The sequence below is a fragment of the Pelodiscus sinensis genome, chromosome 6 (assembly GCF_052426305.1).
Source record: "Pelodiscus sinensis isolate ZL-2025 chromosome 6, ASM5242630v1, whole genome shotgun sequence".
NCBI classification, from domain to species: domain Eukaryota; kingdom Metazoa; phylum Chordata; order Testudines; family Trionychidae; genus Pelodiscus; species Pelodiscus sinensis.
Genome location: NC_143057.1, coordinates 102,046,215 through 102,118,303, shown reverse-complemented (window position 1 = coordinate 102,118,303; position 72,089 = coordinate 102,046,215). Strand labels below are relative to the sequence as shown.

Genomic DNA, 72,089 nt, shown 5'->3' with positions numbered 1-72,089 from the left:
TAATGTTGCTACAGCAGGATATTACTTTTCTTCAGACAAAATGTAAATGTTCTGTTGAAAAGGAGTAAAAACATGCTATGTGGTTATATGTTAAACAATTTTTGCATACTTCCAAGCTCTATGAGTTAATCTTATCTTAGCAAACCTGTGTCCCTACTAGGTTATGGAGCAGGATGTGAAATGTTTATACAAGCCCCAGTTAAAAGAATTTCTAGGCTCAGTTCAAGAGTTTATACTTTCAGAGTTATTCCACTGATGCATTCATCATGACCCATACAATTGCTTTGTTTGAGTCCTTTAATTTATTCATCCTTTTGAATCTATGCACTTAAATGTATCAAAGTTCCTAAAAAGACTGAGTCAACTAGGTGTGGTAATTACGTCTCTTCACTTCGAAAGAAATCTGTAATCAGTAGGGCTCTCTGTCTAAAAGTCTATAAACTATGGAGTCATCTGAGTATTGATGGGAAGAGTCCTATCAAAGCTTTCTGTGATGTCTAGTCTCAAGCAAATAAACTCAGTCACCATAAAAACATTTCAGACCAAATACAACAACAAAGATAACACCTTCGTAGAAATGACTTTCTAAACTTACTTACTAAGGGTATGTCTATACTGCCACCCTAGTTCAAACTAGGGTGGCTAATGTAGGCATTTGAACTTGCAAATGAAGCCCAGTATTTAAATATCCTGGGCTTTATTTGCATGTTCCCGGGCGCCGCCATTGTAAAATGCCCCAATATTTGAACTACCTGCCCACAGCTACATGTGGCACGGACTAGGTAGTTCGAATTAAAACTCCTAATTTGAACTACCGTTATTCCTCCTGCAAGGAGGAATTAGGAGCTTTAATTCGAATTACCTAGTCCGTGCCACATATAGCCGTGGGCAGGTAGTTCGAACTATGGGGCATTTAAAAATGGCGGCGACCGGGAACATGCAGATGAAGCCCGGGATATTTAAATCCCAGGCTTCATTTGCAAGTTTGAATGCCTACATTAGCCACCCTAGTTTGAACTAGGGTGGCAGTATAGACATACCCTAACAGACTGTTCCCTCAACATCAACTCTGAATATCAGTATTTTAAATTATTAAACATAGATGAGTTTTGCAGTAAACTTGGTACATATTGCTTTGTTTATCAAATATAATTAACACTACCTTTAAAATTCCCATCATGTTTTTGGAAGAGTTATTTGGATATGATCAGTAATGCTTTCTCCATCACAAATTATTCACCTTGTTTTGTGTTGTCAAAAATCACTGAAGATTGAAGATTGAGGATTTGAGGCCAATTGAGAACTGAAACTTGTCAGTATCCACCTAAAAAAGTTCTTTGATGTGGCCTTAATCCAATGGATCCAAACAGGCTAGTAAAGAGTTAAGGTAGAGAGTATGTATTTTAAAAGTACTTGGTAGTAATGAATTATTGCAAGATCTGATAGCCAAGTCTATAGAACCCTTATTGATTTTCTTAACTCACTTGTACTAATCAAAGTAAATTCAAGCACTAAAAAATTGCTAGATTGAAACTAATACTGAATAAGGTGTGATATACTGTAATGTATTCCCAGAGAGATACACTTTGTTTTGATGTTCCATTCAAATGCATAAATGTCTCATTAGCCTCCCATGCATATTCTAGCATCATTTTTTTAATATTGCACCAACTTTCTAAATCTGGTTCTCACGAGTAGGCTGTTATGCCTTTTAAAAATGAATTAAAGGAACTTAAAGACAAACAACTAAATTCTGTACCCTATTATACTGATGATGTGAATCCAAAGTAATTCTGACTTCATATATAAATTCCTACACATTAAAGCCTTTCTCTGTGGCAGGGTTAATTAACATAGTTTGATCTTCTAACTGAGGGTATGTCTACACTACCCCGCTAGTTCGAACTAGCGGGGGTAATGTAGTCATCCGCAGTTGCAAATGAAGCCCGGGATTTGAATTTCCCGGGCTTCATTTGCATGAAGCCGGCCGGCGCCATTTTTAAATGCCGGCTAGTTCGAACCCCGTGCCGCGCGGCTACACGCGGCACGGTGTAGCTAGTTCGGATTAGGCTTCTAATCCGAACTAGCTGTACTCATGGAACGAGGAGTACAGCTAGTTTGGATTAGGAAGCCTAATCCGAACGAGCTACCTACACGCGGCACGGGGTTCGAACTAGCCGGCATTTAAAAATGGCGCCGGCCGGCTTCATGCAAATGAAGCCCGGGAAATTCAAATCCCGGGCTTCATTTGCAACTGCGGATGACTACATTACCCCCGCTAGTTCGAACTAGCGGGGTAGTGTAGACATACCCTGAGCGATTCTGGTTCCTCAATAGTCATTTCCCTAATGAAGGGCCAACTGCAGGTCCCTACAAGTTAACAAGTAGAACTGCTTTGGCCATGAGAAGAGATGGAAAACTGTGTCAGCATAAAAGTAGTCACAGTATCTCTGGCGAGCACCCCTGGGTTATCCATCATTACTCCTTTACCCGGGACTCCCTAGTTTGGCAACATCCGGGGTCTGGCATGGACCACAAATGTTCCTGCACCACAGAGATCAGGAAAAGGGAGGTCTGGTGATGGGTCAGGAGTGTTAGGGGGCACCAACAACCCAGTGTGTGTGTGTCGGGATGAGGGATGGGCTCCACAGCGGGGAGTTCTGGCCCCAGCAGCAGCTGTGGAGCTCCAGCCTCAGCAGTGGCCATGGAGCTCCGGCCCCAGCCCTTTGCCCTGGCTAAGCAGCTCAAGCCCCAGTTGCAAAGCCAGATGGCGGCTGAGCCCTGCTCCAGGTTGTGCAGCTCCAGCCCTGGTTGTAAAGCCAGATGGCTGCTGAGCTCTGCTCCAGGCTGTGCAGTTCTGGCCCTGGCTGCAGAGCTCTGGCTATGGCACTCTGCCCCAGCAGCAGCAGAGATGGTAGCATCTAGAGAGCCCTGAGGGGCTGGAGCAGCAGTAGGACAGGCACCCTCAGGACCTTCCCAGGTCTGGCAAATCCCCTCATTTTGGACCAGTCAGGTCCCAAGGGTGCCAGACTAGCACGGACCAACCTGTACAATTTAGCAGAGATTTTCAGGTATAGCCTGTACCACAATGAAAAAGGTGTGCTCATCATGGCCCTACCTCACCTACACTGAGCCCATGTGGCCTGTTCAGCAGAAATGCCAGTGGTTGGAGTCAGGATTCTGCCTGCATGGAGACACTGGGATGGATGGATGCCCCTCTCCCTACACCATGACAATTTAAAATGGAGTAGCCATAATTTATTCTAACAAATATAATCCAAGGGCCACAGAAAATGGATGACAGTGAAAAGATCAGAACCGATAGAATGGTAAATGGCTTTAATTTTGCAAAATGTACATGTTTGATTGTTCCTTTTTTTTTAATCTCACTGTTGGAAGAGATTGCTTCTGAGATTACCTCTGGCATTTGAGTAATATAGACTAGCATGCAGTTTTTGAATGTTTTGTGTAAAGTAATAAATCCTGTTTGCATTGCATTATTTCCAGTAACAGGAGATTTCCTCTACAGAATTTGATAAGCTAACGAGATAAAATTCCTAAAATACATCAAGCCACCTTAAATTAAAGCAAAACAGCATCTGTTGAAATCAGAGTCTTCCTGTTTCAGCTATAATGATCATGAATGCAATAACTTTCAGTGATCAATGCAGTATAACAGCTGGGGACTCAAACTGGGGTCTGGTGCTCTGTGGAGTTTCAGGGGGTCTGACTAACATGGCTGCTGTTAGATTGGCTACATCCCAGGGCAGAAAGCCAAAGCCCACAATGCAGAACTGCAGACTGTGATCGTGGGTCCACCACCTAGGGCAAAAGCAAAGCTTGAGAAATTTAGCTTTGCAGGGCCCCTTGTGGCATGGGACCCTGGGCAATTGCTCTGCTTGCTACCCTTTAATCCCAGCCCTGGCTTTTATTCACTAACAGTTGTTGTGGCATAGCTGGGCTGTGGAGATTTTATAGCATGTTGAATGGTCCTCAGGAAGAAGAAGGTTGAGAATCCCCGTAGTATAAGATTTCAGGGAGCAAAAGGTCATTAGAGCCCAATCATGAGAAGCGCTGCCCAATTGTATCACTTAAAGTAACATTTTCAAAGGCTGTTCCCCACTCTGGCACTTGGAGTGCAAAGGTGGAAGCCCACAACTTTGAAATACTTTTCCACTAAAGGGCTGCATTAAAAGTCCCCAAGGTAACTGATTCCCTGGCCATGGATTGGTATCATTGTCAGCCCCCCCACCTCTCCCCAAATGCACCCAAATGCAATAACCCCTTTGAGAACCTGGGAAGGCACACTTGGGAACTGAATTCTTTCCCACACCTCTTTTAACCCTCCCTCTGGAGAAAGCTTGAAAACCCAACTGCAACTCATTGGCTCTCCTGGCCTGCTGCCACCTCACTTGCTGCAGCTCTAAGATACCTGGGGAGTTTCTATGACACATGGTCTATGATTTGTAACCTTTACAGGCAGGGCAATTAGGGTTAACTCTTCAGACCTAACAACTACTGAGAAAAGACTTTAGCTAACTCAGTGGTTGGAGCATCCACAAATGGTGTTACTCTCGTCCCCACGTGTGCTTATTTAGCTAGGAGCCTAAGTGACTTGAAGATTTAGGTTCAGATTTTAAAATGCATTTAGGCACCTAAAGATACAATTATGCACTTGGTAGAATTCACAAAAGCCCATATACAAACTAGATATCTAACTCTCATTGAAAAAAACCTGGGTAGATTGCCTCATCAGCCTAGACACTTTTGGAAATTCTGCTAGGTTTCTACCTGTATCTTTAGGTGCCTAAATACATTCACAAATTTGATCATTTGCCTCCCAAATCCCATGGACTGTACATGGAATTTAGGCTCCTAAATCAGTTAGGTATTGCAACACTGAATATCTTTAAAAATCTGGGTCTAAATCTCTTATGTACTTTCGAAATGTTAACCTTTCGCTTTTAACTGTTTGCTTGGGTTCTTCAACTCACCTTTGTGATCATTTTCCCTCACTAATAAGCACTTCCGGAGGAGATGGAAGCCCTGAGGACAAGGGAAATAGGAAAAAATAATGAAAAGGAAGGATTAAAAAAGTGGCAAGACCAATGACATCAATAGGGCTCTTCAGAGGCACAAGGGTCCACTTGCATGGAGCTAACTGTTGGACTAGAACCTAAGTGCTAGAAATGTTGCCCTTTATTTTGAGTTTTAGACAGAAAATGACACTCAGGAAATCAGAGACCAGGTTTAAAGATTCTAATTAAAACTAGATTTTAAAGATGAACTGAAAAGTTTTTTAATCTGTTGTGACAGTGTATACTATACTTCTAGGGCCAGCCAAAAATTGCATTCAGAGCCACCTGCTTATAACCAGGGAGGTCATAACTGTTCCAACTGGAGGACTAACATTTAAAACAAGAAGAGAAAGCTGAGGGCGGGTGTGCAGGCTGGAGATTGCATAAGTGGCAAGGGAGGGTGGCCAAACTTCCTGAAGAGTGCTTTGACCAGCCCCAAGATTTTTGCAAGTTTTGAGTAGTCTGGATCTTTGTACTGTTGTTCAAATGCTCCTGTATGAGACATAAAGGGGAAACTTACTTATGTTAATTGAGGTGTTTGGTTTCTCATTGTCCTGATCAAAGCAAACATGCTTGTTTATAGCTAGCTGGGCAGGGCCACACCTGGCTATGAGAGGGTGCAGAAAGGTAGCCTATCCTTTTATACCTGCCAAAGCTTGTGCTGTAAGTCTATGTACCCCTCCTGCAAAAGGGGATATTTCTCTTGACAGAAGAGGATATTGCACATGCTGGTGTGATTTTATTCAACTAGTTGACGAATACATGCTTCATTCCAAAACATAGCATAGTCAGTCAAGTGAAGAAATGTTTTATTTATATTTTTAATGTATTTGACTTTTGAAATTATTTCTTATAATATGGGGTCTTAAAACACCTACGGTGTTTTTTATGCATTCTCATTTTCACATCTCCTGACTTGCATAATTAAGGATTTTAAAAAAGGATCCGGGATAGAAGTGAGGTCTAAACTGTTTAGGAACTTTTGAAAATCCTATTGTGTGGGGGGAAATCTCTGTGCCTCGTAATGGGTGGGGCCTCAGGCAGAAGGGGTGGTGCCAGGGGCAGCTGGCCCTGAGTGCCATCTTCCCACAGAGCCATACGGCTCACTGGCGGTGATGTAAAGGGCATGGAGCTCTGACTGTTGCCACTGCCTTTGAATCAGCAGGCTCCAGGGCAATTGCCCTGCTTCTCCCCCACATTGGCAAGCTTGGTCTCATCCTGTGGACCTGATTGTTATTGACACAAAGGCCCTTTTAGATTGTTCTTATGTCTATTTAAAGACCCCTTTACCCTGATAAATCCAGGTAAAGATGCTTTACCTAACTGAGAATCTGGTTCAATGTGTGTTCTAAATTATACATAGATGGAAACACTTTTAATGAACTGTTCCCTTTGTGATAAGGTAAAAAAATCCCTTTAATACTAACTAAAACCTCATTTGCTTTATCTTTTCTTGATAGACATATGTTCAAAATATTACTAATAAATGTCAAACTTTTTTTCCTCTACATAAAAACATTTGCATCTAAGAAACAGTCCTAGCAAACTTTCTACATTTTCTGCGGCGTTGAGAATCTTGTAACATTGGCAGGCACTATAAATGACAACAACCAAGAATAAGGTTTGGAAAATACAAAGTTCTTAGTTACCATTACTTTCTAAATGTTTCTAATGGAGACTTTAATTAATGGTCCAAGATGTTATGAATTAAACTATACTTACCATCATTATATGGAAATCAATTATTTGAGGTACCCTCCTGGGTACTATATAACTAATGGAAACAATTCCCAATACAATCTCCGTTTAATAAGACTACTCGTGTAGATCAAGACAGGGACAATCTTTAAGGATGGTGGTTGTTAGTTATTTCAATGTCTTCAAATTAAAGGACTAAATTTGGATCTCACACTCACTGAGTTTGCAGGGATATAACTGAAAGCACGATCCATAGGCATGGGAGGTTGGGATGCGGGGGTGCCGCAGCACCTGCGGTCGCTGCTGCTGCCCTTCATGCTGGGCCTTGGCTGCTGCCCTGCATCCTGGGTCTCGGGAGGTATCCCGAAATAGCTTCCCTGCATCTTAACAAGCACGCTATTTCGGCAGCCCTCTGGTTAAGGGATGTCTAATAATAGTACCGTATATACTCGAGTATAAGCCGAGGCACCTAATTTTACCACAAAGAACTGGGAAAAAATATTGACTCGAGTATAAGCCCAGGGTAGGAAATGAGGCAGCTACTGGTAAATGTAAAAAATGAAGATAGATACCAATAAAATTACATGAATATTTATTTCAAAGAAAAACAATAACCTAGCTCTGTAAGTGGAAAAGGGGGTCAACAAAAACAATATGGTATCAAAAATACCGTAACTCCCGCTCAAAGTCCTCCCGCCAATCCAATGAGCCCCTGAAGGGCCGCCTGCAAGAAAGCACCCAGCGCCAGCACCAGTCACACACGGGAACAGACGCTCGGACACTCGGCCCAACCAGCTCAGCCCCCGCCGCCCCCGCCCGGACCTTTCCCAGGCCAGAGCCCCTCTCGGCTGTTCCCCGAGCCTCCCTGCCGGCGGCCCCAGGGTGAGGCCGCTGGCTCCGAGCAGCACCTGCGGGCGCACCCGCAACCCAAGCGGCCGGCAGAGGCTCCGAGTGCCCCGCGCAGCGACGGCCCCCGACACACGGAGCCCAGCCCACTCCCGGCAGCGCCCCCTGCCCCGAGCGCCTCGGTTACCGGGGCCGGAGCTCCGGGCTCACGCGGCTAGACCCGGCCAGCGGCAGAGACGTGCTGAGCCCGCCCGCGAGCAGGAGGCTGACTCGAGTATAAGCCGAGGGGGGCATTTTTCAGCACAAAAAATGTGCTGAAAAACTCGGCTTATACTTGAGTATATACGGTATGTTATTTTGAAATTTGGCTTTGAGTAGACATGCCACATTTCAAAATAAGCTGCTTTGAAATAGAATCGAAATAAGATATGCAATTTACGCTATGTAAATTGTGTATCTTATTTCGAGTTTAGGGTGCTGTGTAGGTGCACCGTCACATAGGGTGATTTCTCAGGCACAAATAGAAGTTGGGCACCTAACTCCTCTTGGTGCTTATGAAAATCCCCACCACCAAAACTTAGCTGTAAGAAAAGAATTGAAATTAAAATCTGCCAATCAGTATAGTTGTCTTTTATAACTTTCCATGTATTCTAACTAAACATAATGGTTTTTTCTTGTGCAAAAAAGCTCAGGGAAAAAAAGTAATTAAACATTTGAAGTATTCCTAAAAATTGAGCCTTACTGTGTCTTTCTTCATAAATTTTCCCTGTTCCTTTCCTGAGGAGATATAAGACCCTAAATATGCTTCAGGTATTACTCTTGCTTGTTAAGGATAGTTATTCAATCAGTGACCTTAAATCATATCATGTGATTTTTTTTAAGGTGACCAGTCATTCAGGCTGAACATCAACTATTCAAATTAGCATTTATTACAAAGAGTTAGTAAAATCCCACACTTTTAAATATGTTCATAAAAACTAAGGGTGTGTCTAGACTACATCCCTTTTCTCGAAAAAGGGATGTAAATTAGACACTTCGAAATTGCAAATGAAGCTGGGATTTAAATTTCCTGTTCTTCATTTGCATAATGGTGGCAGCAGTTTTTTCGACATGGGGCTTTTCGATAGAAAAACGGCAGTTTAGATGGGGATCTTTTGAAAATAAAACCCTTTTTCGAAAGATCCTGTACGCCTCAAAAATGAGGTTTATAGAATCTTTTGAAAAAGGGTTTATTTTCGAAAGATTACTGTCTAAACTGCCATTTTTCTATCAAAAAGCCCTGTGTTGAAAAACCCGCGGCCGCCATTATGCAAATGAAGCACATGACATTTAAATCCCAGCTTCATTTGCAATTTCAAAGTGTCTAATTTACATCCCTTTTTTGAGAAAAGGGATGTAATCTAGACACAGTTGAAAAATTGCAAACAAAAAAATAAAGATCAGTGTGATCTCTAAATTTGTTCCTAATGAATCATTTGACTAGCTCTGCTTGCAATAATGTAAATAAATGAACTGCAGAGTTAGTAGTCACAGATTATTCAGCAATTTAAAATAACAAATGAATTTGAGAATGACAATAGTCAGACAATTCACAAAGAGAATAGAACATTCACTGAATAAATTATTCTTTACAAATTATTCACACAGCTCGAGCAAACAACAAGAGATTCTTCTTTATTTGGTGCTACTGTAACACTATCAACACCATTTTCAAATTAGATTTATTCATGAAGAGGTGCAGATGTCAAACAGATGCCAGCACTTAGCTTAAATGCCAAATCAGCACTTTTGCATCCCCCTAATGAGGATGTTGAAAAGTTTCAGAAGGGTAACCAAATTGGCTATCATATTCCAGTTGCTGGATGTTATGTATCTTTATTGCAAACTCCTGGCCCCTCTAAGGCTGAATAATTATACACAGGTTTCTGTTGTTCACTAAATTATTTGAGTATATAATGAGTTTTAAGAAACTTGGACTGATGGTGAGCTATAATCTATTGCAGCCACTTCCTTGTGGCAGTTCAAATAGAACTCTTTCAGAGTTGACAATGGTTAAAAGGGAAAAGTTTGGGGCAAAATTCATCCCTGGTTTAACTCCACTGAGGTCAATGCAAATCTTTAAGACTTTTAGCCTCAGGGTTGTTTTCTGTTCTGGTTCTCAATCTTATAGAAGGCAAAAAGCCAAAACTTCATGTTTTCCCATCTATCCGTCTCACTTGTAAAATGCACTTCCAGAAAATGCAACTTACATCTTAAAAGCCTCATTTGAGATTATACAATTTTAAAAATTAAAAATTATACTATTATTCATTAACTGTTGTAGACCGTTATAGGGGTGATGCTTAAATCATTTTAGTCAGAACAGCCACACTGAAGTGAGTTGACATATAGAGAGGTATGAGGGCCCAGTGGTTGGAGCACATGCCAGGGTCCTGGGAGGCTAGGGCTCATTACCCTGTTCAGCTACAGACTTGTGACCTTAACCAACTCACTTAACTTCTCTGTGCTTTAGTTCCACCTCTTCTCCCCCTCCTCCCAACACATATACACCTCTCTGGGGTCAGTGTTCCTGGAGAGAAGACAAGCACCACCAGGATAATACCACACATTGAAAAGTCATATGATGTCCCTAAAACTGAGTTGGTCATAGGAAGTGTAGACACAGATTTGAGATGTCTATTTGTAAGGACCTCAATGCATTGCCTTTGTGTTACTCGACCTGGCTGAAAGTTTTCAAATTTTAAAACTTTTGACAAAACTTTCCATTTTTCCACCTTATTGAGAAAATATGCACTATATAATTTAAGTGTATCCAAACCAAATTAAAAAGCTTGTGAGAGCTGTATAACTACAGTGTACTGCTCCAAATGATGCTAGATATATTTTTGGGGAACTTTAATCTCTAGCAATTCCTTGGCTGAGCTAAAGCCACTTGAGGTCTGAACTTCATTCACAGTATGGCTATGTCTAGACTGCAAGCTTCTTTGGGTATGTCTACACTAGAAAGTTAGTTCGAACTAACGGACGTTAGTTCGAACTAACTTTCCTATGCGCTACACTAGCGCTCCGTTAGTTCGAACTTAATTCGAACTAACGGAGCGCTTAGTTCGAACTAGGTAAACCTCATTTTACGAGGACTAACGCCTAGTTCGAACTAGCTAGTTCGAACTAAGGGCTGTGTAGCCCTTTAGTTCGAACTAGTGGGAGGCTAAGGCTTCCCAGGTTTCCCTGGTGGCCACTCTGGCCAACACCAGGGAAACTCTATTGCCCCCCTCCCGGCCCCGGAGCCCTTAAAGGGCCACGGGCTGGCTACTCACTTTGTGCCAGTTGCAAGGCTGCAAGCACCCGTGCCTGCACAGCCTGCACCTGCCACAGGATGAGCCAGCCATCCGAGGGTTCCCAGCCCTCCACTGCTCCCCACGACCAGCCTGGCGGCTCCCGGGAGCCTGCCCGGGGGCGCAAAAGGCGGGCGCCCGCCTGGTCAAGTGCGGAGATCGTGGACCTCATCGAGGTTTGGGGGGAAGCCTCAAATGTCCACGATCTCCGCACTAGCCACCGGAACGCGGCCGTCTATGGACGCATGGCTGCCAGCCTGGCCGCCAGGGGCCACCAGCGCAGCCGGGAGCAGGTGCGCTGCAAGATTAAAGACTTGCGGCAGTCCTACTCCCGGGCCTGCCTGCCAGAGGCTGACCCGGAGGCCTGCCCCCACTTCCATGCCCTGGACCGCATCCTGGGGCCTCATGCCGTCCCTGCCCCCCGGGACGTGATTGACCCCGGGGCAGAGGGACCGCTCCTGGACACCGAGGAGGAGGAAGAGGGCTCTGAGAGCCAGGAGCCTGCCGCCAGCCTGCCCAGGACCCGGGACCCCCGAGGCACCCCACAGAGCCGCTCGCCTGCATCATCAGAGGCCGGGGAGGCGTCCACCTGTGAGTACCCTCGTGTTCCCCTTATGTGTACGGGGGGCTGGGGCGAGAGGGAGCCCCGGGACCGTGCGCCTGGGCCTTGCCCACTACGGAGCAGCAGCTGGGGATCCTGCAGGGGCCCTGGCCTTGCAGAGGGGAGCTGGGTTTCACACACCTGGGCCCCTGGGGTAATTGACCGCTGGTCTTCTTGCACCACAGCTGCAGCACCGGGGACTGCAGGGCGCACCACACCGCCTGCAGCAGCCGCCCGCGCCCGGGCAAGCAGGACAGCCAGGAACCAGGAGGACTACCAGAGGCGGCATCTCCGGTTCCTGGACCGACAGCTCCGTCTCCAGGACCACTGGGTCCAGGAGGACCTCAGGCTGCGCCAGAGGAGTCTGGAGGCCCTGGAGGAGCAGGGCCGTGCCCTGCGAGGCCACCTCCAGAGCCTGCTAGACCGCTTTCCATTTCCTCCTCCCCCTGCTCCCCCTCTTGCTCCCCCTCTTGCTCCCCCTGCTCCCCCTCTTGCTCCCCCTCTTGCTCCCCCTGCTCCCCCTGCTCCTCCTGTTCCTCCTGCTTCCGCTCCTGCTTCCGCTCCTGCTTCATCCACACCCCCTGTCCTCTCTGCCCCCCCCTCCACAACCATTCCCCACCGACGCCCCCGGACCCGCAGTGTGGCGAGACGGGAGAGGCACCCAGACTCCCACCCCTGAGCTTTCCTTTCCCTTCCTCCCTTCCCTCCCCTCCCCTTCCAGCTCCCTCGTCCCAGGTTTCCCCCTCCCTTCTCCCACCTTCATTCCTCCCTCCCCCACCCCAGTTCTCTGAAATAAACAGACGTTTTTGTTTGAAAAACAGGTGTCTTTATTGTACAGTAGATAGGGAGGGGAAAGGGGAAGGGGGGGGTAGGGTGGAAGAAGGCCCCGGTGGGGCATGCAGGGAGAGGTCAGTCCTCCTCCTCCTCCACCTGGAAGCTCTCCCGCAGGGCTTCCCGGATCCGGATGGCCCCCCGCTGGGCTTCCCGGACGGCGGCGGTGCGGGGCTGACCGTAGTGTCCAGCCATGCGGTCAGCCTCAGCCATCCAGGCTGGCAAGAAAGCCTCCCCCTTCCGCTCACACAAATTGTGGAGCACACAACATGCCGCCACCACGGGAGGGATGTTGTGCTCGGCCAGGTCCAGACGGGTGAGGAGGCATCGAAAGCGGGCTTTCAGTCGCCCGAAGGCCCCCTCCACCACGATGCGGGCCCTGCTCAGCCTGTTATTGAAGGCCTGGCGGGAGGGATTGAGGTGCCCCGTGTAGGGCTTCATGAGCCAGGGCTGCAGTGGGTAGGCGGCATCCCCCACCAGGCAGACGGGCATGTCCACGTCCCCGACCCTGATGTGGCGGTCAGGGAAGAAAGTCCCGTCCTGCAGCCGCTGGCACACGGAGGAGTTCCGGTACACCCGGGCGTCGTGTGCTTTGCCGGACCAGCCCACATTTATGTCCGTGAACTGTCCCCGGTGGTCACACACGGCCTGCAGGATGACGGAGAAGTACCCCTTGCGGTTCACGTACCGGGACGCCTGGTGTTCCGGGGCACGGATGGGGATGTGCGTCCCGTCGATGGCCCCCCCGCAGTTGGGGAAGCCGAGGGCGCCGAATCCCCGGATGACGGCATCCGGGTCGGCGAGGCGGACCACCCTGCGGAGCAGCACCCGGTTGATGGCCTTGACCACCTGCGGAGAGAGACACAGCAAAGCGTCAATCAGTGGGGCGCCCGGGTGGCTGGGAGCATTCATGCCCTGGCAGTGCCCCGCGCCCCACTCCCGGAAGCAACCCCCCTGGCGGCGTGTAGTACGGCCGGGACAGCCCGACCCCTCCGGTGCGGGGCGCCTTCGCCTCCTCCCGCCCCCCCCTTTGTCCCTGGGGCGGCCCATCCCCTCCTCGCAGCCCCCCTCCCTCCCGGCTCGGTGGCCGATGAGTGCCGTACCTGCATGAGCACTGCTCCGACAGTGGATCTCCCCACGCCGAACTGGTTCCCGACGGATCGGTAGCTGTCCGGCGTGGAGAGCTTCCAGAGGGCGATGGCCACCCGCTTCTGGAGGGGGATGGCGGGCCTCATGCGAGTGTCCCTTCTTTGCAGGGCAGGGGCGAGCCACTCGCAGAGCTCCAGGAAGGTGTCCCTCCTCATCCTGAAGTTCTGGGTCCACTGTCGGTCGTCCCAGCGCTCCAGGACGATGCGGTCCCACCAGTCGCTGCTGGTGTCCAGACGCCAGATGCGGCGGGGCACGCCGGTGCCGGGGCGCCGCCGCGGCTCCTCCACGGCCCCCAGGGCGGCCAGGCGGAGAGGCAGGGGGCTGACGTTCCCCAGGTGGTGCCAGGCAGCCTCGAGCCATTGCTGGCAGGCTTGCAGCAGCAAGTCCAGAACGTGCACCAGAAGGTGCAGGGCGAGCCGTGGCTCCATGTTGCCACCTGCGGCGGTCCCCCCCGAAGGGAAGCACCGACACAGACGGGCACAGAGACCGACGCTTTGCTGTCCCTCGGCGAGGTTGGCAAGCAAGCAGGAAAAGCTGAGAACCGGCTGTCCAGGGGGGGTCCCTTTAAGCACGAGCCTCAGATAGCCTCAGACAGCAGCCACACAAAGCAACTGCTGACCTGATGCCCTGCCAGAACCGGTTTCAGCTGCCCTTAAATGCCCCCCTGCGTCCAATCAGTGTGGACGCGCTAGTTCGAACTAGCAAAACGCTAGTTCGAACTAGTTTTTAGTTCTAGATGCGCTAGTTCGAACTAGCTTAGTTCGAATTAACTAATTCGAACTAAGTTAGTTCGAACTAGCGCTGTAGTGTAGACGTACCCTTTCAGAATAAGCTTTTCCAGACGAGATCTTCCAGAAAAGCTTATTTTGAAAGACACACAGCAACAGCACAATGAAAAAGCGATGTGCTATTTTGAAAGATAGCGTCCACACTGATTGGACCCTATCTTGCATTTGAAGCCACCTGGAACCAGTTCAGGCAGGGCATTAGGTCAGCAGTTGGTTCCTGATGCTGTTGCCTATGGCTAGCTGAGACGCATGCTTAAAGGGACCCTGGGGGACAGCCGTTTCTCTGCTTCTGCTGCTTGCTTGCCTAGCTCTTGGAGGGACAGCAAAGCTTTTGCAGTGCATGCTCTGGTTGCCCAGCTTTTGGATGCCACAGCATTTTTCTTTTTGTCATGGAGCCGGAGCAGCCTCTGGGCATGCGATGGCCCCACGCTGCCATGCTGCGGTTTCTGCAGCAGTTTCGTGGCCTTGCACAAACTGGACACCAACCTCATCATGGAGACCCTCTCCCTGTGTGCGGGAGCAAAGCACTTTCAACTGCACCCCACAGTGTAGAGATGGTTTTGGAGGCTGGACACCAGTTCTGACTGGTGGGACCGACTGGTCATGGAGCAGCGGGACAACCAGCAGTGGCTCCATAACTTCTGAATGCGGAAGGCCATCTTTATGGAGCTATGTGCCTGTCTCGCCCCTGCCCTCCAAGGATGGGACACCCAGATGCAACCTTCTATCCCTCTGGAGACGTGGGTTGCCACTGCCGTCTGGAAGCTTACCACCCCAGATATCTACCATTACTGTGGGCAACCAGTTCAGCATGGGAAAGTCCATCGTCGGGGCCCTCCTCATGGAGGTAAGGTACTCTCGGGCTGCAGTCCTGGTTGGGGGAAGTACTGGAAAAGGGGACCCTAGGGAAAGGAGAGTGTGGGTGTGAGGGTTGGCCTGAGGGTGGGGTGGAAAGCCCCATCCCTGGAGGGTTGTGCCGTCCCATCCTCACACAGCCCTGTGGGGGAGGATTGTCCCCCACCTCATAGGGGGTCACTCCTGCAATGTTTGAGGGGGGGAGAGTGGGAGGGACTCAGGGACCTCCCAAGGGCTCAGGCATCCCCTCTCATTCTCTGTTTTGTGTGTTTCTTTGTTTCCTTCTGCGGGTGGTGAGGGCCACCAACTCTGTCCTGCTGAACAGGGTCATCCACCTGGGAGACCTGGACCCCAGGTCGGATTTGCTGCCCTGGCCTTCCCCAACTGTGGAGGGGCCATCGATGGAACCCATATTCCCATCCGCGCACTACAACATTGAGCCACCCAATACATAAACCACAAGGGCTATTTCTCCATTGTGCTGCAGGCCCTGGTCGACCACCATGGACAGTTCACGGAGAGGCATGGCTGGAGGTGGGAAGGAGGGAGGCAAGAACAGGGGGAGCAGGAGCAGGGGGGGCAGGAGCAGGGACAGGAGCTAGGTGTGCCATCATTTCGAGGTTGATGTTGTGACATAGTGGGGGTGCTGTCTGCTCTGTAACCCGGGGTTCCCCTACGCTGTGATGTTTGATTCACGTGTGTATTGGCCTAGACACCTAGTCCCAGCCTGAGCAGATAACACTGCTCTTCCCAGGGGAAGAGACAAAGGAAGGGAGGCGGAGACGGCCACTTGGCTGGGGGGTAGGGTCTGGGAGCGAGACAGTTTTTGCAGGAAAAACATGAAGAGAGGAGACTAAGCTGAGTACTGGAGGTTGAGGGGGGTGAAGGACCCCTACCTCTAATCCAAGGGGTCTGAGGCATCCTGGCCCTGACTCCTGTAACCACATCTCATCTATGTTGTGCTGTATCCTGGAGAAGCAATAAACCCTCTCTATGCTACTGGCTGTCAGAGTCTCATTTTGCTGCTACAGGGGTGCAGGATCAGGGGGTTCCCCAACGCACTGCCACAGATGGCACACATGTTTTGGCCCTGCTGTACAAGCTGAGCCCACATTTGGTTCCGCTACTGGGAATCCTTCCCAACCTTCTGGGACCCGGTCTGTTGCATGTCCCAGAGCACAGCCACATGCTCCCTCATAAAGTCCTCCTAGACCCACAGGTATTTGCGGCTTCCCTGGGGTTTGGCAGCTGCCTCAGCTGGTGGTGATTGCCCCTCAGAGTCAGCTGGTCTGTTTGTGGAGAATAAAGAGGGAGAGGCTGTCAGTCATCCATGCAGATACTGTCCCTGAGGTCATGCCCGCCTCTGTGAGCTGCGAGCAACAGTCCTTTGGCCAGAGGATGGTGATGACCCAGGACCAAGGCCATGTGTGGCCTGCATAGCAGGCCCTACCTCACAGAGATCCCGAGGCGCCCAGAGAACCATGCTTCCCACTTCCTCCACCCCCATCCCATGGACAAGCAGGCAAGGGAAGTGTCCGTCCACACTGGGATCCCATGGACAGGAGAGGGGCCTGGAGCAGTCTGGCCTTCCATGGGGGATCCCCCCACACACACCTGCACAGGGCACACAGGAGCAGTGTGCGGCACTCCTTGGTCTGTGTGCAGTCATGAGTGTGCCCTTCTTCCAGCCTGCTTCCAGCAGTGGCTAGTGGTGGGAGGGCATCCTCCCCAGGGGTCAGACGTGTGTGGCCTCCCCAGAGCCTGTGAACAGGAGCCCAGGGGTGCTCCAGGGCTGCCTCTTGAGGCAACATGGCAGACTGGTGCTGCATGTGCTTCCACATGCATGGAGTGCAGCACGATGCCCAGGCCAAGAAGGCCAAGCGATGATTGCACCTTACCCCCTCTGCACTGGCCTCCCCTGCTCTCTGAGTGTGAAAACTGAAGCACTCATCCGACGATCCCCCCCACCCTCAGAGGATGCCTGGGAGATATCCAGGCCCTAGGGTACCGGTGCTCCAGACTGATGATGAATATGCTGGCCATCTCCTCTTCCTCCTGCAGCTCATCCTCCTCCTCCTCCTACTACTTGCCAGGGAGCCCTGGGCAGGTGATGATAGGCATCTCTAGCTCTGAGTCCACCAGTGGTGGAGCATGTTGTAATGCGGGCAGGAATGGGGTCCTGCCTCAGAGGGAGAGCTGCGCTCCCTGTCCCTGGTGTAGCCCTGCTGTAGCTCCTTCACTTTGCTCCTAACCTGCTCAAAGCTCATGGCCAGGGCCTTGGCCATCCAGCCATAGATGTCTGTGTTCCTTCTTCTGGAGCAGATATCCTGCAGGGTCTCTTCCTCACCACAAACATCTAGGAGGGCCAGGATCTCCCCCCCAGACCACAATGGGGCATGCCTTTTGGTGCCCCTGGCAGGCTCCTGGCAGGCTCCTCATATGCTCCCTATGAGGGCCAGTAGGTTCTTGGGTGGGAGCGGGGGTTGAGGCTGGGTGCAGCAGTGTGGCAGTCAGAGCTCCGTAGCGAGTGTAGCTCCCAGGCCCGGCTTCCTGACCCAAGGCTTGTCCCGGGTGCCTGCAGCTTTAAGAGCTGGCAGGCGACAGGAACAATAGAGTTCTAATTAGTTTGGATGGAGTGGCCACCAGAGCACCTGTTATTTCTTGGAGGTCTCTTTTCTTCAAAAGAACTCTCTCTCCCATGTCCACACATGCCTTTTTTTGAAAAAGCTTTTTTGGAAAAGGCGTTCTTCCTTGTAGAAGGAGGTTTACTGCGGTCAGAAAAACCCCTCCGTTCTTTTGACATTTTCTTGAAAGAACACAATAGCAGTGTGGACTCAAGTATTGTTTTTCTGTAATAACAGACGTTATTCTGGAAAAACGTTGCAGTGTAGACATACCCTATTTCTTTTCATACTTGAGGGTTGGAGGATGTGTGACTGATTGCTAACTCGCTTTAGTAAGTGGTCTAGACAGCAGTGGGGAACAAATCAAAGGAAGCAGAGTCTTGAAAGTGATGTCAATGGGCAGGGTGGCTAAATGGCTGGATGAAGTGTGTTTCAAGTTGAAATATTTGAAGTAGTAAGTGAATTCTAGTGTGGAAAAATATAGTGTAGGGGAGTGGAGACTTCTGTGTTGGAGATTTAATTTACAGTGGCATGTACTAAAAGAAAAAATATTTGAAATGTTCAGAGACTGTTTGGTATTAAGCACCTAAAAGTTCACGCACTTCAAGAGTGATGCCATTGAATGTAGTAGTGTTATATCCCTGTGTGAGAGCATATAGAAATTTATTCTAGTGTCCTGAGCTGTTCCATAGCCCATCTCATCCCTCCCTCCCATCCAGTAATACCAATTATTGAAGACCATATGAAAAACCAACATGCGACTTAAGCCTCAAGCAGATATATAAACTGCTTCCATATGAATCTGACCTGCATGCATGAACTGATAGTAGTTCACTCAAATTGTTAATGTCTAAACATTAATGGTGGAGTGGAATGTGGCATTTTTGCTCTAACTGAAAAAACACAAACATTTTGAAGCTCTTGTTCACTGTTACACTTTGATATTTATCCATATTCAGCAAGAAAAGAGATTTGTGTGGCTGATCCCACTCCACGGGATCACTACAGTTCAAGACATTTGCACTCAGTTTCCCAGAGAAAGAGCTCTAATTGATGACATACCATGCATAAGAGTATCAGTAATTGGAGTGGGAGTAGGGAAAAGAGGAGTTTTAGGGGAGAGATCTTGTTTCTAGTTCTGCCTTCTGTAAAATGCCATAACAGTCTTGCTTTAAATGAAGAGATGTGGGTTTTTGTATATTTGAGGTTCCTTCTCTTAACTGGACTCAATCTCTGGGGCTGGGAATCAGCCCCCTCCTCCATCTTTACAGCCTCATCCCCTTGCTATGCTCTGGATTGGACAGAGAATACTCACATTCCTGTATTCATTAATTTCTGCCCATTTCCCAAATTTGAGCAAGAATGGAGCCTATGTGCTTTAGTGTTCAATAATCCTATATATTGAAGCCTGTGTAAAACAAGTGTCAAGTCCAAACAACTGTTCTTTAATCATGTCAAGCACAAAAATATTACTACCTCTAGTCAACAGTATTATATGAGAGATCATGTTATATATTAGTCAGTTCAGTAATCCTGGACTTTGGCATTCAGTATTACATTTATGAAAGAGGAGACCAGATGTTGGTTTACCTGACACTAAGGTGTATATAAATACAATAAACTCTCTGTGTTAACATAGAGGGTAATGCTTTGCTCTCAAAGGAATTAGGAATAAAATTCCACATTTTCAAGAGCTGAGATGAACTGGAGAATGGTGGATAAAAAGACTAAAATATCTTTATTTCCACACTGATAAACTGTTGTGCCTCATATACCTTATTCCATTGTCATCCAGTTGAGACACTTGTTAAATACCGGCAATAAACAAATTCACCTTGACACATGATTTGTCATGGGAGATAAAAATTGTACTTTGTGTTTGGATCAGTTTTAAGAACTCTGCTAGAGAGGATTTCTGTCATCTTTTTGTTTTGATCCTTTCTTTGCTTACAGAAGTGTACTGCACAAGAGCCCTTTGAATAATGATGATGGCACATGAAAGGGATCTCTAACAAACCTGATTAGCCCATATTCCAACAAGGAATTTCTTTGATGCTGCATCAGGTTGTGGGATGCTGGCAAAGGTTAGAAATGTAAAATGCTTAAGATAATCATTGACAATGTGGCCTTACACCTAGCGAGTGGAAAATTGCATATTCTAAGATTACTAGAAAAATCAATGAGCAAAAAATTTTATACAACTAATGTTCTTTATTAATTATGCTGTTGAACTTGTTATTTTTGTACTTTAATAAATGTTGAAAAATATTAAATCCTAAGTATACTTGTAAAACTCCACTTTTAACAACATTAGGTCAAATTTGTTTAGATACCTTTTCAAATAACACTGAATCTTCTTTTTAAATACTTTAAAATAATGTCATGTTTCAAGCTCTCTTTTTCATTAAAGTCTCATAAATGAATTCACCTTTGGACACCCATTGCTCCAAAGCAGTTTTGCAGACCCTAATGGAGTCACTTCAGATTTAAAGTTCTATTATGAGAAGTGCGGACAACCTTCAGAACCTGCTGGGAACCTGCATGGAAAATAAGACCCTGAATCCAGTGCATCAGAACTGGATACTAAATAAGTAGATCAGAACATGTGGCTATCATGGAGAAATAAAATTAAATGTTGTACAGATGAAAGGATTAGTACTAGCACAGATATAAATTAGGGCATATAGAACAACAAGAGAAAGTGTGTTTGTGCGCATGCACATGTGTGTGTGTGTGTGTGTGTGCGCGCGCGCGCGCGCATGTGCACGCACACCAATCAAAGAATGTTTGGTGTCAGGATCCAGAATTATGGGGAAAAAGAGCCTCTAAAAGGCAGGAATACTGAGCCTAGAAATGAAGGACATTAAGATATTTCATTGCTTGAACTTTGAAAACTGGTAAACCAGAAGTATCTACAGGGACTTTTCCAGAAGAATGAGATTATGTTCCTTCTGCTTACTCAAGATAAATGGCTGTAATATTTTGTCCTAATTACAATTAGAGCCAGGCAAAATTTCTTCAGCACAGAGTAAATTTTGTTGACAAACACATCCTGGAGCAGAGGAGACACAAACTATTTGTGAATATAGATGGATTTTGGTAAATAGTCTTTGCTCCTTTCCTCTCAAAAATATTATTTTGACATTTTTTAAACAAATTGTTCTGACCTTTCCTTTCAAAATACTTTCAAAATGAAGCACTGATTTGTCTTTCAGGACAAGTTAATTGTCATTTTTTTCACCTCGGTGAGGAAAACCTGAAAAAAATCCAGTTTTTTGTTTCAAAATACAAGAGATGAGAAGTAAACTCAGTGTACACTGAGGCTTCATGTTTTCTTATAGAAATTAAGGAAATTTACCAACAAAATGAACTCTCTCTCTCTATATATATATATAGCTATAGATAGGGCTCAACAAATCACTGAATCTACTCGTCCATGGCGAATAGATTTTAGCTGGTCGCCCCATTCACCAGCAGCGCGCACATGTGCAATGCAGGGCTGGCATTAGGTTTTGCTACCATTTGTCAAGCCGTGGCTATAGATATAGATTTGGGTAATTGGAATGGTGGATGGAGAAAAGTGATTTTGGAGTACACAAGGATAACAAGAGCCAATATTGTGGTAGTAGTCTGTTCATGACTAAGAAGAGACCTGTGGAAAGATGAGGTGAGTTTGACTCTGAACCTCTCTCTCTCTCTCTCTCTCTCTCTCTCTCAACATTACAGAAATAAAAGATCCGATGTTGCAATGTAAAGAAATTAATAACCTACGATTCCAACACTGACCTTATCTCTGCTCTTCTATCTCATCCAAGCTTGAACTTTTAGAAATCTTTGTATGTCCATTCATCCTGCTTGATAAAACTTCCCATATAGGCCACCAATTCTCATGACTCACCCTTGCCTACCACATAGACCCCCCAGGGTGTGTCTACACAGCAGTGTGACCGTTATTCCAAAATAACAATGCGAGCATCTACACAGCAATTTTGTTATTTTGAAATAAATTTAAAATAACAGAATAGGAATAATGTCTCTTCCAAAATTGCTATTTTGGACACTCCACTGCTATTTTGGACACTCCACTGCTGCTATTTTGAAATAGCTCCTCCCCTGGGCCATTCAAAGTAATTACTTCCTACTGCTTCCTGGGGCTCTTATTGAGGTAGCACATCCACATCAGGGGAGCCTGCCTTGGACTAATTTCAAGGCTTCCCTGTAATGTAGATGTCCTATTTGGAAATAAGCTATTTCAGAGTATTTCTTCCAGAATAGCTTATTCCGAAATAAGTATGCATTGTAGATGTACCCACATAGACCCACATATGCATTAATAAACTGTTCTCTAGTTCATCTACCCCTTATCTAAGAAATACCAACACTTTCCTTTTTGCAGTTCACGTGCAGAACAGAGTCAAACCCACCTCGCTGGATCAACTTGATTGTCATGCAAACCTACTCCTGGGTTCACATGTGGCCTTTGGTGGCCAGGCTGGCAGCTATCCTGCCATAGACAGCCACGTTCCTCCATCTAGTGCGGAGATCATGGATGTTGGGGGGCATCCCCCCAAAACCTGAATATGGTCCATGATCTTCACCCTGGACCAGGAAGGTGCCCGCTTTCTCTGGGCCCTGGCAGGCTCCTGGGAGCTGGCAGACTGGGGAGTGGTGGCGGGCTGGCTGCCAGTGGCTTGCTGGCTCATGCTTTGTGGTCACTGGGTATGGGGCAGTGACTGCTGGCTCTGGGCTGGCAGGCTTGGAGTTGGCACAGGCACAGTGGCCAGAGTCTACCCCTTTAAGGGCTCTGGGGAGGGTGGGAGGGAGAAAAGTGTTCTTGGTTGAGGTTGGAGTGGCCACCAGGGCACCCTGGGAAGGCTGGAGGCCCCCTATTTCAAAATAAGTGTCTACACAGCATTTATTTCGAAATAGCTATTTCGAATTTGGTGTTATTCCTCATAGAATGAGGTTTACCAAATTCGAAATAAGTGCTCCGTTATTTCAAATTTATTTCAAAATAACGGTTTGGCTGTGTAGATGCTAGGAAAGTTATTTTGAAATAAGGTCTGTTATTTTGAAATAACTCTTCTGTGTAGACATACCCTGAGAAAGCTGCTACGGGCCTGCTCCAGTTTATTTACTTACCAGCTCTACAGTTAAGGAGTCTCGTGGCTCCCATTGGCTGCAAATGGTGAACCTGTAAGAGCCGGTAAGTAAACAAACTGGAGTAGCCCAGTAGTAGCTTTCTCAGAGTGGGACTGCAGACCACTCTGAGAAACACTGCTCTATATAGACTAAAAATCCCACTAGAGTAAATCTGGAGTAATTCCACTGGTTGACGTGAACATAGTGTAATAGAGAAGAAGCAGGCCGCACAGCCATAACTATCCTTTTCACTCTATACAGATCTCTGAATGCCTCATTTTCCTTAGCCACTGTCAGGTGTTACTTATTTGACATACAGGAGAAAAGGGAGTTGCCAAATCTGAGTCTCATTATTCATTGTGTTATTACAGTTTTATGCTAGTGTAACTGATGAGTTAGACTGGTCTAAAACTGAAGTAACACAGTGGTGAATCATACCCAATGAGTCAAACATTTCTCAGGATATAATAATAATGATAATGTTTTCGCTCATTGGGGAAGGGATATGCAACTGAATGAAAGCCAATTGTTAAGGTTAGCTATAATTTGCTTCACTTTGAATGTTTTAGATACCATTATTCATTAATGTTTGTTTCAGTATATGTCTATTTACAACCTTACTTTTCACAAACTAGATTTATTAATACAAAAAAAATGCGGTACTCAAAAATCAATCACTTTACTGACAGACTAGACCATCTGTTACAACTATTAAATATTTCAATACAACATTTAAAAATGGCTCTAGGGCTCAGTTTACTTGTTTAGAGAGAGGGATTGAAGAAACAAAGTCTGATTTCTCTGGGAACCGAGAGCTGACTTTATTGAAGAATGCAAAATTTTGAAGGAAATAAGAACAGATGCTAAATAATTTTTGAGTTTGTGCCAAACACAAGAACTCAGGAGCATGATTTAAAGTTAAGGTGGATCAGGTCTGCAAGGAAGTTGCTGGAATTTTTTTGGAGGATACAGAAAATATATAGAGCAGAATTTCAAAGTCAGCCACAGAAGCAATTATGGGAGGACAGCACAAATGCATTTAAAAAGAAATATGACATTTTGGAAGAAAAAGAATGTAGATTAAAACCAACCAGTAGCTCAGCATGTGTCACTAATTTGTTGTATGACCTTGAGGAAACTGTTTAATTCCAATATCTCAATTTTCCCATATGTAAAATAGGAATAATTATAGTTATCTCTTTTAAAGGAGTGGTAGCCATAATATTTCTAGAACACCTTTAGCTCCACAGATAAAAGAAATAAAGGCTTTGATTCAAAGCCCATTTAAGTCTGCAATTTTTTTCATAGACTTCAATGGGTTAAGATAAGGCATTAAATGTCCATTTTTTTTCATTTTTTCTTCTTCAAGATATACATTGACTATTTTTACATGTAAAACTCCATTTGTGTGTATGCTGGATGCCGAAATATTTCATTTGCAGCAGACATTTCAAGCATACAGGTACCGCATTACTTGTTTTTTCTTCCTCTTAAAATCCTGATGGCCAGCTCTGCTCTGATTTGAAAATTACATCATGATGCATGTCTGATATATAATGAATTGAAGATTCACATCTGCTGTGATGCCTACAAAAACTCAACAATGGTTAAATAATTGGTCCGGGGTGGGGGAGAAGCAATACTTTATGATCATGTAATTAAAGACAGTTTCATAATGCACAAAAAGGCAGAATGTTTTAGCATTTCCTAATTTTTGAGCACTTCACTCTGGGAATCTTAATATCCTTTTAAGGTAGATATTTGGAATTTAATTTTCTAATCAAAATGTTTTTCTTTCTACTGTGGTACCATGTTATTCTCAATTTGGATCATCAGCAGGCTTCAAACTTTTAAATCCACATGACAGACTTCAATGAGTTGAGCAAACTAGTGGCAACAGTGATCTGTTATCTTTGGTGTGGGATGAGACAGTCAGGGTGCATCTACACAGCCTTACCTCTAAATAGCTTATTTTCAAATTTGGTGCTGCCTACACAGTGCCAGATTTCAAAATAAAGTGTTATTTCAACAAACCCCTTATACTACATGGAACGAGGGTCACAGGGATGCCAGAATAGGATGCCCATTATTTCAAAATATATTTTGAAATAATGGGCACATTGAAAGACATGGAATTGCTATTTCGGGATACTTCCGGTATCTTGAAATAGCCCTGCTGTCTTGGCATAGCCATACTTTGCAAGAGAGTTTCATAGCTATTTGCAGACAATAAAGGAACACAGACACTTAGATCCTGGAGGGGAGTGTGCCTCTAGAGGTGATAGACTCTTTGTTACTTTTGCCCTATATCTCTTTTGTGCCTATATTGCCCGTATGCCAAGGTTGCATCCTGGGCTACAGCAGGGGGAACTCTGACAGCTAGACAAAGCATGGTTGGGGGAGGGGGGAGAGAAAGTATCTCCCTGCTGTCATTTGATTCTGACCATGGCCTGCAGCAGCTAGGAACAGCAATTACAAGGAAAAGCCTATTCATCCCCTGAAACCTCGGAGGAACATACACACTGCAAATAGTTTGGCAGGTATAATCTCCAAAGATTCATACAAGCTTTTACTGAGCTTCCATGTATGAACTAGTCTCAAAACCTGGGCAGAGTCGGTTGATTTTTTTGTAAGGGTACCAAAATGTACATCCCTGACCCAAGGTTTATCCTACTCAGAAACTTCAATCCCATTCTCAAAGTACTGAGTAGGAATGCTTTTAACATGCTTGTAACTATGTTTTAACATGGGCAAAACAATGTATTTCCCCTTAATCTCATTCTCAAATGGCTGAATCATTTTGCCCAAAATCTTTCCAAATAATCAGCTTGAGGCAGGTACCTGCTGTGGAAAGTTTCATCCTTCAGTGGCTGAAGTTTATGAAAAGTATGCCATTGAAAATGGGGGTCTCGTAATAGAAAGTGTCAGGCTGCCTATGCCACCAATGATGAAAAGCTTTTCTGGTTGCAGTTATATTTATACAGTGCCTAGCACAATGAGGCTTAGGTGGCTTTAAGGGCTACTATAAAAGATTATTTGATTTTGTATTTTAGTGAATAAATCTGCTTTAGCCTCGGGATGGACTTAACGGTATGGTATTTTGCACTGCTAACAGCACCATTCCTCTAAACTCTGCCAACATTAATAGAACCTTTCTTCACACCTGTAGTGTCATACTTGTCTTATTTGGAAAAAATCAGGCACAAATAAATTAAGTGATGCAACCAAGGCTACACAGTAAACCACTGGAAACGTTGAGTATAAAACCTAGAGGTTCTACCTTCCAGTGAATTGCTATGATTTTTAACATTAGATAGCAGGTCTTCTGTCTCTCATGGCTATGCATTGAGGAAAAATAGAAACAAATTAACATTATGACACATTTATCAGCATTCTTTTTCATGTACATGTGCCCACATTCTGTGCTGTCAATATTATTTATTACTTCTAACACAATTTTGACTCAGTGACAATTGCTGTCCTGGTCTGTTCCTGCAGCAGTGCAGCCATGCATCACTCCTTTCTTAGGGCAAATCATGAAACTATCTAGACTTAAATACATTAGCAGCAAAGAGTATTAAATGTTCTACTTCAGCAGCTTCACAGCATATAGCAGCAGCAACTAGTTTATCAATTTACTGAGCAATTTCATTACCAGATAAGGATTGATAAAATCATTGGGAATGATTAATTGTGCTCCTCTAATTTCAGTTTCACAGCTATGAAGATGCTACATGTTACCAGTTCAGTAGTAATTGTTCAATTTCTGATGCTGATTTAAATAGGCAGCTCCATGGTGATTTTTTTAAAGAACAACACAAACCTATCTAAGGGGTAAAAAGCTAAGCGCAGTCTGACTTTGGCACAAGCCTGCTGACTCAGGGGGAAGGAAGGAAAAGGACAACTGTCCATGGGTCCAAGAGATTTAAAAGATCCCAAGGGCCCTTGGCTGCTGCTAGCAGTGTAGTAGGAATAAAGCAGGCTACTTGCTCACCCTCACTCCATGCCACTGTCACTGTTCTTATGGCCCATGGGGGGAAAGGAGGGAGGGAGGAAGGGCCTTCTGCCCTGAGCACCAACACCACAGCTCCCATTGGCCAGGAACTGAGTCAATGGGAGCAACAGGGTTGCTGCAAGTCTGGTATATAACAAATTGGGAGGGGAGTGATGCAGAGAAGCAAACTTTTTCTGTGTCTTCTTCTGTTTTTAATTTAAACTTTTTTCTTGAAGAGATTGATTTTTATTTTTAAACACCAATGCTAACCATTCAAATTATTCATGAGATCAAAGTGAGGAGGAGGAAAAACTTTGCTTCTGACAGACATTTTCAAGGTAGTGAAAATTGTTACATTTTTAAACCACAGTTAGGTCAGACAAAGTGCTAAGAAGAGACCCTAAAAATGTGTAGATCAGAATACATAACTTATGTTTAGCAACGAATGTCATTACCATACAGTCTGTCTTTCATTGCCTCCTGTTGTTCTTGTGAATATTTGAATGGTTAGAATTGGTGTTTAAAAATAATAATCGCTTTGGCAAACCATTAGGACAATCAGAACTGTGAGACTTTGCCGTAGTAGAAAATACCATAATGACTACTAACAACTCTTGTTTGATAACACTGAAATATGTAAGGTCATAGATAAATGAATACTGTCTCACATAATCCCAGTCAAAAAGGTCTTCTATGACTGAAAAAAATGCCCTTCCTGAGGCTTTATCTGTCAAATCTAGTTACATTCACAGCATACTTTATTTCTTCTTGGCACAGGTCTTCTGCTACACAAATGTCATACCAGAGACAATCTGCAGGAAATTGACTAATTTACCACAAAAATTGATATGAGTTACAAACAATATTGATTACAAACATCAGCCATAACATTAGCTAGTGCACTGAGTCATTGGACTAGCACAGTAGGTAATATTATTGATTTAGTCAAGTCTCTTCACTATCTCCTCTGTTAGTACCACTCATTCATGGATATTGCAACATGTTAAAATCTTGGATATCTTTAACCAAATGTAATATATTTACCCTCATGTAAATTTGTTAATTCTGGAGAAAAGAAAATTGAGAAGTGACATAACAGTTTTCAAGTATGTAAAAGGTTATTCCAAAAAGGAGGGAGACAAATTATTCTCCTTAACTTCTGAGGATAGGACAAGAAGCAATGGGCTTAAATTACAGCAAGAGTGGTTGAGGTTGGACATTAGGGAAAGCTTCCTAACTGTCAGGGCAGTTAAGCACTGGAATAAACTCTTCTGGAGATATTTAGACATCTTTCTGGGATGGTCTAGATAATAGTTTGGCCTTCAACAAGTGCAGGAAACTAGACTAGATAACCTCTCAAGGTCCATCCAGTTCTTTGAATCTATGATTCTATTACAACTCACTTAATATCAGTTTCCTTTAGTTTTAAGCATGCTATACCTTCTTTTCCAGGTACTCTTCTGACCCATCAGTGGCTAAATAGAGTTTATTCCTTTTATACAGTGAAGTCCAAATAGCTGCATCTTAGGTCTTATCTGTACAGGCAGTCCCCGACTTACGCGGATCTGACTTATGTCGGATCCGCACTTACGAACGGGGCTTTTCTTGTCCTGGAGCTTGCGGGCGGCGGGACCGCCCAGAGCGCAGCGGTCCCGCCACCGTGTCCTCTGGGGCAAGAAAAGCTGCTCCGGGTCTCCCTGGTGTGCTGGGGGGGACTCCCCAGCACAGCAGGGAGACAGGAGCAAAGCCGCAGAGGCGGTGGGACCTCTGCGCCTCCGTGGGTTTGCTCGGGTCTCCCTGGTCTGCTGGGGGGGGAGGGGGGCGCATCTAGTGTGCCCTCCCCCCAGCAGACCAGGCTTTTGTTGCGGGAGGCCTGGGGTAGAGCAGCTGGGGTGCTGCCGGGTTGGTCCTGCGGGGACCTACCCGGCAGTGCCCCAGCTGTTCTGTCCCAGGAGTCCAGATTCAGCCGCTGTTGAAACTGATCAGCGGCTGAGTCCAGGAAGCCGGGGACAGAGCGACTCTGCCTAGGGCTTCCTGTAGTCAGCCGCTGATCAGTTTCAGCAGTGGCTGAATCTGGAGCCAGTTCCGACTTACATACAAATTCAACTTAAGAACAAACCTATAGTCCCTATCTTGTACGTAACCCGGGGACTGCCTGTATTATAAAAGTTGGATCAATTGAACTAAATTGATCTAGCTAAGTGGTTGCAATCCCCTTTTAAAAGCTCTTGCTTAAAGCTGTTTAGGTGGCATCAATAAATCATCAAATGAAGCTAAAGAAATTTAAGCAAGAGCTATACTGGTTCAAATGTGGCTATTATCAATTTGCACTAATTTAACTGATTATAATTACATCTGAGCAAATTTTTAATACATACAAGAGAGACTGCTAGTATATAGACTTGCTTCCTGACCAGTTTGCCCCCTAAATATCGTTTATAGCACTACATACACCACCACAAAATGTAGTATACTACATGTAGTGCTGAGTGAGCCACGTGTTTTCATCCTATTATGAATTCTTATTGACACCTCTCCTTTCATTTCCCAGTTTACATGGTTGTTTGAATGTGATTGAAAACGAAATTCAGTGTTGATGTACAATGGACACTCTGGAGTGTAAAGGTATTACCAGTTCCATATTGTTCCTCACTATAAGTGTAAGGAACACAACTGGATCCAATATATCTAAGATTGTTGTGAACTATGTGTTTGTTCATTGTACCACTGTAGAGAAGTCTAAGGTGTTTGGATTCTATAGGTTGCAATTATAAAGCAATCAATGTAATGTTAAAACAGAGCTGTATCTCCACTCGTCTCCCTGCAGTAGCACAGTCACCAAACCTCACACTACCAGCAATGTTTTTGGCAATCTGTATTATTAGTGAAAATTAAATTAGACTGCGTGACAGTAAACCACTTGGGATTTTTCCAGGAAATCAATTTAGCCACATGTGCTTTTAATCAGTATATGTTCCATTCCCTTAGAAACTAAAAAATGCATTAAATTAAACCTAAGATGCAGCTTTTTGTGTGTGCAGAAGTCCTGGGTTATTTTGTTTTTTGACAGTTGAGAGCTCCCCTGTAATTTGAAGCAGTACATTTTTATTTTCCTGAATGACAATAAATGGCATGAGAAATCTGTAAATAATTCTACTCTGCCCATTCCTTTGTACACATTCTTTCCCATATTCCTGTCATCCATGCATGTACGTGAGTAGAACTGTGAAAGTGGGTGCAGGGAGAGACCAACCAAACTGGAAAAGAGAAACATTTTATAGAAAGAAGAGTTTAGAGGAAAAATAATAAAATCACAGGAGTTAATACTATTATTAGTCTCATGAGCTATGATGTTTTTCTTAAAACTCCAGCTCCTGGAATCATGTGATCACATGAGACTTTCAACTTTAATGAAAAATAAGGTATTCACTCTCATTTGTAGAGGAATATTAAAAAACAAATCCTTTTATTAAAAGACCCAAAATATATCTCTTAATATATGACGATTTTTAAAGTCAATCTCATTATTTTTCTGGAGGAGGCGAAGGGGGGCTGACATAATTTCTGAATGTATGGGGTTGGCAATGCTGCATTTATAAAAATCAGTGTGTGTGGCAAAGCACAGTCAATCAAAGTGAGGGAAACACATGTAAATAGAAGATGTAGAGAATAGAAAAGTCAGCTGAGGAAGGAGACGTGGGTGATTTCATTTACTATATTTATTTATTTATTTATTTATGGGGCTTTGGTAACACCAACACAACTTTCAAAAATCTTCTCAATGTTTAGAAGGGGACCTTGCCTTCATCGTACCATCCCTTTAGGTCAGTCATTTTGTAACCCTCAAGGAGATTACTTAGATTCCGGGGGCTCTGTCTGCTGGCAGCTCAGGGAGAGGCACACTGCCCCTGGTAGGGACAGGGAGCCAAAGCAAACTCAGCGTCTGCCCAGCAATAAATAGGGAGTGAGGTGCCCCTCCCAGGGAGTTCAGGAAAGGGGAGAAGCCATTGTTTTTTATGAGTCCATCTGGAGCGAGCGAGGGCAAGGGCAGGACTGGCTGTGTGGGGAGCTGGTAAGCCCCAGGCCTGCATGCGGGGTCCCCCCTGAGAACTGGTCTCTAGGGACCTGAAGGCAAGATCCCTCAGCTGGGTTTTCCTCTCCACTGATGATTCCCAGTTTGTAGAGTTTGCTGGGAAACTTCCCCAGCCAGGCTGAGTTAGCCCTCCAGCTCCCTAGGTGAGACCAGTCACCACATGGTCACCTCTGCTCTGCCTGCTAGTTCAGGGCCGCTGCCTGCTGTGGGCACTGGGCTAGGATACTACACTTTGCAGTTGTGTAATCTGCACCTTGAACCCTGCATTCCTTTGTGGTGAGGGGAAATCCTGGGACTGAAGCAGCCTGATTCCTGCCTGAATAGGATCCCTGCTAGCAGAGATCAGCCCTCTGCAGCGACTGAGAAGTCCAGAGTCATCTCTGAACCGGAGGATCATTCATGGAGTTTGTGACTGCACCATCTTTTAGTTAGTCAGTCAGGCTACATCTACACTGGCAGCTTCTTGCACAAGAACTCTTTTGCAGAAGAGTTCTTGTGCAAAAACTCTTCTACAAGAGAGCGTCTATGCTTTTGCGCAAGAGCATCCATGGCAGTGTAGACGCTCTCTTGCACAAGAAGCTCTGATGGCCATTTTAAGCATAGGGGCTTCTTGCGCAAGAAATTAATGTTGCCTATCTACATTGGCCTCTTCTGGAAGAGCTCTTATGCAAAAGGACTTATTCCTTGTGGGGAGAGGAATAACTCTTCTGGAAGAAGCCCTGTTTTACAATGCTGTACTGTAAATTTACTTCTGGAAGAATGCTCGTGCAGTGTAGACAGCTGGCAAGTTTTTGCGGAAGAACGGCTGTTCTTGCGCAAGAAGCTGCCAGTGTAGACGTAGCCTCAGGGAATTTGTTTTGGGGACCCCGTACTCCCTGAACTGTGTCCTCAAGCCAGGGAGTAAGGTTTTGGGGATTTTATAGCCTGCTGCATATTAAACCTGGGGAGGGATTTACCACCTTCTCCCGCTTGTGAGTCCTTTGGGCTATACTGAACCCAGTCAGCCATACTGCTAAACCACTGCAGAGAAGAATTTTGTGCTCATAGGTCATCAAGGGCCACAACAAATTACGCGAACCACGGGGACACTAATCTTACATTTGTTGCATCAAGTCACGTGACTGGGGAAAGTCACAGGTATTAGCAGCGTGGGCACCGGTGAACCTAAAAAATAGTGGTTTACCTGTTATGTTATAATTGTTTCCTGTGTAATATAATTATTGTGTTGAATATATTGTATGTGTTTGTGATATTTTTTTGAAGTCTCCAGCTATCTGGCAAGTAAGTGAGGATTACGCTGTGGTTAGAATTTTCCTCCCAAACTGCCCTGGTGACCCTGCCAGGAAGGAGTAAGGGCGTGGGAGGCTATTGATTTGAAAGTATTGCTTAAATACATTTTTAAACTTGGATCTTCAGCAAATCCTTTTGCTCCCTCAACCCTCTGCTGCCACTTTTGCTGGGTGTGGAGGATCCTGTTCTGATACAGTAGAAGAAGCATTGCAGGTGGTGATGAGATGAGGGAGAATACTGATACCATGTAGTTTACCCATGTCAGGCATCTTCTGTTCGGGTCTGGAGGAAAGGTAGTGGACAGAGAGAGAGAGAGGCAGAGGGTCAGGCTGGTAGATGCGATTAGACATTACCTTGCTTAGATATGGAGGATCCGAATTAAATGGTGGCTTATGGACAGCTGACTTTTTTTTGTATAAGGAAGTAATATTAAAATCCTGCCTGACATTTTTACAAAAATTCCTACCATTACTCAAAGTGGTGTGTATCAGCCCTTGGCAGTAATATTGAGAACTCAAATGTAAATAGGCACTAATGAGCACTGATGCTTTGACATGGTCAATAGACTTGCTCTCAGAAGTTTTCAGTGGTATGCAGTGTCCATATTATGCCTCTGCTAAATCTTCCAAAATTGCTGCCAACAAAAGAGCTATATCAATATTAGCAACAATGGGAAATATTTTTATAAAAAAATACTGAGTGCAGAGAAGGCCCAAATGAAAACTGAGGAAGGATGGGATTTGCAAAGTGTGCCGTATAATTCTGAAATCCCTTTACAATGCCCAAATGAAGGGTCTCTGTGCTTCTGGGCAAAATGTGTTTGTGTAGCTGAATTTTATTGGGGAAGTATATACAAGCAGTCATAAATCTCCATGTGTATAGATTAAATTTGCAACCAATCCCTCCAACATTTAAACTGTAAATATTACAAAGAAAGAAATAGAAATTACTTGACATGATGGAGTGGACAGTATCAATGAGTAGGAACAAAGTCAGAAAGGCCAAAATACCACAGAAAGGACAACTAGCAAAGGTCATAAAAGGAACAAGAAATGGTATATGTACAGAACTGACCATATTAGAATTTCAATCCTGAAACACACTGATATTTTGAAATATGTTTTCATTCCAAATCGTAATGATTAAGTTGCAGAGGAATAACCATGTTAGCCAGTTCTGCAAAAACAACTGGGAGTCCTGTGGCACCTTAAAGACTAAAACATTTATTTGGGCAGAAGCTTTTGTGGGCTGGAACTGAAATGGCTGATGTGTCTTAAGAACTGCCAGTGGCTGCAGAAGGTAGAGGAATCTACCACACTCTGTGTGAGTGTGGCTAAATACCCATAAAAATGGGGCAGAGCAGAGTCTAGACCAGGGCAGGGCAATAATTATTGGTGCGGGGGCACTCCAACATTTTGGTAGGTGGTCAAGGGCTACACTTTTCTATGGAGGGGGTGCAGGATCTGGGACAGAGGTTAGGTGCAGAAGGGAGTTTGGGGTAGATGACTGGGGTGCAGGAAAAGATGTGGGATCTCAGAGGGAGTTTGGTGAAGGAGAGGATTGTGACCTCAGGCAGGGGTTTGGAGTGCAGGATCTGGGAGGGAGTATGAGTGCAAGAGAGGTTTCTGGCCTGGGGAAGGGATGTAGAATTAGGAACAGGGTCTGAGAGGGAGTTATAACCTGAGGTGGAGGAAAAGAGGGTGCAGAGGATTTGGGTGGTGACCTGGTGCAGGGGATTGGAGTTCAGGTCCAGGAGTTGGTATGGGTGCAGGAGAAGATTCTGGGCTGGGGGAGGAGTGTAGGGCAGCTTCAGGATTTGGGAGGGAGTTGAAGGGTGGGAGAGGGTGGGGTACTCGAGGCAGGCTCGGGCCAGGAGGTACTTCCTTAAGCAGCTCCTAGCCAGCAGCACTCACAAGCAGGGTTCCTGCCTGCCAGCAGCCCCCAGATGACTGTTACATGTAGCTCTCTGCACTGTGTGTGGGGGGAGGCTTTGTACACTGCCTCCTCCCTAGGCAAAATCTCTGAGCTCCTGTTGGCCAGAAACTGGTCACTGGGAGCTGAGAAATTGTGCTGCACTACCTTTACCAAAATCTCTCCGCTCCCATTGGCAAGTTTCCAATGCAGTGCATGGAACCTCTCCCGCTTCCTTCCGTAGTGAGGGGCACCACAAGGAGCAGCTAGCCACTTTGAATGGCACTGCTCTGTGCTTCAGGGGCCAGACGACTGGATTAAAAGGCTTGACGAGCCGCATCTAGCCCGTGGGTTGTATCTTGCCTGTCTCTGGCTTAGACCCTTGTCACCACACATTCCCATCCCTCTCCTTTCCAAAAAGTCTGGTGGAAAAACAACTCTGTAATCTTTCCAGGAAATCCATAAAAGGAAGAGGACTGAAGAACCATTACCTTCTACAAAAACATATGAAAAGGTCTAGTTGGGATGAAGCCTACTGGGAGGATGAGTGTCAGAGAGCACAGAAAGGTAGATGTGGTAGGGGTACATGTGTGAATGGCAGGTCATGTCTGGTGATATACAATTTGGTAGTGGAAGTTACAGCCCTGATGGGAGGAAAGTTGCCCAGGGGAAGATATGAGCCTGGGTGGGAATGACGTTATTACTATAAAAGCGTGGACTTGGGAAGGTGGATTAGAATTCCAACATGGAAGTAGGTGGGTGAAGAACTCCAACCACAAATAAAGCAGAGAGGAGTGTCGTCATCCCAGAAAGTTCCCCAAGAGGGTCACTAGACATCATACCTCCTCCAAGAAGACAACCTCGGGTAGGAATGATGCAGCTGTTGGGTGAAGTGTGGTGGTCATCAGACTCCTATTAAGAGCAGGAATTGTGATAGCAAGAGGGGATTGGTTGGGACCTTAGAATTATATACTAAGATCTGAATAATGACCTGATGTCTGCATATTATCCCGATAAAATTCCAGACTTGTTGCAATTCTCCCAAACTACAGTACAATTTACAAATATTTACTAGGTTGGGCCCGACTTCCTGCAGGACACACTTCTGACCATTACAAAAAGTTCATTTAATAAGATAAATAAAAATTCTTCAGACCTGCAAATTCTGCACAATTTACTTTCATTCAGGATCTTGCCTGGAATTTGATGAGCTAAATGATATGGAGAAAGGGCATGGAATTTACGAGCAAACTTGAGCTAAAATTGCTTGCACAGATTACTAGTAATACTGTGCCGTTGCTGTTTTATTCTTGAACTTTGTCCTAACCTCTATCTTTTGTTTTGCTTGAACCACTATAAATCTGATATCTGTGGTAATCTGTGCATTTGCTCTACAATGCATATTTCTATGGAATAACATTTTATCTAAAACAGGATTTTTATTTCTTGGATTCTTCCTTCTTCTCTTCCCAACATATTTTCCTCTATTATTTGTACAATCTTTCATATAGAAAACAAAGAATAGGCAACAATAGGGTAGAAAAGAAAAACATACTCACTAGTTGTCACTTGTACAAATATTTGGGATGAGAACTAAATTAGATTAGAATAACCTTTCTAGATGCATTTTGAAGTAAATGGATTTAAACCAATCTGCAATCTAGCCCTCTAGTCTCTCTACTTTCTAATGTATCCAGCATTGTGATACATAATGATTTTCACTTATGGAGAATTTTCTTGCTTTGCATTACATATGTGTTTCTGGAAAGCAGGTTATACAATATATCACTCCTGTCAGTTATTTTTCTGCAAATCATATCACCTCTTCCCTTTTGACCCCATTCAGGAAATGGAGATACACTTCATTTACTAGTTGTCATATTAAAATAACTGAGTATGGTAGAGCAGTTGGTTTAAAAAAAAACTTTTTAGAGCTTTTGCCGTAGTCCATAAAACAACCGTCACTGAATGAATTTTGGCCCATTCTTCTTAATTAGTGGATGAATACAATAGGAACAAGCTCAAGCTCTGATCTCCCCTGAGAAATAGCCAGTATTCCTTAAATTCACTGCAAAGACATTATTCATTCAGTTACATGTTAACATATTGATAACTGATTTTCTTTTTTCTGAGATCATAAAACTGTATGTGTGTGCTAATGCCATTAGCGTATCCAAAACGGTTACTAATCCTGCTGTGGCTACTAGAGTCAATATGATATGAAAGCTTTGGAATGAATGATCTGAAAGCAAATATGTGTAAAAACAAATGTATAGCATTTAACTCCAACTTTAGCAAAGCTGCTATCTTTGAGGGAAGCTCCACTCAGTGCTTCCCTAAACAAACTAGTGTGAAATGCAAGTTGGCATACCCTTATAATCCTGTTCTACACATGCAATGTATCTGTAGCTCAGCAGCAATAAACGTTTTTGGTTAAAAAAACAAACCAACGTCATGCCTTCTTCCTTGACTTCAGTGGAGTAAGACTAGGCATGAGTTGGGCCATGTGTTTCAAGTACTTGGTTTAAAGAAGGCCAAAGTGTTTTGAGATAGAAATGTAGCCATGTTAGTCTGGTGTTTTGAGGTTTGTTTTCCAATGCTTTCAAAATACCCCTCTCACTGTGCTTGTATGTATAAACAAACTGATGAAACCAAAACTGATGGTTTGGGGGGAATTTTCAGCTGGTTAGAGCTAGTTGTTTTACATTCCTTCATGCCATACATATTTCTCTCTCTGAACTACTATAATGCCCCAATAAGCATGCTTACTATGCCACAGCCCCTGCCCTGAAGAACTCACAGCCTAAACAGACAAAGGTAGAAATGGAATCAGGTCAACAAAGAGGTGAAGTGATTTGCCCAGAGTCACATAGAAAGTCATTGGGGGAGCTGGAAGTAAAACCAGGTCTTCTCTCACACAATTCAGTATACTTTCCACTAGCTCATGCTGTTTCCCTCAGCAAAGGGCTCACAAAAACACAACTGGCATATGGTCCCATAGACTTAGGGAATCCTTGATTATACAAAACCTACATTTTTATGCCTATATCTCACTTATATAGTGACCTTTAAAAACTGAAGAAAAATGCTGCGAGTATAAGCAAATACCACTTTATTTTTCATATAAAATACAGATCTACAGACATACATTGAACAAGGACTACAAATCATCAACCTGTTGTACAACTGTGTAAATCATATTCGGAAAAGACTGGGGTTGTAGGTACTTCTTCGTAGTTAAAGAGTGACATCTAGTGGTAACTCTCTCTGTAGATCAAATATTTTTGGCAATGATTCAAGCACAGTTTTAAATACATCTTTTTTTAAAGCTCCTTAGTACTGCCCTTCCTTCTGCTTAACTTTATACACTAGCAATTGTATACCAAATGCATTGTCTTTTGAATACTGAAGTAGCTCTTTTATTATTTTGAAAAACAGAAGTTGTTTGAGTGATTTCTGCAAATCATGCTGTAGCACAAGAACAGCCATACTAGGTCAGACCTAGGCTACATCTACACCTCACTGTAGTTCAAAATAAGATTCGCAATTTGAGCTATGCAAATTGCATATCTTATTTCGATCTTATTTTGAAATAGCTCATTTCATAATTTGGATTTCAAAATAACCCGCTATTCTGAAACATCCCTTACTCCTTGTGGAATTATATTTACAGGGACATCAGACTAATGAGCTCATTGTATATTGAAATAACGGGCTTGCTGTGAAGATGGGGGATAGCTATTTCAGGATACTCCGGTGTCATGAAAAAGTGTTGCAGTGTAGATGTAGTCCTAAGGTCCATCTAGACTAGTGTCCTGTCTTCCAACAGAGGCCAGTGCCAAGTGCTTCAGAGGAAATGAACAGAAGAGGTAATTATCAAATGATCTATCCCCTGTTGCCCATTCCCAGCTTCTGGAAAACAGAATAATAGCCATCAATGGACCTACCCTCTATGAATTTATCTAGTTCTTTATTTAATCCTGTTATAATCTTTGCCTTCACAATATCCTCTCACAAAGAATTCCACAGGTTGACTGTGCATTGTGTGAAAAAATACTTCCTTTTGTTTGTTTTAAATCTGCTGCCTATTAATTTCATTTGGTGACTGCTAGTTTTTTATATGAGAGAGTAAATAGCCCTTCCATATTTACTTTATCCAGACCAATTATGAATTTATAGATCTCTCAAATCCACCGTTAGTCATCTCTTTTCCAATTTGGAAAGTCCCAGTCCTATCTCTCCTCATTTGAAAGCTGTTCCATGCCCCTAATCGTTTTTGTTGACCTTTTAGTACCTTTTACAATTCCAATATATCTTTTTTAGATGGGGCAACTACGTCTGCATGCAGTATTCAAGATGAGGACATTCAATAGATTTATATAGAAGTAATATGATGTTGGGTATGCCCACATCTTCAGTATTGCATACAGGTAAAATAAAAGCTTTATAAATATTTTGATTAAAAACTTAGGCTACGTCTACACTGGCCCCTTTTCCGGAAGGGGCATGTTAATTTCAGCCATCGTAGTAGGGAAATGCGCGGGGGATTTAAATATCCCCCGCGGCATTTAAATAAAAATGTCCGCCGCTTTTTTCTGGCTTTTAGAAAAGCCGGAAAAGAGCGTCTATACTGGCCCCGATCCTCCGGAAAAAGCGCCCTTTTCCGGAGGATCTTATTCCTACTTCAAAGTATAAGATGCCTGTTCCATTTTCAATATACATCTTGTGAACACACAGAAGCAGTTTGCTGAATACTGAGGGTGTACCACGATCCTTTGTTATGTTATTGAGCAACATGTGTCCTGGATTGTTTTCACTGTGAATTGTGAAAAGCCAGGCAAAAACAAAAACATGTTTTCATTGCCACCCATATTTCCTTTGCGGGCTGGTTTGCACCATTTTTGAATTGCTGTTTTCTGGCATAGACCCAACAATAATATGCAGCTGTGGCCACAAATGTGAATAAACACAAGCTGCTTGGGCTATCTTGCAGCACTTGTAGTGGGATAAATTTGGCATTGGATCACTGAGCAGATGATGCGGAAGCAGGACACTGAGCTATTGGAGCAGGAGAACCAGTTCCTGGATCACCTACCCAGCACTGTTTCTGGACCTGGGAAACCAGCATGGAGCACTGAATGGGGAGGATTGTTCTTTAGACCAGCAGTGGTGAAAGAGTTTCAGGATGAGGAGACCGATCTCTTTTGAAAACTGTGCAGAACTGATTTTGGAGCATCAGCAACTGCAGTCCAACATGTAGTGCTACACGTATGTGGAGAAACAATTCACCCTGGCTATCTGGAGCTTGCCTCTCTCCCCCACCCCCCGAATTGTTATCAGTCTATAGCCAACTGACATGCAACACAGAGATCAGCCTGCTTTGCAATTAATAAGGTGCTACCTAACAAGATTATAAAGCTGGATAATGCTCACTAGCTTACTAATGACTTTGCACACATGGTTTTCCAAAACTATATTGGGACAACTAAGGGATCCTATGTGTCTACCACTTGCTCCCATCAGTAGGATGCAGAATTTATTACACAGTTATTTCTCCTTGGTGCTTGAAAGTCTGGTGGGCCACAGTTGGGAGTTTTCAGAGATAAATACAGGGTGGTGTGGGAGAGGCCATGAGGGAATCATCTGTTGGAACTCAGTGGGTACTCCTAGATTACAAGTCTCTTTTGAAAGAGATCACCTAGACAGCAACAAGAGTTTCGAAAAAGTGGCTCACTTTTTTGAAAGAGCACCCAAGCAATCTGGATGATCTCTTTCAAAAAAGCCCTGTTTTCATTCAAGAACACCTTTTTTCGAATGAGCCCTTTCTAAAAAAGGCATTCTTCCTGGTAAAAGTAGGTTTACCGATTTTGAAAAAACTGCCACGTTCTTTTGATTTAATTTTGAAAGAACGTGACGGCAGTCTAGATGCAGATGAAGTTTTTTTGGAAAAAGGCCACTTTTTTTTCGAAAAAGCTCTGTAGTCTGGACACACCCAGTATGTATATTAGGGAAAAGTACAGTTTGCCTCCAAGAGACTGTGGACATTAATGGTGCAGAGGCTGGTCTGATTATTCTGGATAACCTGGGTTATCCCCTTAGCTGAAGAAACCATACAACACACAGGCCACTTGGATGGGAAGAAAGAACACTTTCGCTATGATGTGAGTAGCTGTAAAACAGTAGTCAAGTGTGTGCTTAGTCATTTGAAAGACAAAATGGTTCTGTTTGTTGAATAGGTGGCAAGTTGAGCCAAGGAGGATGGCTTTGGAGTATCAGGTGGCATAATACAGGATCACCACGTTGTATTTGTGCACAGCTGCGGACATTTCTAATGGTTCTCTAGGGCTATGTCTAGACTGCAAGCCTCTTTCGAAAGATACTTTCGAAAGAGCCTCTTTCGAAAGAGCGCGTCTAGACTGCACGCGGAATTTTGAAAAAGCAAGCCGCTTTTTCGAAAGAAAGCACCCAGTGAGTCTGGATGCTCTCTTTCTAAAAAGCCTGTTTGCTGTCAAGAACGCCTTCTTTCGAAAGAGCACTTTCGAAAGAAGGCGTTCTTCCTCGTGGAATTAGGTTTACCACCGTCGAAAGAAAAGCCGCATTCTTTCGATTTAATTTCGAAAGAATGCGGCTGCAGTCTAGACGCAGGTGAAGTTTTTTCAAAAAAAGGCTACTTTTTTCGAAAAACCCCCTGAGTCTGGACACAGCCTAGGGTGCTTAACCTGTCTAAGAGCATCCATATGGTAGACAGTGGTAGCACAGGGCCTTTGGGTCCATTTTATGACCTGTCCACATGCCCTTTCCTCAAACAATTCAAAATGGAGCTGCTGTTTCAGGAGCTCAGGGTCTAGTATCATGATACCCCGCAAGGAGTAACTAAGCTGATGAAAGCCAGAGTGAGACCCTTATGCTTGTGGTCAGGCTTCTGGTATCATCTTTGAGCATAGCATTATGGTACTCAACGTTACAGAGCAGGTGGTGAGAGAAACCCTTACTGGTGAGGATAATCTCCAAAATGTCACAAGGCGGAAGTTCTGCTCCATCTTCCTTGCAGATGTGGAGGAAGTGCACAGAAAAAAATAGCTAATGTTCTGCAATGACTATAACTAACAATGTATGTTACAGGGGGTGGTTATTTGTACCTCAGCAGGGAGCAGTTTTATTGGGGCAGTGAACAATTACACACCATGTTGTAATTTTTCCACATTTCTTTTTCCAACTCAAAAAACTGTTGAAATTTTAGGAAACTGATGTATCTGGACTTTGAATGCACCCTGGGGTGGGGGTGGGGGTTCGGGTGGGGGCAACTGTGCCTCTGTTATGCTGCCCTAGAAGAACTGGCCAGAGGGAGGCAGGGCTCCTAGCTCCTGGCTCTGCCAGCAACAATAATAAATTCTAAAATGGATGTCAAAGTTCCTTTGGGATCAAACTCTGGCTCAGCTGATGCAGTGTGGGAACTAGGGTCTTGGACAGCACAGCAGGACTTGGGGTGGTTTTCTAGATGGCCATTGTCAGGATCCTAAGATGCAAAATGATCTTCTCAGGTGGAAGCACCTTTCTACTATACTACAGGAGGCCTAGCCAGTCATCTTCAGTGGGGGGGAAGTGCAGGAAACAGGCTCTGAATAGGGCCTTGGTTAGGTCATATCATAATTGATTGATTAGAATCTTATCCATCTCATAAAAAATGCACAGATCATGTGTCCTCTACTGGATTGTCTCCTTTTGTCCCTCATCTCAGTCTCCTAAGCTGCTTGCTCTTTGTTCAGCACTGGTTGGCACCCCAGTCGTGAACCTTCTGGCTTGCAATATCCACAAAACAGTCCTTATTTCTGCAGTTGGCCACAGGAGCTTTCTAAACTGCATTGGCCCAAATGATGATAGGTATTCAAGCAGCGGCATGAGGCTTGTTTTTGGAAGTTCTGGAGTGCTCTCACAATTGTATTATCAGAATAATGTTAAATTAAGAGCCAGAAGTAAATGGACAAAATCTAGCTCTGTGTCACTTTTTAAAAGGGACAAGGGTCATCCTAGAAACTTTATACCAGGGTATAGAAGGTACACAAGTAAAAAGCCAGCTCAGAAACAGCTGAGATGCAAAGGACTGTGGGACAGATGCAAAGTATGATGCACAGAAAATGCAAGCAAGCAAAATATCAAACTAATTCAATTTGAAACAAACCTTGTCCACTTTGCAAGAGGACTCCAGCATTCCTGGTAAATGTGGAGTCAGTGATGGGTTGTGTTGTATATATGCATTTTCAAACCAAATTTAATCCATTTTGAACCCTAAAAATCCCTTTATAGTCAAGCCCTAAATCTGTTACTTAGATTCATGAGTTGACTCCCATCACAATTAGATAATTAGAAATATTTTCAAAAAACACATAAGTGACTTTAGAGCTCATTTACTTTCAAAAATATTCAGATCCAGAGCCTGAGTTCTATTGGAAATTGATGTCTACACTGCACCATAACTCGAAATAAGATATGCAATTTGAGCTATGCAAATTGTGTATCTTATTTCAAAGCTATTTCAAAATAGCTGATTTCATCATTTAATTTTGAAATAAAGCGGTATTCCAAAATGTCTCTTACTCCTCATAGAATGAGGTTTACAGGCATGTCAGAATAGTGGGTTAGCTATGAAGACGTGGGATAGCTATTTCGGGATACTTTGGTACCCCAAAATAGCATTGCACTATAGATGTACCCTTAGTAAATTTTAGCCAAGTCCTAATGAGAAGTTCAGACAGATTATAGGCCTGTGAGATGATACAAGGTGGTTCTGTTTAATATCAGAACAATGTGTGACAAACCCTGAAAAAAGATGATAAAACTTGAAAGAAATTGAACTTTATTATGGAGCTTGAACATATTAATAACATTCTGAAGCAGAATTGAAAATACAAAGTCTGTATTAACTACCTCAAATCTCAACAGAAATATTTATCCTCTGCTTGTAAAATAAGAGACTTCAAGTTAGGGTTTTATTATTATGGCATGCGGCACAGTATATTCAAACTGATACCAAATGATAGCTGTGCATGGTAAATTAAAATTCTGGATGATCAGCAGTTTGCCATTTTTAGCAGATCCATTAATTCAAACTGCATTAATTCAAACTTCAGTCACTCTCATATCAGAAAAGCTTAAAATGGTCTGATATAGTGGGGGTGCAATTTTATGGCTGCAATTAAATGCAATGGCAAAGTGATGGGTATAAATAGCTGCACCCTTAACTGTGTAATTATATGACTGTGCTTCCAAATCAGATAGTGAGGCAGCTGAATTGCAGTAATTATAGGTGCAAATAATTGCCCCTGCTTTTAACTGTGGATGCAAAATTGTATCCACAGCAGTGAAGGCCGAAAATCTGGTGTTCTAAGAAGACAGGGAGGCTTAGCTCTCAAAAATTATGTACGAAGGGAAAAAATCAGTACTGTATAACATTATCTAGTTTCCCTGGGGAATAGTTTCAATAATTTTCAAGTGTCCTTTGTGAATCATTAGCCTGGCCATGTGTTTATACTGAAGTCATTTTCTGGATTTAAATATGCTGGATAAATAATATCTATTTTTCTTGTACAACAAATACTAATTTAAAATTATGAAACAGGACCTAAGTACTTTTGGCCCCCGACTCTGTAATATTGGAATGGTGATAGTTCATCTTTCTGCCTTGAAGTATATACAATATTTTTCATTACAAAATACACTATTCCCCAAATTCACTAAACTAAATGCTGCTTGAATGTGATAGCATTCTGCCTGGGAGAGCGGTACGTGAACAGGTGTATGCATGCATTATTAATATCTTGGGTGAATCAACTACATCTAATCTAGTCAGAAACTAAAGTGAGTGCAGAATTCATCCTGTTAAGCCATGTTTCTTTTCATGACACACTACTTGAATTTCACTGCTACTTTTGAGTGTCCAGGTTGATTTTAATGTGTTGGTTTTAATCTTGAAAGACCTACATGGTCTGTGACATATCTAAAAGACTACATCTTTCTTCATGAGTTGGTGCCACAGGTGTGTTTGTTAGGGTGCTGATGTTGGGATTTCACTGGTAGGAAAAAGGGTGGACTGTTGGCAGGGTGTTCTCCATTAGGGACATTTTGGAATTTGCCTTGGTCCATGAAACACTCTGACTTAACTTTTTAGGACATGCTGCAAAGTCTGTTTTTGCTGCCTTGCTGGACAAAATCTAAGAGGTTTGTAAGGCTGAGTAGTATGAGGGGATTATGGTGGATATGTGGTTAAAGAATTTTTTATTTTTATTTGTTCTTTGATTGGAGGTATTGGAACAACTGGTGGAGGTTGCTAGAGGTAACATTATTTTAGAGTATTGAGTGCCCAGAGCTTGGATCGGCATTTTTTGTTGTCAGTATAAACTGAAATATATATATATATATATATATATAAATGGGCAAAATAGAACAAACACCCTCCTCATTCAGTGAGATGAATGTTTATGTAGCAGCTGGAAAATGCTTGGTTACAGGAGATCATGTGCCAAAATACGGTTAAGGGGGAGTGTTTGGAGTTGAAGGAAGATTTCCAAGTCACAGGAAAACTCTCAGGCAATCAGTAACTGGACTTCTACTCAAGTCATTCCTCATATGATTTGGGGACCTGGTGAAACTTTTTACTGTTCTCGGTGTTTGCAGAAAAGAAAAGGCACAGTTTAATCCCACTGTTATTGAAATTCAGTTTGCATAACACCCTTTGAAAACAATAAAACCCTCCCACCTCACTATACCTTGTTCAACTCTATTGTGCTTAGATCAATCCATCTGAAAAAAACGTATTCTCTCACTTTTTCCTGTTCTTGTGATATTCTTTTAAAAAACTGGATAGTTCTAAATATATGAGTAATAGAAACTCCACATCTGAATTAAAGGACTTCCAAATACAAATACCATCTGAATGAAAATATCCAATGGCCCATTCCTTGGATGCATCCCATTTTGAAATAGCACTATATTTATTCTTCTCGTCAAACAACTTCTGTTTCTTTGAGAAAAAAATCACCCATTAGTCTTCCAATTAAGACATTTCATATAGCAACAAGGTATCTCCAAAGATGGGAATTAACATACTAGCACAGGTTTTCAATCCCATGAATAAAACCTATAATTCATGAAAGTCCATCTTACATGCACACAGTACGTTAAGTATGCATATGATGTTGTGTGCATACAGGTAGGAGGTGTGCAAACATGCAAAAGTGCACTGAGGTTTGAAAATGAGCCACTATTAATAATCTCTTTAGGAGCATACGTAATGCTGTACAAAACAGAGTAAGAAATCCCCTTTGTCTTCAGGACTTCAAAATCTTTTAGTAGGCTCATGGGTGCTGTGATGTTCAGATTTCATTTAAACTGTGCAGTTAAGATAAGGATTTATTTAAACTAAACTGTTCTTAAATGCAGTCAGTAATCTAATCTGCTCTGCTTTAACTGTACCTAAAAATACAGAGAGAACTTTCACTATGCATGGGTGGAATTTCTGATTTAAGGGCTTATGATTTAAAAATTATGTCATTGATTTTCTTGAATCTCAGGCTGATCATTAGATTTTGATGAGATCTATAAAGCAGGCCAATCTTGAAGCTTATGTCTTCAACTATTTAGGGGTTTTATAGCCACATAAGTTTTTATCAGAAATGCATCTTTTCCCCTTTGTCATATGAATAAAAAACAGTTATACTGGTTTTACTTAGTCTGAAAATCCTTCAATTAAAACAAGGAAACTTTCAACTAAAATTTCAATCCAAAATGAATTTTTTTGAGGAAGCATCTGAAAAAGTGAACTAAAATGAAATTTGGAGCTCAACAACAACTTAATTATGTTTGCTACTGAAAGCATTTTTTTTATGCAAAGGCTATATAGCATTAGGGTGTGTCTAGACTACAGGGTTTTTCGAAAAAAAGTGGCCTTTTTTCAAAAAAGCTTCCTCTGCATCTAGACTGCTGTTGCGTTCTTTTGAAAGTAAATCAAAAGAAAGCGCTAGTTTTTTCAACTGCAGAAAGCCTTGGCTTACGAGGAAGAATGCATTTCTTCGAAAGTGCTCTTTCGAAAAAAGACGCTATGTCATGCAAACTGTGCTTTTTTTGAAAGAGAGCATCCAGACTGCCTGGGTGCTCTCTTTCGAAAAAGCAGCTTGCTTTTTCAAAAGTACTGGTTGTAGTCTAGACACTCTTTTTTGAAAGAGGCTTTTTTGAAAATATCTTTAGAAAAAGCCTCTTTCGAAAGAGGCTTGCAGTCTAGACGTAGCCTATGTAAATACTGCATGTCACATTTTATATCCTGTGAATGCATTTGGACAAATATATGAGAAATGTGGTTTTTCCACATGGGTTTCAGCTGGTAAAGTCACTTCTTGAGCTGATGATAACTTTTTCCTGATGCAAGCAGATATACTATATGTTGCTTTAAATTATTATCTGGGAGTTGTCATTATGCCATGTGATGCACTCTATTCTTAATTATGGCACGCTGAAATAATAAAATAATGGACACCAGCCAAAAATGTAAATTTATGGCTATTGCAGCATGCAGAATTTCAGATGGAAGTTACAGATGTTGTTATTAAACTACTAAATGATGTGTATACCATATATAAAACAACCAATATGTAAATATGAAAGTCTCTGTCCCCAAACTCTGAAAGTTCTGACAGATAAGGAAATCTCTCATCACCTTGTTTCCCCTTCTTGTGAAGGAGAATAGCTGGACTGTCTGGTCTGAAGAAGCCATGTAGTCCTTGCCTTAATACCAAGAATCCCTGTAAGAAGCAGAAATGTCTCACTGCATGGTAGGGTGAGCATAGTAGCATAAAGACTGTTAAAGGTGCAGTTAATTTAATAGTTTTGAAATGTAGCTAATCATACTTGCACATCTGATACTTTGCTTTCTATTTGTACTCGCCTTGCCTATGTAGATAGTAAGCTCTTTGGTGGCAGCGGGGAACCATTTATTTTACTAGCTTCAGGGGGTAGCCGAGTTAGTCTGTATAGGATAAAGTTAAAAAGCAACAAACGGTCTGGTAGTACTTTATAGATTAACAAAACATGTAGATGGTATCATGAGCTTTCGTGGGCACAGCCCACTTCTTCAGATGACCGGAATTTTATAGCACCTAGCCCAATAAAGCCCTGTGTTTGATTTGAACCTACTAAAGATACCATTATATAAAAATATATCTATAACACCATAAATGCTAATGACAGAAGGCACTTTCTCCGTCTCTCTGACTTTCAAGGACAAACAATCAGTAATTTCCTGTCATTGTTACCAAGCAAACAGCACCTCTGACCCTTTCTGGTCTCTCTGATTGCACCTTTTTAGGTCACAAGCTGATAGCTATCACATGTCTTTTGGGGAGGAATCACACGATTCTCCCTCTGTTGCAGTCCCTTAGTACTAGCCATGATTTGACATGTCCAGACCCTGAAATTTTGTTCCATCTGGGACAATGGCAGTGACAGTCAGTGACCAAACATCCTCATTAAAGCAAAATGTTATTTATTTCGAATCAAAGCTTTTAAGATAACACATTAAAAATAGAATGAACTAATCTAGTTTTTCCATAAGGTTTACTATTCCCTGGGTTTGGGAAGGTCCTAATGATTAGGCTTCCTCTTCATTCTTTGTATGTTAGGTTGAAGATCTTTAAAAAACAAAAAAATTACCAACCTCCTCCCCCCAAAACTCCTTAGTATTCTTTTCATCTCTGGCATCCTATATTTGACCAAGTAAGCTACTTAGCAACCGGAGACAGGATTCTTGAAGTTAAAAGACTGACCCATTGCCCTTCAAGTGTGTGTTGAGAAGTCCTTATCTAGATTGTGTTGATTTCCTATTTGCTTTTTCTGCAGCCTCTTCTGAAGTTAGATCAATACAGTCATACTAGAAATTCTAACAACACAATATATGATAATATCCTCATGGAAAGCAGGAGTTATTATTTCAAAATAACTAGCTCATTATTTTGAAAAAAAACCAGGCTTGGTAGTGTGGACACTCCACTTGTTATTTCGAAATAATTCCCTAGTGTAAACCAGGGCTAACTAACTTGCCCAAAGTTACACAGGAAGTCCCAGGAAATTGAATCTAGGTCACCTGAGCTCCAGACTAGTACAGAATCCACTGTACCATTCTCCTTCTCACAACAGATAGAGATCAGAACATGTATTTTCATACTACAGCATTAGAACAATACACAAGAAATATGCTGAGAGTTTTAATTTTTTGTAAGAGTCTGTGTTTGTGTATTGCTACAGTAAGTTTCAAATAAGTATGTTTATAAAAATATGTGTTCTAGCAAGCTAGATGGGTTGACTCCTTTATAGATGTATAATAGCAGTCAAGGCCAGGTTCAATATCTAGGGATGTGTCTCCATCCATCCAACACAGAATTCAAGAGCCCTACCCAGTAACCTGGGAAATTCAAACACCATTCCTGGGTACCTCTGAGAGGCAATTCTTCCCCATTCACAAGCACAGATTCTGAGGCTACGTCTACACTGCAAGGTTTTTGCACAAAAACCTGCGGAGCATCCACACCTCAAGTGCGCAAGTAAATCAGCAGAACAGAGGGCTTTTGCCGGTGTAGATAAACCTCCTTCTATGAGGCATAACTCCCTTTTGCGCTACAGCTATTGTGCAAAAAGGCAAGTGTGGACGTTCTAGAAGGGTTTCTTGCACAAGAAACCCCTATGGGAAAAAGCACAGGTGTTCTGATGGCCATTCTGCGAATGGCCATCAGAGCTTTCTTGCGCAAGAGCATCCATGCAGTGTGGACGCTCTCTTGCGCAAAAGCACATCACTTTTGTGATGCACTCTGAGGTGTAGATATGCTCTTGCACAAGAAGTTTTTGTGCAAAAACTCTTGCGCAAAAAGGCTTCTTGAGCAAGAAGCCTGCAGTGTAGACAAAGCCTGAGTGTAGACAATAGGCTTTTAATAAGAAGGAAGTAACTTGGCATTCATTTGGGAAAATACCACAAACAGGGTTCATAAACAAATCCATGAGTAAAAGCCCCACTTCAACTAGGTTGGATAATGTCCTTTTCCTCTCAGGTTTTTAGGCCCAGGAATCTAAATGTCCCTTTCCCATGCCCAGACTTTCTTTGCCCCCCACTCACAGTTCCTGCCCTTCATCAGTGTGGACCCATAGGTCAGAGTTGCATCTGCAGAGTTTACCTCCCATCCTGGAACTGGGTGGGGGAAGAAGGCAAATAGGCATCTTAATCATTAAACTGGTCACTTGCAGCTGCCTGCCCCCTGTTCTCTGCTGCCACCTTGCTGGCTGCATCCTTGCATCTCGCTGTCGCCGCCCTGCTGGCTGCTCAACACATCTCTTTGCTGCCACCCTGCTGGCTGTCAGTCACCATCTACTGTCCACTTTTTGGTTGTGATTTCTGCCCATCGGTCTCAAATGATTTCATTTCCCAGTGATTTCAATTCTTAGCAGGGTACAAGAAAAAAAACCTCCTACAAAATTACCATGAGAAAAAAGGTTCCTACTTTTTAATTCTGCCTATTTAATTCTGTTCTTTGAAATGGAAGGAGCAGGGGTAGGTCAAACTAGTCCAGGCAAGGGAGAGCATATAGCAGCAATGGGCAACATGGGCTGCATGAGTGGTTCTCCTTTATCTCAGTGGGCCTCAAGATTATTGGAACTAAGACAGTCCCTCAGAATAGGGTAATTTTGCTAATTGTGTTTGCATATCTAGAATATGTGGGGTGTAATCACTGAACTATAGCAGTGCTTTGGATGCAGCTGGAACGCACAGCTCTTACAGTCAGGCTACGCCTACACTGCAGGCTTCTTGCACAAGAATGGCCATCCTTGCACAAAAACTTGCAGAGTGTCCACATTGCAAGCCCATTCTTGCACAAGAAAATTTACAGTAGATCATCAGAAGAGAGGGCTTTTTGTGCAAGCGTTATTCCTCTCCCCACGAGGAATAAGCATTTTTGTGCAAGAGTTCTTGCACAAAAAGGCTAGTGTGGACAGGAACAGGTGTTTCTTGCGCAAGAAATCCCTATGGCTAAAATGGCCATCAGAGCTTTTTTGCGCAAGAAAGCATCCACACTGCTATGGACACTCGTGTGCAAAAGCACATCTCTTGCATAAAAGCACATGGCAGTGTGGACATGCTCTTGTGCAAGAACTTTTGCTCAAGAACTCTTGCGCAAAAAGTTGTTCTTGTGCAAGAAGCCTGCAGTGTAGACATAGCCTCAATGCTGTGTGCAATCAGTACTCACCTCACTTCATGTGCCCTTGCTTTACCTGGTACAATGGGCACGGGGACAATGGATGTGGCTCAGTCGATAGTATGGATTTCACGAGTAATAGACAGGCAGTGTCAAAAACAGATGTTTGCCTGCAAGTCAGTGTCTCTCAGCACTGGAACTGCTAGCACTGATAAAAGCTCATGAAATATGTAAATATGTTCCATCAGGACAGTACTGGGACACCAATCTGAGTACATGATAAAATAATTTAAAATGAGAGTGAATGCTTTGGAGGATAGTACAAAGGGAGGTACCAAACGTGTCATTAATGCGTAAAAGAATACGTACAGTGGGTATCATAAATGGTTCATTTCCATCGATAAATATTGGGGTATCTTGACTTAATTCTTTGGCCAGTCTAGAGGGCGATAGTGAAATCCATGCTATTGACTGAGCCGTGTCCATTCTCCCGGGTACAAATATGGAGGGGCTACTGACAACTATCAATGTATTTCATTCAACAATAAACCTGATTTGGGTGCCTTCGTATCTTATCCAAGTCTGTGGTCTTTGGGGGCTCTTGTGAAGTCTATTATGCTAGCTATCTGCTAGCTATCTGCACAGATATACAGGCATGATATACTGAGGGAGCATACAAAAATTCATGCAGATGAACATTTATCATCACTGATGGAGCAGAAGACCTGTCAGGATGCCACACCAGTGAATCCTGAATTTACAGTATCGCTATTCTAAAACCTAACCCCAACCCTAACCCACACCTGAATATCACTTTAGTAACACTGTAAGGAAAAGAACTAAGACAGAAACAAGAGGAACCTGGCAACCCGGTGCACACAATAGTCACACATAGAACCCTGGGACACGTGTTCCAGGGACTGCAGATTGCCCACCACTGGCATATGTCCAACAAACCAGAAGAACCTTCCCTCATCCCTCATAGAGCGCTGGAAGTCGACCCCCTGTTTAGCAAGGTTCTTTTTGCTAACTGTGAGCCCTTTCCTTTGGACTAGATTAAGCGCTGTTCTGCTTTTCTGTATTCCCACAAAATTACAAAAGCAGCGAGGAGTCCTGTGGCACCTTATAGACTAACTGAAGTGTTGGAGCATAAGCTTTCGTGGGCAAAGACCCACTTCATCAGATCCATGCATCAGCACCTTGCCACAGGACTCCTCGCCGCTTTTGCAGATTCAGACTAACACGGCTACCCCTCTGATACTTGACACAAAATTACAAACATTGTTAACCATATTTCAGCGATCCTTGCATTTAATACAAACATAGCTAGTAGTGGGTCACAAATTAAGTTGATTACAATGAGCAAAATACCACTCTATCTGCTGAATATCCAACAAGTCTAAGCATGGCAGGAGCAAACTGTATTTGCATACACATACATAGGGTCTCTCCCCTATTCCAATTAGCTGTAAGGGAAGCATTCCTTCAGAACCTGCTTACATTCACCTTGGCTGTGTCTAGACTGGCACCCTTTTCCGGAAATGCTTAAAACGGAACAGTTTTTCCATTATAAGTATTTCCGGAAAAGCGCGTCTACATTGGCAGGATGCTTTTCCGGAAAAGCACTTTTTCCGGAAAAGCGTCCGTGGCCAATGTAGACGCGCTTTTCCAGAAAAAAGCCCCGATCGTCATTTTCGCGATCGGGGCTTTTTTGCGAAAAAGACTACTGTGCTGTCTACACTGGTTCTTTTCCGGAACAGTTTTTCCGGAAAAGGACTTTTACCCAAACGGGAGCAGCATAGTTTTTCCGGAAAAACACTGACAATTTTACAGTAGAAAAGCAAGCGGCCAGTGTAGACAGCTGGCAAGTTATTCCAGAAAAGAGGCTACTTTTCCGGAATAAGTGGCCCAGTGTAGACACAGCACTATAGTCACACTGAGTTGTAATCATATCTGACCAAGCTGTAACAAGGGACACTAGTCAGATATTATATAAGAGACTGTTGATGGCCAGAAAAGAACAGACTTCTCTTTCATTTGCCAAAGAAGCAGCATTTGAGTACATTATGAGAGGCACAGTAGTTCTCATTCCTGTTCCGCTTAACTAGCTGTACATTTGAACCACATGATAAATTGGCAATTTTCTTTGAGCAAGAAAAATCTGTATATGGGTGAAGCAGGGGCCATAAGCTATTCATAAATATTTATTTTACTGTAGTATCATTGAAAGGTCCCAGGTGGGGATCCAGGTTCCATTATGTAAAGTATTGTACATGTATTGAACAAAAACATGGTCCCACCCTCAGAGACCTTACTTGCAGTGCTATCCCTAGGAAGGTGCGGTGCTTTGGTCACCCTCTCTGCCTCAAGCATGGGGCCTGCAGCAACTTCCCCTGCCCCAGGCCTTACCTGGCCTCTTTGCACCCCTGTTGTGCCCACAGTCTGCCCTGCCTACACTCCACCCTTTCCCCAAAGCTTTGCCCCTGCTCTGCCCCCTCCAGACCCTTCCCTGAAGCTCCCTCCCCACCAAGCTACATGAGCCTGGGGATTAAGTGGGCAGCATTGTATGGGGCTGCAGCAGGGGTTGGCCCTCCCTGTACTCACTGTGGTGGCTTCCTCCATTCCACCTTACCACCCATTTCCCAGCCTGTTGCACTCCCCTTCATCATGGCAGCAGGAAGCAAAGTGCCCCAGGTCAGCCGCAGCCCCACCCCCACCCCCTTGAGTCCTGCATCACTCAGGGGAACGGAGCATGATAGACTGGGACCAGATTGGGGTGTTCCACTTTCCACCACCATGGTGAAGCAGAGTGACCCAGCTGGCAGACAGTGGGAGCAGCACAGGCTTCTGCATGTGTCACTCTGCTTCCCAGGGTCCTGCCACTGCAGTGAGTACAGGGGGCAACCAATGTTGATGCCCTGTGCCAGCCTCCCCGGTAAACCCCCAGGCCTCCCTCGGCCCTGTGGGGGACCATCCTTTCCATAAGACAGTTGGGACAGCCACTGTGGGACCCCTCAAGTGTGGGATCCAGGGCAGCCACTCTGAACTGTCCTATGGCCAGGATGGTGCTACTTACATGAACTAATTGTTATAAGTAATATTTTTGTTCCTTGAATATACATGCATCTTCAGGGAAAAAACTATGAAATTTGCAAAGAAATGATATAATGGCATTTTATTCTTTTAATTGTTTGTTACAAGTATTTTAATTGCTGTTGAAATGGAAATACATTTCTAAACTCTAACTATTTGGACAATCTCATTCTGGGTTTTATTCTGCGTAATGCTTTTTGAAATCTCATGAAAATGCAGTATTTGGTTCATCAAGAAGCTAGGCTGAAATTCTGGGAAGGAAGTGGAAGATCAGGGATATGCATAGGTTGCCTAACATTGTGATTACATTCACAGCTGCTCTTACCTTTATCAGTGCGGTTTAATTCTCACAATGTATTTTTTATCATTTTTATGGGTAAAATAAGGTTTATTTTGAAGCTTTTTATTTTTATCAATTTAAATTTCACAGTTGTGTGAAATTATGGGGGAATCAGACCATTATTTAATGACAAAAAATGTTGAGAGTCAAAAAAATTAAAGCTTTATAATATTTAAAACACAAATTGTCAACATCACATGTCAACATATACAAAGTATATAAATAAATCTAAATTTTCAAGCATTCTTATTTTGCCTATCAACAAATTTCAATTATTATTGATAGAAATATTTTTTCCATCAGTTTGTGTATTATGAAATTAATATTTAATGACATTTACTTTATTAATTATAAATATTCCAGCTGGACAAACCTACAAATATGTCACTTGACAGTTTCAGATTTTTTCCTTTTATATATATTGAATGTCTGGGGCCAAATGAAAAATATGTGGGATTGGAAGCCTTAATCATGTATTAAATGTGTATGGCTGCTTTTAGTTTAAAAATAGTGAACACTAAACTTTGTCTGTGAGGCAGAAACATAGCTTTCGACAGGCTTGAAGATTACATCAGTCAGTTGAAAAAATAATAAACTGTACATCTTCAAGTGTCAGCATGTTATTTTTAGCTTGTATATAGTTTCATAAACAGCTGTCATAATGAATCATATTGTTGTAGTTGATTTCCCCTTGTTAATGTAGCCTTCTCAGATTTTTCAGTTTCTGACAGGTTGTTACTTCAATAGTTTGGTGTTGTATTCTTTTTCCATATTATAACAATCAATCTTTTGGCAGCAACAATTGCCCTTAAAGGTTTTTCCATTATGATGAACAATCTGGTGTATAACTATCTGCTAGAAAGATCTCAACATTTACATGTATAAAAAACTACATATATATATATAAAATTAGGTAGAATCTTATGTCCCATTTATTCCCAAAACAATAATATAGGGACAAGCAGTCTCAGATTATGACAATGAATATTTGTTCTTATATATCCAGTGTATATCTTACTATAAGGCTGCGTCTACACTGGCAAGTTTTTTTGTGGAAAAACTTGCCAGCTGTCTACACTGTAAGATATCTAAGATAGTCAGTATTCTTGCAGAAATACTATGCTGCTCCCGTTCGGGCAAAAGCCCTCTTGCGCAAATGCTTTTGCGCCACAGGACCAGTGTAGACAATGTGGTATTGTTTTGCGCAAAAAAGCCCCAATGGCGAAAATGGCGATAGGGGCTGTCTTGTGCAAAACCGCGTCTAGATTGGCACGGATGCTTTTCCACAAAAAGTGCTTTTGTGGAAAAGCATCTGTGCCAATCTAGACGCTCTTTTCCGCAAATGCTTTTAACGGAAAAACTTTTCCGTTAAAAGCATTTGCGGAAAATCATGCCTGTCTAGATGTAGCCTAAGAGTTTGATTCTTTTAAATCTGGAAGTCATATAGAAAAATCTATATAAGGGGCCTGATCCTGCAAGCCATTGACTTCCATAGAAGGCTTGAAGGATCACGCCCAGTATTTTGTATTCCAATGCTCTGTCATTTGAACCTGATACTGGTAAACCAAGTGCCAGATCATGCCAAGACTGACAAACCAGGTGCCTGCCTTTTTCATCAGTGTGTTAGTAAGGTGTCATGATCATGAGAGAGGGCCAGCAGCCTGGGGACTAAGGGATTAATTATGTCCCTTACCTAACCAGATAGCCAGCAGCCAATAGAAATGTAGATAGGAATTTCAAACTGGGACAAAGGAATTTTTGGGTTTGTCCCTAGGCAGTTTCTCTCCAGCTACTGAGGGGAACAGACAAAATGGATCCGCAGTTACGAACGGGGCTGCCCCGGAGTACGCGGACTGCGGGACCTCGGGTTCCCGCCGCCCGTGTACTCCGGGCGAGAAAAGCTGCTCTGCATCTCCCTGGTCTGCAGACCAGGAAGACGCGGAGCAAAACCGCTGCCCGAGCCCCCCCTTCATATTGTCAAATGCCTTCTGAAAATTGATGAAGCAATTGTACATGTTCTTGTTCTTTCGCCAAACTTTCTCCGCTATCAATCTTAGTGCCAATATCTTCTGTATGGTTCTTCCATCTTTCCTGAATCCTGCTTGTTCATTCACTAGATGGTCTTCTATCTGCGATCTCAATCTCTGCGTCAGTATCATCAGCAGCACCTTGCTTAGATGACTTGTTAAGGCAATCATTCTGTAGTTCTTGCACGCCAGTGTGCTTCTTTTGCCTGATACTTATGTTGGCTTACCAGCCTGTAACTGCCACAATCACCTCTGGAGAATTTTTTAAAAATAGGCATATTAGCTAACCTCCAGTCATCTAGTACAGTTTCTTGCCATTTCAACCAGAAAGGACATTGTCTCAATGACTTGATTACCTGCATCCTGCTTCAAAGGCCTTTTAAGACTACACTTGAAAGAGACTCCTCTGAACTGTCATTCATGCTCAAATTCAACACTTTACACTTAAGTTTGAGTAAAGACTCTAATGATCTTATCCGTTACAAAGATAGCTTCCGCAATTATCACCTCTAATATCATTAGCTCACAGACATTTACCTCCCCCCCATTCCCCTTCTGTTCTGAAATTTGATTTGTCCTTTTCATATGTGTTCATTTTTTTAAATTGTATCCTTTGGTATATATGGTTGTGACAATTTTCTTCCACTATTTGATCTGAGGAAGTGGGTCTGGCCTATGAAAGCTCATCACCTAATAAACCATCTTGTTAGTCTTTAAAGTGATACATAGTCCTGTTTTTTGTTCTAGTACAGAAGCTAATTTAAATGATAAGTTTGCGCTGGGTCCAGCAGTCCATATTTGCGGCAGCCCGGCTGGCTGTGGGCAAGGACTGCTCCAGCTCCGATGAAACCCCTGCGGATTGGGGCTGCTGCCAGAGGCAGCGGGATAGGGGGGGAAGTGGCACTGTGGAGACGGTGCTTGGGAGAACCAGCTTTTAAACCAGCTCCCCCCAGCACCAGCTGCTGTTCCCCCATTCCCCATTGCTATCTCTCATACAGAGGCAGAAAGGGGAGAGGGGGGAGGAGAGTGACTAGTTGAGTACTCCACTCAACTAGTCGAGTAGTCATCTACTCACGTAGATCCCCACTTTTTCCTGATGGCTGCCCCTGGGTAAAATTCCTTCCTGCTGTGAGGATGGAGACAAGGAGTCTCACTGAGAAAGAGGCATGCATGGAACGCAAGTACTTTCCCCTCACTCACTGACAGTCTGAGGAATGGGATGAAAAGTAAGCTGTGTCCCGGAACACACAGCTGCCGTCCCCCTACCCTTCCAAAATGGCAACCTTGTGGCTCTGGTAACAGCAAAATGTTGGGGTGTGATGCAGTGAACCATATAGTTTCACAGGCCACGTACAGGTGACAGACCCCAGTGATAGTGGGATTATGAGGTGTGGGTCAGGGATACAAATAGGTCTGGAAACCCTGGTTCATAGTGTGATCTGGAAGCATGGTTCAGGCTTCAGTCTAGGTATGTGAGCCACCAGTGACAGGGCAACTAGAGAGTGTGGATCAGGGCCTGTACAGTGAGGGGAGGCTCCAGCAATTACAGGATTTGGTAACTGGTTCAGGGGCTTGTAGGGATGGGAACCTCTGTGCCAACAGGAACCAGGGCAGAGGAGGGGATATGGTTCATGCGCCTGTATAGTTGGACCCCGATGATAGCGAGTCTGCACCCCACTGTGGGGCTGGAGGAGGTTATAGGGAAGGGAATGGGGCCCTAGCCCTTCGGAAGTGTGGGGTCCTGTTAGGACAGTGGTCACCAACCAGTAGATCAGGATCTACTGGTAGATCTCAGAGCCTCTGACAGGTGATCCGACTGGTTTGGCTATGAGGCTATCAAGTGCCAGCACTTCAGCTGCCCTTTCTCCCACTGCTGCTCAACTCCTACCCTTTGCCTTGGAGCTGCCCTTCCTGCTGGGGAGCCTTCTGTTTTCTGTGCAAGGCAGGGGAAGAACAGAAGGGATGCTGATATCAGGGTGCCCCCTTCCACTTTGTGTCCTTTCTCCACAAAGCAGAGAGGGGGCACAACAGAACGTTGGATGGAATTTGCTGGCTATGTTAGGGAGTGGTCACAGGCCAAGGCAGGGGTAAGCCTGCCTTAGACCCACTGTATCACCAACCAGGAGCCACTTGAGGTATGCAGTGTCCAGCTGGAGCCCACATCCTGAACTCTTACCCCAGTCATGAACCCCCTCCTGTACCCCAAACACTCCTGCATCCAAACGCTGTCCCAGAGCCTGCACCTAGAACCCCCTTCTACATCCCAACTGCCTGCCCCAAAAGCAGCTCAGAGCCCCTCTTGCACGCCAGATCCCTTAATCCAAGCCCAGAGCCTGCACCCCAACACTCTGCCCCAGCCTGATGAAAGTAAGTGAGGCTGGGCGAGAGAGGGAGGGTGGAGTGAGCAGGGAGGCGCCTCAGCAAAGGGGCGGAAAGCAGGCGGAATAAGGGTGTTTATATTTGAGGTAGATCTTGCATTGCACTTAAATTCAAAAAGCATCTGGAGCTTAAGAAGGTTGGATACCTCTGTACTAGGAACAGACCACACTGGTCAGCCTTGCTGCTCTCGCTCTGCATTCTGGGAAATGTAGTCTCTTCTCCCAAAGCCGCTCACCTCGAGGGTTCGAACACAGCCAAGATCTTCCGCAAAGAGCATGCGCAGCATTGGCAGGGCGGAACTTCGCTGACACTTTCTTGAAAAGGAACCGTCCCCCTTTAACTGTTTCCTAGAGCGTTGGGCAAATGACATGCCTTGATTCATCCCTTTTTTGGACCACAGTGCCGGTTTCTCAGAGGAGCTTTCGGATTGGTGAAGTGTATTGCTCACGTGATCAGTCGTAGCCAATCACTAGTGCACACTACTCCCCTCGTTCAGAGTTTGTCACTCCTCCTTTGGCAAGATGGCGGCTCCCAGGGGGTGGCGGTTGGTGTGGCAGGGTCGCTGCCGGCTGATGCACACCGAACCTTCCGCGGCCCCTCCGCCTCCGCTCTACCCAGCCGTGGTCGCCTCCCACACTGCCAAGAGCAAGTCGGCCAAGCGCCGCCGGCTGGAGTTTCACTACCAGCTGGTGCACGCGGCGCCCTCCATCGCGGAGAAGCTGCGGCTCTACGGCCGGCTGCAGCGGCTCAAGTACGTGGTTTACCCGCAGACCTTCTCCCTGAACGCGGACCGCTGGTACCAGAGCTTCACCAAGACTGTCTTCGTGCCGGGGCTGCCCCCAGCGACCGCGGAGCCGGCGGAGCCCGCGGGCCCGGATCTGAGCGAGCTGCGCTCCCTGGCCTGCGACGCGCTCCTGCAGGAGCATTTCTACCAGCGCAAGCGTCAGCGACCCTTCCTCTACCAAGAGCAGCAGCACATCCCGGCCCCCTTCCTCACCCAGCTCGTCTCCTCCCTCACCGCCGCTCTGGGCAGCCGCAACCCGCTGCTCGCAGCCTCCTGCTTAGGTGGGGCGGGGGCCTGCGGGAAGGGGGTACCTGGGAACGAGGAGGGAGGTGCTGGGGTTGGGAGGAGGCTAAGCCGTGAAGATATTTTTCTGCAGGATGTGAAAGGCTAAAGGTTACATTGCTGTCTGATCTTTAATTTTGTTTTCGTGTTGAGGACTGATGTACTTTGCATGCTTTCACCAAGAATACAGAGGGTCAAAAGCTGGCTAAAAATAAACTTGTTTTATTTCAGATTTAAAACAACAGGTTAACTTCTATTGGGAGCGTGGGGAGACTGTTGTTCGTCGAGGCTATCGAACAGGTAGAATCGATCCAGTGAGATTTCAGATAGATGACACGCCACAAGTCCAGATCCGTGTGCCAAAACAGCTTCCAGAGGTATGGAAGAGGCAGTTCCGACTTACATACAAACTCAACTTAAGAACAAACCTACAGTCCCTATCTTGTACGTAACCCGGGGACTGCCTGTATAGTCATACGGTCACTACTAAACTCAATGGCATGACAGAAAGCTGCTCAATTCCATGTATTTGATTTAGATTTTCTATAACTTGCCAAAGAAAATGTACACCAAGATTTTATGACCAGTGACTTTTTTTTTTTTTTGCTTGGGTGCCAAACTTTTCATTCATTTTTCAGGGGATGAGTATTCAGCATACTCAGAATTGAGCTCCTCAAGGCATCTTGAGTTAGGTAACCAAAATGATCACTTTTGAAAACTCTGAACTGGAAAATACTATGATAGTGTTGCATTGAATGTGAGGAAAAAGGTCAAACAAAATGCTGTTAATGAGGTTTTATTTTTTTGGTTCCCTTGCAAAGTGTGGGACATGACATCTTCAGTCAGTAGGAAGCAGTGCTAACCAGCAGTCATCTAGGCAGTGGCACTTGAGTCATTCCTGTGCTACTCAAAATATTTCTCTGTTACTGAAAAAGATTCAAGCTTTCTAGGATAAACATATTGTCTTGTTGGTTTCTGTCTCAGAATAGGATCGGAATTTTATTGAAGTAAGTAAAATGGATGTTGAGTTCAATGAGAGTTCCATTGGTGTTTGGATGGCTGTTTAAACAAACCTTAGGAATCAAGATATTGTTATCAATGTACTATGTAATAATGCTGAGATTAAGAAACATTCTTTGGCTTGCTGAACTAATTTTCTTTCTCTTTCTCATTCCTTCAAGTTTGTACCATTGGATTATTCAATCCCTGGAGAAGTTCCTGTTATTAATCATACACCAGACAAACTTCCATTGTTCAGAAGACAATACGATAACAAGATATTTATAGGTAAGAATTCCTAGTAATGGGAATGCAATTACTACAGGAGCCAGTTTAAAAATCTGCCTAATGGCATTTCTCATTGTGGTGGTGTACTTTCAATGATGAACATTAATTTAAAAAAAAAGACAGTATCGTTAGTAAAACATACCTCCAAATTTTAAAAAGGAGGCATTTAAGCCTTGAAAAATGAAAATACTTAATTCAGAATGCATAATGTTTTCCGAATAGGTTATTGGGCCTCGTGAGGGTATTTTCTTTGCTTTTCTTTTAGTTAGCTTTACTCATAAAGAGGCTACTGCTTCTCTGTAATAAACCAAATACAGGTTGTATTTTCCTTAACTGAGACTCTCTGATCTGGCAACATCCATGGTCTGGCACGATGTTGAATTTAGATTAGTTAATTAATCGGATAGTTGATGGGATTTCCATTGACTGTTTGACTAGTCTATAAGGGCACCTCTGCCTTTAAACTATAGCAAGAGCCCTCCTGGACTCTTGCTGCAGTTCAAAAGCGGAAGCTCCACAGGGAGCACAGGCCCAGCGGGGGACTGGCCCCACGGTCCCTGCAGCGTGTGAGCCTTTGAAAGGCACAAGAGCCCCGTCAGGCTCTTGTACATTTCAAAAGCAGAAGCCCTGTGCACTCTGTGGGGCATTTGTACATTTCAAAAGTAGAAGTGCAGCAGAAGCGGTATGAGCAGGGATTGCTTCAAGCCCAGCTCACACCATTTTCTTCTACGCCTCTACCACCCACGCCCCCTGTGGAGACCGTACTGGGGGAAACCGGCTTTCAAGCTGGCTCCCCCTAGCACCGGCTCCTGCTCCTCTTCTCCTCCCTCCCCTCCTCCCCCCCGCCTCTGTCTTATAGAGGTAGCAAGGAGAGTGAGGTGACTAATCGCTCCGATAGTTGACTATCAATGTAAGTTTACATCCCTAATTCCTGGATCTTAGAGCATAGAGGGAAGTCTGGCTGCATGGCACGAGCATAGAAGGGGGGACCGGCGACTCAGCTGGGAATCTAGTGTCAGTGGGGGCAGGGAGGCATGGTGGGGAGTTCTAAGTTCAGCGGTTGTGGCCAGGGAGCTGTGACCCCGGTAGCAGCTGTGGAGTTCCAACCCAGCCAGGACCACGGATCCCTGGCCATGGAACCAAGTGGCTGTGGAGCTCTGGCCTCAACTGCGAAGCTCTGGCCATGCCACTCTGGCCCTAGCAACAGCAGGGCCGGCAGCAGCTAGAAAATACCTGGGCTGGAGCAGCAGTGGAGCCAGGCTGCCCTAGTCTGCTGGCAGCAGGTAAGTATGGGCCATGAGGAGAGGGGACCCTCCTCTGGTCCAGAAAATCATATTGTTCAGGACCGGTTTGGTCCTGAGGGTGCCAGACAAGGGAGGTCCAACCTGTACCTGTATAGTCAGGGCCAAGCCCACCCTTCTTTCCCTATAACTCCAGAAAAATATGCTACTTACTACACTTGCTACAGAATGACCAGCTACATGAGCCCTTTAAATGGGGATATTGAGGTCTTTCTATACAACATCAGTCAATGGAGGGAAAAGAGGTAAACTTCCTTTATTTTCTGTGGGAGCAAGATTGGATCAAAACTAGTGAATTATTAAAATTAATTTCACTGTCTTGCATCCAAATATTGGCACCAAGTAAGATCATAAGGAGATTGGTTTTTTTGGATGGGTGGAAGCCAAACAATTATTGATGTCAAATTTCAAATCAGGCAAACTTTTTAAATAATTTGTTACTTTGAAGGGTAGAAGTCTGAATAATAGAAAATAGGGAAATATGGTATTTCTGTCATCTCTGATGCTACCTATAACATTTGATTTTTAAAGTGATTTCAAACTTTTTTTATATACCCAGGATCAAAAGTAGCAGATCCTTGCTGCTATGGTCATACACAATTTCATTTGATTCCTGATAAACTGAAAAGGGAACGATTATTAAAAGCAAACCTTGCTGATCAAATTGAGGTAACTTATCGAGCTAATGGTATTGCAAGTCTCTTTGCCTGGACTGCAGCACAGGCAATGTATCAAGGTGAGGCAAAACTTATAGCCTGATTTTTATACGTAGACAAACTTCTTTTCTCTCCCCTTTTATCTCCATTTGTGGTTTACCTGATTTTTCTTTGTGCTTTAATTTCAGTATTTAAATGATATTTAAATAAGCCAATTGAACTATGTGTATGGCAGATATTAAACAAATTCCTTTTTAAAAGACTCTTAGATCTCTGTAAAGTGCTTGAAAAGCAGGCAAAAATAATTATGCCAAATAGTTTTGGGGCTCTCTCTTTTTAGGGTGCAGCAAAGTGAGATTGATTACTTCTTTTGTAAATTACACTTGATTATACTATATGTGACCTGTCAGTCTTCATCCTCAAAGGAAACCTGTACAACTCTTTCAAAAGATAAGCATGGGAGCTTAAATTCATTACTCTACAAAACACTATGGAAATCATGGACTGAACAGAGACACTGAATTTATGGTTTATTACTGTAAACTTCCGATAATCCGGCACCTTTAGGACCCAGGGGGTGCCGGATTATCAGATATGCCGGACTATCGAAAGGGGGGGCTATGAGGGGTCTGGGGTGGAGTGAGAGGATGCGCCCCTCAGCACTGCGGGACCAACCCGGCAGCACCCCAGCTGCTCTGCCCTAGACTTCCCCAATTCAGCCACTGCTGAAACTGACCAGCAGCTGACTCCAGGACTGAGAATTGCTTAAAGAAGCATATGTATTGCATATTTATTGTAAGTACAGTTCTCTGCATATTCTGTTGCACATGCACAACAATATTATATAGTGTAAAACTAGAACCATTTTCTTTGGTCCAGTAAGAATTATCTTGTTCCACACCATTTTATTTAGCATTTAAGAGTAATGGTGTATTAAATTTGAATCAGAAGAATATATTCTTGAAATGTCATATGATGAAGTGTGTTCCATTATGAACATAGCCAGTTCACCGTAGCAGGATTTATGTAAAACTCAATTATCCTTTAAATAGAAGGGGCTGGGCTTTCAAAGATCTGATTCTCTCCCCCCCTCACCCCCCCTCAAAAAATAGTCTGTAGGACTTCATGCATTTGTTTATCTAATTTAAACATTCAGGTTTTTGAAAGATGAGACCCTTTGCAGGCCAACTCAGTTCCATGACTCCATGTGCATTCAAAATGTGCTAGTTTTGTATTCACATTTGAACACAGAGTTGTGCACATAAATTACCATACATTTTTACATCTTTTAATTTTGAAAGTGATTCATAGAGTATGTACCATAAAACTTTTCTTAGGGGTGGTTGAGATAGAGATATGTAGTTAATTACTATATAAAATGTTATTACTGGACAGTCTAAAACTATCTTGTTCTTTGAAGATGAGCAGTTTGGGTTTGTAACTCTTGTATCTGTATTTCAGCCCGCTATTTTGATTTGTGCCATCTGAATACTACTTATGCGTTATTTAACTAAGATGTAATTTCATTTGCAGGATTCTGGTGTGAGGCAGATGTGACTCGTCCATTTGTATCACAGGCTGTGGTGACTGATGGAAAATACTTTGCTTTCTTTTGTTTCCAACTTAATACCTTAGCACTAACTGTAAAAGCTGATAAAAATAATCCTCGGAAGAATATTTGTTGGGGAACAGAAAGTAAGCCCTTATATGAAGCTGTGGAAGGCAGTAATATTAAAAATTTTAATGATGAAATTCTGCTTCAGTTAGTTCAGTTTCTGCTAAATAAACCAAAGGAATTGTAAATTAGGTTACAAAATGTATCCATTTAAATGCTTGGTCTTCCTCAGAAGTCAAATGAGATGTGATTTGGAATGATTCTTCATGCTTATTTAGGGTTTGTCATACACACATGCCTGACTAAATATTACTGTAAACAAGATGCATTCTGATCTCTTTTGGAGCTCATTCTCACATGCTCTCCAAAATGGGAGGTGCTGTACATTGAAAATAAACATAAAATAACATAATGCCTTTTGTATACTTGTATTTGCCTTGATTTTTTTTTTAAATAAAGAACCAAAAAATGAACTGGTTTCTGTGTTTTAACAAACTAAGATTTCCTCATACAAACTTGATTGGCAATAGAAGAGTGCTCTCTAGGTAGATTGTAAACTTGTTGGAAGAGGTACACTCTACATAAAACTTGATAGTTGGAGGGTGGTTTTCACAAGTTTTCTAATGACATGTAACTTCATCATGTAAAATCTTTTCTAATGCCTCAATTTTAAGGCATTGTTTTAGCTGTGAGTTCAGCGGAAGTGAATAAGTGGGTAAATTTCTTTTCAAGTTATTGATTTCTCTGGAATTATTGCACAAAATGACATGAATTCTGGCTGACTTTTTATTAATTATAGGTTGGATCTCCTTTGTCTGCCACTGTTGGGACCTGATTGGTCCCAGATGAGGGATTTTACTGGACCAGGGAAGGTCATTTCTGGGCCCACCTCTGTCACTGGCCCTCCCTAGCCATGGCCTCATTGCCAGTTTCCCATCCAGCTTCCCCCTGCCACCAGCCCCTCTGCATGCAGGGCTTCTGGGTCCACAATGGCAGCCCTGCTGCTGGCACACACAGCTCCACTGCCGGGCTCCATCCCTGCATGGCAGACCCTCTTTTGGGGTCAGTTGCCCCACAGAGCAAAAAGCCCTACTTGGGCTTCAGGCAGCTCTGCTGGGCAGCAGTGGGGCTGACAGGCTTTTTGCTGCCCCACTTCTGGGTTCCTGGCCCCATCACCAGGCAGCCTTGAGGTCAGGCTCCTGGCCCTGTGGGGCAGCCGCGATGCCTCCCAGTCTTGCCGGGCAGCTGAGCTGCTTCGCAGTAGTGAGGCTGCTGGGCAGACCCACTGCCTCCCAGTCTTGCAAGGCAGTTTCGCTGCTTGGCTCCAGTCCCGCTGCCTCCCATCCCCACAGTCTTGGCACCAGGTGGCAGCCCTATTGCTGGGCTCCCAGTTTTGCTGCCACAGGGCAGCCCTGATCCTGGGCTCCAGCCCCGCTGCAGGGCTCCCAGCCATCATCAGCCCTTCACTGTGACTCCCTGGTCCTTGGACTTCCTTAGTCCTGCCGTACCAGGGATGTTGCTGAACCAGAGAGTCCTGGTTAAGAGAGGTTCAACTTGTACTTTTTACAAATTTGAGTCCACAGATTTCATAGCTTCCAAGGCCAGAAAGGACCACTGTGATCATGTAGTCCGACTTCCTGTATAAGACAAGCTGTAAAACTTCCCCAAAATTATTCAAGTGTATCTTTTAGAAAAATATCCAATCGTGATTTGAAAATTCAGTGATGGAAGATCTACCACAGCCCTTGTCATTGTCATCTTTCTCCTTCCTTGAATGAGGGTTGTATTATCACGGAGAGGACCAGACCTCCCTTTCCTCTGCAGCAGGTTCCAGCTTCTGGGGGATTCTACAGCATTCTCAGGTCAGTAGGAAGAGAGAATCCTTCCAGCTTGTCCTGGATCAAGCTCAGGGTCTCCTCCCACTGGGATGTGATCAGTAGAGTTCCAAAGGAAACCTCCCAGCAGCACCCTTATATGCCCAAACCATTTCAGTTGGTTCCTTTTTATCTGGAGAAATAGCAGCGTTACTTTAAGGCTCTACCAAATAGCTGTTTCCCTCAGCAAGTCTCAAAAAGCAAGCCCAGTCCTGCATAGAAATCTCTTTTCTGCCACTTCTACCCACAATCTCATCCTTTCAGTTTTACTCAAAGCTCACGACCACAGGTGAGGATGTGAATGTAAATTGACCTGTAAACCAAAAGCTTCTTTCAATAACTCAGCTCCCACTTGACCACAACACCTTAGTACTAGGCCCATCTCACAGCCACTACTGCACCAATCCACTGGTGAATTTCCCTCTCCCACTAGATACTTGAACTCTTCTACTAAGGGTAGCTGGTCCTCTTTCACTTGAGGAGAATAGTCCATTTTCTTCTGGGAGAGAACTATGACCTCTGATTAGGAAGTGCTGGTTCTTACACCATCTGCTTCATGGTTGGCAGTGAAATGTTTGAGTGCAGGTTGCAGATCCTTCTGAAGATTACAAAAAGGAAATATGTGCAAACAGCTGAGAAACCACCTCCAAGTCCACATACCAGATGCACTCCATAGCTTGCTGTGCCTTGATTCCCCGTCAAAGAAAATAACAAACAGGAGGGGGGACAAACACACTCTTGGAAAAGTTCAATACAGAGAATACACACACACTTCTCACTCCAAGAATGGAGGGCCTGGATAACATGCTGCAGTGGCACCTGCATGCAATACTTCCCACAAGATATCTTGGGGAATATAGTGACTTGCCTTTTGCAGGTCTACAACACAAAGGTAGGTTGGATTATTATTTTTATAATGGAGATTGCCTATCTCCTAGAACTGGAAGGGACCTTGAAAGGTCATCGAGTCCAGTCCCCTGCCTTCACAGGAGGACCTAGTATCACCCCTGACAAATTTTTGCCCCAAATGGCCTCCTCAAGGATTGAGCTCACAACCCTAGGTTTAGCAGGCCACTGCTCAAACCACTGAGCTATCTCTCCCCAATTTAAGGTAATTATTATGAAGTACTCTGTCATGTCTTTACAATTGGGATTTTATAAGTAATTAAGAAAAACGGACAAACAGTAGGTGGCACTGCTTACCATTCTATTCCAGAGGAAGCAATGGAACTGTCTTTGCTGTATATTTTTTCCCTGATTAGCCAAACTGAGACAAATCATTAATATGCAGTTGTGTTCAGTACATCAGACAACTTACTGAAACAAAAGAACGTATTAATCTTTCCGTTTGTATATATTGTTTGAGCTATAGTATTTAACAGTGCAATACACTAACAATGAAGAAAATCTAATCTTGTTGATCAATTTTCATTTTTAATCTGCACTTCATTGTTAGCTGAAGCATTCTTTGCAAGTCAACATTAATGTGTCTTTATACCCTCATTTACACTTTTAACTTCATTTTATTGGCATAGATCTTAACCTGCCTCAGGATTCTCATCACTCTTTCAATCTCTACTGATTGATGTTTACTTCTATTTGCCTAAATTCTTGCCTAAGCACTTCTACTGAAGTGCTAAATTCAGAAATTCTATCTTTTCAGCCACAGCATGGATGAAAAGGAGACACTGCCCCTTTTGCAAGAGGACTTCTGCTTATTGTGTTTATTTCATATTCAATTAACCTATGATCATTAGAGCCTGGGCCATTCTCCTTGTTGTGAAACAGGAAATTACTTGAACACAGTCCTATTATATGGAATTACCAAACAGCCTGTTCCTTTTGGAGGAGGGGCGTGTAACTTTTCAGTTTAATTAGTAGGGATCTTAATAGTGAAAAGGGATATCCCTTCTGTGGAGGGATATAGCAGCACAGAGAGACTGAGGCTATGTCTACATAGCAGTGTTATTTTGGAATAAGTAATTTTATTCTAAAATAACATAGTTCGCTAGACATAATGTTGAAATAATGTCAAGTTGGAGGACTTCTTATTCCAACTACTGTAACCCTCATTTTATGAGGAGTAATTGAAGTTGGAGGAAGAGTGCTCTTTCTCAGACTTCCTGTTGTGTAGACAGCACCAAAAGCCAAAATAAGATATTTTCACTTAAACTACATAAATTGACATAGCTCAAGTTGCATAGTTTAGTTCGTCTTTAGCTCTGCTTGTGTAGACGTGTACTAAGATTCCTCACACTCTAGGGCTGTGTCCAGACTCCATGCCTCCGTCGACGGAGGCATGTAGATTAGCCACATCGGAAGAGGGAAATGAAGCCGCGATTAAAATAATCGCGGCTTCATTTAAATTTAAATGGCTGCCCCGATCTGCCGATCAGCTGTTTGTCGGCAGATCGGGGGAGTCTGGACGCGATGCCCCGACAAAGAAGCCTTTCTTCATCGACGCAGGTAAACCTGGTTTCACGAGGCTTACCTGTGTCGATGAAGAAAGGCTTCTTTGTCGGGGCATCGCGTCCAGACTCCCCCGATCTGCCGACAAACAGCTGATCGGCAGATCGGGGCAGCCATTTAAATTTAAATGAAGCCGCGATTATTTTAATCGCGGCTTCATTTCCCTCTTCCGATGTGGCTAATCTACATGCCTCCGTCGAAGGAGGCATGGAGTCTGGACACAGCCTAAGGGTGCATCAACACAGAACCCTTAGCTCGAAATAGCCTATGCCAAAATAACTTATTTCGAGGTAATTTCTAAATAGCTTATTTCAAAACAGAATGGGAAGCGACTGTCTAGGAAGGAGTATGACAGAAAGGGAGCTAGAGGTTAAAGTGGAACACAAGATAAATATGAATCAACAGTGTGATGCTGTTGCCCAAAAAGCAAACATGATTCTAGACTGTATTAACAGGTGTGTTGTGAGCAAGACACGAGAAGTCATTCTTCCGCTCTACTCTGTGCTGATTAGGCCTCAGTTAGAGTATTGTGTCCAGTTCTGGGCACCACATTTCAAGAAAGATGTGGAGAAATTAGAGAAGGTCTAGAGAAGAGCAACAAGAATGACTGAAGGTCTAGAAACAATGACCTATGAAAGAAGACTGAAAGAATTGGGCTTGTTTAGCTTGGAAAAGAGAAGATTGAGAGGGGACATGACAGCAGTTTTCAGGTATCTAAAAGGGCGTCACAAGGAGGAGGGAGAAAAATTGTTCTATCCTCAGAGGCCAGGAAGAACAAGAAGCAATGGTCTTAAACTGCAGCAAAGGAGGTTTAGGTTGGACATAAGGAAAAAGTTCCTAACTGTCAGGGTGATTAAACACTGGAATAAATTGCCTAGAGAGGTTGTGGAATCTCCATCTCTGGAGATATTTAAGAGTAGGTTAGATAAATGTCTATCAGGGAGGGTCTAGACAGAGCTGGGTCCTTCCATGAGGGCAGGGGACTGGACTCGATGACCTCTTGAGGTCCCTTCCAGTCCTAGTATTCTATGATTCTATGAAATTTGGCACTATCTCCACAGTGCTAAATTTTGAAATAGAGCAATATTCTGACAAATCCCTTAACCTTCGTGGAACAAGGGTTACAGGCATGCTGGAATAGCACACTCATTATTTCAAAATATATTTCAAAATAATGGGTGTGTTTAAAGACTCGATTGCTGTTTCAGGATACTTCCAGTATTCCAATATAGCCCCGCTCTCTAGACAGAACCTAAAAGTCCAGTTCCTCTTTGAGCCTGGCCAACATGTATTTTGTAACTGTTCCCTTTGTCAACCCACCAGTTCCTTAGGAAGAGGAATAGAGGGGAAGTGCCAAGAATTGAGTTACTATTCAATGTTCAATCTAAGGGAAAATTCTACTGGCAGCCCTGAAGGTCTGGAAGGGGATGATGACCAGTACCAGCCTTGCTCAAACTTTTCCTCTCTCTTTTGCTTCACATCTCTCAAAATGTGCCCTGCAGAAACATCTTGTAGTTCATGCAGCAATGCTTCCACAGCATCAGAAAGGGAGCAGATGCCTGTTAAGTCTTGTTTTTTCCCTGTCTCACTCAGTTCACTTCTTTTATGCACTAATGCATAGGAATACAACAGAATCTTAGTTATGAACCGACCTGTTACCTGCACAAATTTCCTTGTCCCTTCCACCGTTTAGGGACACCCATCCTAACTCAGTCCCTAGGGCTCCAGGTGAAACTTTCTGAGGGTCTGCAGGATCTTTTGCCACTGAAAGAGCCTTAGACAGTAATATTCTTACTATATTAACAATTACCAAGCAAGCCCAGAATATGCATGCTAAGCATATAGTGTCATGCTCATCAATCCTAATCATGCAGGCAAACTTCCCATTGGCCCTGCAAGCTCAGTCTCTCTAGATCCTAGTGGCTGCACGTCATGGTTGTACAGAGGAGTTTTGGCAGCTCTGTTCTTAGGCTGTGTCTTGGAGGTGAGTTCTTCTTCCAGGTCTCTTTCTCCTCCTTCTTCTTGATTTTTCTTTCTTCCTTTCCTCTTTCCTGCTGGTCGCCTTGAACCCCAGTTGACATAGTGAAACTTGAGTCTTGCTTAGCTGTACCGTAACCAATTATTTTAGTTTAATTTTACTAACCAGTCATAACTTACTGTAACAGATCATACCCTACCACCTTATCATACTTATCACTAACCAATCATACCCTACCACCTTAATTGATTTAAACCTAGCAAAATTAATTATACAGCCGACAGAAACAATTAAAAAACAGACAGAGATCATACAAACAATAGGAAAATGAGGATTATAATCATAGAATGAGGATTTCACAACCGCAACTATTGATAAAGAGTTTCTTGCCAGATGAACTGCTGTTAAACTAAGTTTTCTCTGCCTATCTTGAAATCTATTTCTTTATCTGGTGACAGTGGGTACCATTAGGACAGGATCTTCTTAACAGCTTGGTGTGACACTATTTTAATGCAATGTAGATAGAATGTGAGTATGTGACTTCAAGATTTACAGCTAATGGCTGCTGCTCTTCAATTTGGCTGCAGAGGAAGTCTTTAGGCCTTCCATTATGGTTACAGGCCTTCCAATATGGCTATAGAAAAACCATATTGTTACAGACAGGATAACCACAAACATAATTTGAAACCAGAAGTTCACATTCGGGCAACAGCGCAGACACGCCCCCACCCCCAAAGCAAATACAGTATCACACTGTGTTAAAAGTAAACTACTATAAAGGAAAAGCAGCATTTTTCTTCTAACTAGTAAAGTTTCAAAGCTCTATGAAGTTAACGTTCAGTTGCAAACTTTTGAAAGAACTGTTTTGTTCTGTTACAAACCATCTCTATTCCTGAGGAGTTTTTAACTCTGTGGCTGTGTTTACACTGGTGCGATCTTGAGCAAAAGCAACTGCTTTTGCGCCAAAACTTGGTGTCTGTCTACATTGGCCGGAAATTCTTGTGCAAGAACACTGACATTCTAATGTATGAAATCAGTGTTCTTGCGCAAGGACTATGATGCTCTCACTCAGGAATAAGCCCTCTTGTGCAACTGTTCTTGCGCAAGAAGTCAGTGTAGACAGGCAACGTGAATTTCTTGCGCAAGAAAGCCCTATGGTTAAAATGGCCATTAGAGCTTTCTTGCGCAAGAGAGCATCTACACTGGCACAGATGCTGTTGCGCAAAGGCACATGCCAGTGTAGATGCTCTCTTCTGGAAGAGTTTTTGCACAAGAACTCTTCTGCAAAAGAGTTCTTGCGCAAAATCATGCCAATGTAGACGTAGGCCTTGATTTAACTATAGTGTCACATTTGTACAATACTTCCCATTATATAGGTACTTCAGCATGCCGTATATGAAATAAATACATTACTAGAACAAGTCCACTGACTTCAACAGGGCAGCTTAAGTGAGTGACAGCAAACTGCAGATTTTCACGATTGGGGCCTTAATCTATTTCTAGTCCCATCTTCAGTGTGATCAGTTAAGGAACAATTGTTCAA

General features: G+C 43.7%; 1 protein-coding gene and 1 long non-coding RNA gene across 2 annotated transcripts; one reads left to right on the top strand and one right to left on the bottom strand.

Moving 5' to 3' along the window:
• Nucleotides 1–31,965: 31,965 nt before the first annotated feature.
• LOC142829956 (uncharacterized) lies at nucleotides 31,966–58,812 on the bottom strand. The gene is made up of 3 exons (XR_012904924.2): nucleotides 58,446–58,812; nucleotides 46,942–47,026; nucleotides 31,966–32,606 (listed from the first exon to the last, which is right to left on the bottom strand). It is a non-coding gene; the product is annotated as an uncharacterized LOC142829956 (long non-coding RNA).
• On the top strand, nucleotides 58,806–64,674 carry MRPS30 (mitochondrial ribosomal protein S30). The gene is made up of 5 exons (XM_006139517.5): nucleotides 58,806–59,365; nucleotides 59,598–59,743; nucleotides 60,548–60,653; nucleotides 62,514–62,690; nucleotides 64,144–64,674. The coding sequence occupies exons 1-5, from the start codon at nucleotides 58,822–58,824 to the stop codon at nucleotides 64,410–64,412; spliced, it is 1,242 nt and encodes a 413-aa protein (XP_006139579.3). The 5' UTR covers nucleotides 58,806–58,821; the 3' UTR covers nucleotides 64,413–64,674.
• The last annotated feature ends 7,415 nt before the right edge of the window (nucleotides 64,675–72,089 follow it).

What these genes read in the sequence shown, in the direction of transcription:
- MRPS30 (XM_006139517.5), top strand. Translation starts at nt 58,822, where the DNA reads ATGGCGGCTCCCAGGGGGTGGCGGTTGGTGTGGCAGGGTCGCTGCCGG. An exon ending in GCTCGCAGCCTCCTGCTTAG is followed by an intron (nt 59,366 to 59,597) that starts GTGGGGCGGGGG and finishes GTTTTATTTCAG; the next exon opens with ATTTAAAACAACAGGTTAAC. An exon ending in CGATAACAAGATATTTATAG is followed by an intron (nt 60,654 to 62,513) that starts GTAAGAATTCCT and finishes TTATATACCCAG; the next exon opens with GATCAAAAGTAGCAGATCCT.